The sequence below is a fragment of the Meles meles genome, chromosome 18, assembly GCF_922984935.1.
Source record: "Meles meles chromosome 18, mMelMel3.1 paternal haplotype, whole genome shotgun sequence".
Lineage (NCBI taxonomy): Eukaryota > Metazoa > Chordata > Mammalia > Carnivora > Mustelidae > Meles > Meles meles.
In genome coordinates, this window is record NC_060083.1 from 25014986 (window position 1) to 25065868 (window position 50883).

Genomic DNA, 50883 nt, shown 5'->3' on the forward strand with positions numbered 1-50883 from the left:
CCCTAAGAGGAAGCCACCCTTAAAAAGGATTTTGCACCACTCTGCAAGGACCCCTCCACCCTTTCCCTTGTGACAAAAACCTGACTGGATGACAGGCCCCGGGAGGGTCAATCAGATCAAAACAGCCTGCCAACAAGCCCATAAAAACCCGTAGACTTAGAAACTCCCATGGCAACCGTCTCCTGTCCCCTACTTCCTTAGGAGCTTTGTACTATCATTTTGCCATTGCTCAATAAACCTTGCTTTGCTGTCCACCAAAAAAAAAAAAAAAAAGACTGTCTAAATTAAAATTTTAAATTTCTATAGAAAGAAGAAAGAAACTATTAACAGCATTAAATGACCAATCACAAATGGGGCAAATAATTAATATCCTTGATATACAAAGGCACTTATAAATCAATGAGGAAAAGATGAACACCTCAGTTGAAAATTGGGGAAAGAACATAATCAGATAACTCATAGGAAAAAAATAATTATTAAAGACACGAAAAGAAGCTCAACCTTAGAATAAGCATAGAAATTCACATTTTAATGATATGATTTTTTGATGGTTAAAAACAAACGTAAAAAGACCTTGTATCTGTGCAAAGCTTTAACTTCTTAAGAAGCTTTAGCATGTTATCACTTTATTATTTTTATTGTGCTAAGATAATGAGATACCATTTCAACCTATTAGACTGGGTGTGCAGAAATAGATCTTGCCATCATTTGTGAGAATACAAAACCATGTAACTTTTTTGGAGGGCAATGTGAAGTAAGTACCCAAATATTTAATGTCTTATCCTATTACCCAGCAATTCCACTTCTAGGAATCTCTTCTGCAGAAAAACGTGCACGGTGCAAAAAGAAATATGGACAAAATAGTACACTGTGTCATTTATTGCATCATAATGAATAGAAACAACCCAAATCTCCATGGGTAGGGGAATGGTTTAAATAACCTGTGTTTTTTCCACATGATGGAATTCCATGTAGCCATTTTTTTTATAAAAAGAGGTAGCTTTACATTTATGGACATCAAAATATAACCAGGATATACTGCTAAGGAAAAAAGCAAAGTGTACAACAATATGATCTTTTATTTTCATGTGCCCAGAAAAACATCTGAAAGGAAGGATCTGAACTGTTCACTAGATTCTCTGAGCACTGGATTAGAAGGGGAAGCTGCTGTTTCTGTACTGACTAGGTAATTCAAGTATGTGAGAAAAAAAATTCAAACAAGACCAAAAGACATTCAGAGACAAGTTAAGTCTGGTCCCTCCCCTATCCCTCAGCTTCCTCTGAGGAAAAGGGAAATCTCTTTTTTACTTTATACATGTCTAAAATGTTAGTACTTTTTAAATTTTTTCACAAAAAGCATTGTTTTTAATAATTTTTAAAAAAAATCTAGTGAGAAAAGTGAAAAGAATGTTCACTAACAAAAATTTACAAATAATACAAAAGTTTAACAAAATAAATATCAGCTACAATCTCATTTCCCCCCTCCAAAAAAATGCCATCTGATGCCTTTCCCTCAAATTTTTTTATGCACATACATCCTTTACAAAAAAAAAAGTTTGTAAAACAATCACAAAATATACACAAAGTGGGAGGATTCTCAACATGTAGCCTGAAGCAAAAAGAAATGAAATTTATAAAAAGACACCTTACTTTTTACACTTAACAGCTGAGCATAAACAGTCTCCCCTATTTCCCATATTAAATATTCTTACACAACATGATTTTTGTGGTTGTTTAGGGACCTATCCTAAGCAATCTTTCTTTAACCAATCTTTTGTCATCATTTAAGTTGTTTCCCATTTCAGCAAAATGTTTTGCAAATGGAGGAAAGAATAGCCTTTTGGGGCAGAGTCTAGGAAAACAGAGAAAAAGTCCCTGCAGTCATCTCTTTCTTCTTCCTGACTCCACCCCATGGGGTCTCTGCCCAGGCCTTCCAGACCACTCCCAGAGCACTGCCAGGGCCCAGAGCCAATTGGCCTCCAGCTCTGACGTTTCCCCATGAAAGGGCAGAGGCTCTGGTCTGTCTTTCCTGGCCCTGAGATCTTTTTCCAGCAAAACACAGTCTGATCCAGGGGCAGTTCAGAAGCCTACCCTCTATCCATAGTCTTCCCACTCTCCAAATTCAAGGTTCTCAGGGTGCTGGTGGCCCAGAGATGGGTGCAACGTTCTCATACTGGGGCTCCTCCTGCTCTTCCTCATCAGCCAGCTTTTGGGGATCCTGTTCTTGGGGGCCACCATCAGGGGCCAGCTCCTGGGCCCTCCCTGAGTTCTTGGTACCATCCCCCAGCCCCCTGGCCACTTCCTCTGGCCCAGTTCCTACAGACTCCAAGGACCTAGTAAGCTCATTATTCGGGGCTAGGCTGGGGTTCTGCTTGGCAGAGCCAGAGGCTAGCCCGGGGCTGCCCTTATTTCGACTAAGGGCCCGGCGTGGAGGCTTGGGGATAGCCCTCTTGACCTTGGGCTCTGCCTGGCCTTTCTGGAAGCTACCAAAACGGCGGAGAACAGACCGGACAGGGCCCTCAGATAACTGGGGTGTCCCTGCCAGCATGTAGATCGTAGTCACAGAGCCTGAGCCCTCCAGGACACTGCCCTCAATGGCTTCTACACGCTCAGCCACTGTCCGGCCACCAAGAGGGAGCCGGCGGCGGCCAGTGGCTGAATCCCTGGGGCTGGCAGCACCAGGAAGGGTCTCATCCATTTCTGCTTTCTCTGAGCCCATGGACTCCTCAGCCTCCTGGCTTTCAGGGCCCAACTGGGCCCCCCGGGAGAGCCTCTTGGGCTTTCGGAGAGGACTGGAGATTTCCCCTGAACTTCGGCGACTCTGTGGGGCAAACTTGGTGCCTTCAGCAAAGGAGACTGATGGCCGTTTGGCCCGGGCAAGGCTGGAAGTGCGCGGGATGGGAAATGGGGTAGAGGCATCCTCGGGGGGAGGGACAGGACCTCCAGCCAGGATAGCTTCTGGAAACTCTCCGTGGGCCACGCTGACCATCCCTGGAAGAGGAGACAGAAGAGCGTGCCTAAAGCTGGGCTTGCCACCCCAATCTGTCCTGTTTACTCAGTTTGGCATCTGCTGGGAAGCCTCAACAATGGGGAGAGGAAGAGGATGAGAGTACAGAGGCGGGGGACGGCCTGTTCAGGCAGACGCAACTCCTTCCACACACTCTTCTCACACCCCTTCCCCTGTGAACTAATGCCACACGCTAGCCACAGCTAAAGCTCTGTCAGTGCCTCACAGGCCTGTCCCTCTCACCTTCGGGCCTTTGCGGGTGTTGTTCCCTCTTCCCGAAACACCATTCTCAGCCCTCCTTAGCTGTCACTTGGTTGACTCCTCCTGATTCTGCTAGACTCAACCCCTGAGCCCACTTCCCTGGCCCTAATCACCCCTGACAGGGCTGGATCACGAGCCCCTACTTGTATGTGCCCCATCAAAGCACGCTGACACAGCCTCTGTCCTACATGTTCCTGATTACCACCCGCCAAACAACAAGCCTGGGGAGACCGGAATGTTCGGTCTTGTTCTTCACCACGTCCCACGGCCAGGAAATGGACCTGCACTCGAAAGGCCACTTGATACATGTTTGCTGAAGGAATAAAGAAGTGGCAGTGGGCAGGGCTGCTCGGGGCAGGGCTGCTCGGGGCAGAGCGGGCTCTCGGGGGCTACCTTCTTGGGGTGGTACACAGTAAGCCGGGCTCTCGTCTTCTCCGGACTCGGGATCAGAAGAGAAGGAGTCATCTGAGGCCCAGCCGGCCGAGGGTGGCTCAATGAAGCTATGGTTGAAGGGGATCTCCGGGTCATGGTGAGAGACTGCAGAGGGCTCAGGGTCAGGCACGGAGGTCCACGGAAGACCTTGTCCCATCCCAGCCCCTGACCTTCAGCACCCACACTGACCTGTCACCCAGGGAAGCTTGTGGCTGCTGAAGCTACCACAGGGTAGTGCCGAGCCCAGGCTGCTCAGTGCCCCCCAGACCTGCAGCTTCATCCTGGACACAGCAGCTCCATCACTTGCTGGCCTGAGGGTACGGGAGGGTGGTCAGTGCATAAGACCGCTGGTGGAGGCAGGGTGGGGGCCGCAGAAAAGGGCCAGGACCGTCCTAGTCCTGGGGTTACTGTGAGAGAGGCCGGGTCACAGAGTGACTGTCTACTTCAGTGGTTCCCTTGGACCACAGAATAAAATCCAAACGACAGGCTTCACCTCTCTGGGCCTCAGTTTCCTCATCTGTCAAGTAGGGACAACGCCTTTCTATCCCACTAATGCTAGGCACCTGGTGGGGGTTCCCCCAAATGCAGCTTTGTGTTATTATCACCCTCGCTGAGTCCCAGCTCAGCTACATTTCTGAAAGTGCCACCACCTCCAGGAAGCCTGTCCCTGACCCCCACTCCCCCCAAGCTGGAAGCCACGGCTTCACTGTTACCATTCCTCTGACAGGTCCCTTTCTATCCTCGAGTGGAGGTCTTCTTCCCCAACCCCAGGGCCTGTCATCTGTGAGTACCACACAGCACAGAGTAGGATGCTTGGGGATTAATGAACTAATATGAGAGCACCAGAGAATCCAGAAAAACAGAGCATGGGCTTTGTGGGCGCCAGTGACAGGCTGGGTCACCTTAGGCCTCCGTGTCCTCCTCTGTGATTTGAGAACTCTAATCCTTCTGCCTGCATGTTCCCTGCTCTGAACCTCCTTGCTGCTGTGAGTCTCCAAGGAACCAGAAATGTGATGAGATTTGTTAAAGGAACAAAGCTCGGTGCAAACAACATTCCCCAGCAGTGGGCACCCCTGCCTCCACCCCCGCAAGCCCCCCTAATCCTTTCTATTATCTCCTCTTCTCAGAAAGCCGCCATCTCTGATAAACCACCACTCGGACTTTGATGTCACTCCCCTTTGGAGAAACAGGGAGCTGTTGAGGCCTAGTCTCTTCCTGTCCCTGCCCAGCATTGCCCTGGGGCTTCTGCCTTCCCTGCTTTCCTCCTCGGGTCCCTGTGAATAAACCCTCAGCAGCTGCGGGCTTTGAGTTGCCCCAGCCTGATGCCCAGTGCCCGCTGCTCACCCTCCTGCAACTCGGAAACTTGCTTCTGGAAGGCTTCCAAGGAAGGCATGGCCTGGACATGGCAGTGTCCAGGCCATGACCACTGCCAGCTACCCCGTTACCTCGGACTTAAGTGTGTGACCCGGCCAGTCCTTCCCCACCCCTGAACGGAAACCAGATGCCAGCCTGCTCCCAACCCCCTGTCCCAAGCTGGGGGTGGGTGAAGGGACAGGCCAGAGTTCACCTGTCCTTGGGGTCCAACCGGGCGGCCCAGCAGCAGCAGGCACAGAAAATGAGGCCCAGGAGAAGCAGCAGCAGAGGCACAAGGATGCCTGCGATGAGGGCTGCATCCTGACTGTGGTGCCCTGGGGAGAGCGGGGGAGAGCAGGGGATGGCCAAATATTCTGGGCCATTGTGTCTTCCATACATCGTGTTTCCTCTCCAGCTCTGAGTTGTCCCCCAGCCCCACAGAACCTTCCACCTACGGGTCCCTCCCCTTTTTCTGAGAGATGTAGGCTCTACTCAGCCTTGAGGCCCTCTCCCCAAAGCAGCAATCCTGCTAGCCTGTCCCCAGCCTGGGCCCTGGTCTGTTCCCTAAGCCCTTGCTCCCACTTGTCACACACCTGGTACATATCTCCTTTGTAGCAGGTCTGAGAGTTGCCTGTTCATTTCCTGGCTGCTAGCCTGGTTTCTCAGGAGGCAGGGGCTGTCCTATTTTCAGGGACCCCCAAAGTTAACCATACAGATTTCATGCCTCCGAAGTGAGCCCAGACTCCCTGGCAAGGGATACATCCCTGGAGCCATATAAAGGGCCAGTCTCTCCCTGGTTACTACCCCCTACACCCTCCTTCTTTCCTTCCTTTCTCTCTTCTTTTCTTTCTTTTTAAGATTTTATTTATTTATTTGATAGAGAGAGAGAGAGCGCAAGTAGGGGGAGCGGCAGGCAGAGGGAGAGGGAAAAGCAGGCTCCCTGCTGGGCAGAGAGAGGGGGGCGGGGGAAGGGGGGTGGCTCCATCCCAGAACCATGGGATCATGAGCTGGACTGAAGGCAGACGCTTAACCAACTGAGCCACCCAGGCACCCCTGCACCTTACCCAGCTGGCAGGCCCCAGAGACAGGGTTGCAGGGTCCCTCTGGACATTCACAAGGAACAGAGCAGTTGTTGCCATGGAAGCCAGGTGGGCATGAAGTGTTGCAGCTACGGGGTGACAAGAGACAAAGGCTGAAGGCTGGGTGAGAAGAGTTGGGGTAGGCGGGGCACAGGGGAAGGTAGATTTCTGGGCACACCTCCCCACCCCCTGCCACACAGACTTCCCTGGACGATGCCCAAGCAGACTCCTCTGACCTCTGAGCCCACATTCTAAGTACCTCTGGCAGTATTTGGGAGAATCCCCTTAGCCTCTAAGCCTGTCTTCCAGAGAGGCCATCCAGATGCGGCCCCTCGGTACCCAGCCCCCTAGGGTATAATTTCAGACAAGCTCCACCTCTCATGATCCTCATCCCTAGCCCATCCAGAACTAACGTGAAACAAGCCAGAGGCCAACAGCATCCAGAGAAAAGTCTTCAGGGTCTGGAGGTCTGAATCCACCCTGCCCCGCTCTCTGGGCCTTGGTCCTCTCCTCTAGAAAATTAGGTCTGTTCCACGTGATACTACATTCTGTCCTAGAGGTGGAAAACCTGACATCGAAGACATTGACCTTGTTTATGTTTTACCATCACAAGACCTCAGGGAAACAACAATGGAGTTGGGAATCCTACCCCTAAAGAACTTCTCCACCTCATTAGGGATCCAGGCCTTTTAGATTAAGCATCACTACTTCTGGAAGATGCGTACCTCACAGCAGGAGGAATAACTTCGCAGCGATGAGCTGAGCGTGCTCGGTGGATTTGTGGGAGGGGGAGAAGCCCAGGAAGGGAAGTTCAGGAAACAGACAGCAGAGAGGCCTGACCTAGCCCCCTGCCTCCCTGGCAGGGCCCCAGTTCTCTCACCTGGGTCCCCAGTAGCCAGCGTGGCAGATACACTCCCCGGTCACAGCATCACAGGTCCCCTGAACACAGGTGGGGCAGGCAGAGCTACAGCCCTCCCCAAAGGTGCCGGTCGGGCAGGGGTCTTCACACCTGAGGTGATGAGAGACTTGGAATAGGCGGGCAGGGCAGGCCTGGCAAGGCAGAGCCCCCACAGAAGGGTCTTACCCATCCATCTTCCCCCATTCTTCTGGACTCAGGGCCCCAACTGTCTACTCCTCAGCCATGAAGCTCAGGTGTAAACAGGGCCTTGAACCTGGGGCCAAACCCAAGAGGCGACAGACTACAGAGCCTAGAGGGGAAGAAGAGAGCTCAGGATGCCCGAGTGGCAAAGGAGCCGGAAGAGAACCCTGCCCAGGGCCTCAACAGCCCCCATCTCTCTTCCCTCACACTTCCCCAGGAGGCAGGCCCCCAAGGCTGTGTGAATTAGTGTACTGGGGGAGGGGCCAGCAACTCCCCCGAGGGAGTAGCAGGAACCAGGATCTTGAAGGAAGGTGCATCCCACCCAGCACAGGCCGGCCCCCTCACCTGGGCCCCAGCCACCCAGGGTCACAGTGCTGACAGTGCCCAGTGTCTGGCTGACAAGCCTCCCCAAGCCGGCAGTGGGGGCACAGCTGTCCACAGCTCTCGCCAAAAGTGCCAGGTGGGCAGGGCTGGCGGCACTGGGTTCCATTCCAGCCCGGCGCGCAGGACTCACAGTTGCCTGTGTCTGCAGAGCATGGCTCCTTGTGCTTGCAGTGGCCACAGCTGGGAAGGGAAGGAGTGCGTGGGAGCACTGAGGAGCGGATAGAAGGAGTCCCCACTGAGGCCTCCAGGGACACTGGGAGCACCCGGAGCACTCAGGCAGGTTTGAGCCTCAGTTTCCCCATATTGTACAACAAAAAGGCTGGACAGAGGATTTCCGTAGGATTCCAGTCTTCTCCTTCTAACTTCCCATTCTAGAACCTGGCCTTTCTAGGGTTCCAGGGTTACCAAGAGCTCCCAGCCCAGCCAGAACAGCCAAGTTTACTTTGGCCAACCTTCTCCCCAGTGTTCCTTCCTATCCCTTTTCTCCCCTCAACCCTCCTATCCCCGCCATCTCTGAGGTCTGGCCTGATTGGGACTCAAGATTATCTCCTGTCCCACAAGATGAAAATGCATAAAAATTAAAACATGTCTGTTTTTATCACTATAATTTCAAGTTTATCTTATGTTTTTAAAAAAAGTCCTCAAAAAAAAAAAAAAAAGTCTTCGGGGCGCCTCGCTGGCTCAGTGGGTTAAGCATCTGCCTTCAGCTCAGGTCATGATCTCAGGGTCCTAGGATCAAGTCCCACATGGGGCTCTCTGTTCTGCAGGGAGTCTGCTTCTCCCTCTCCTCCCTACCACCTTGTACTATCTTTCACTCACCCTTTCAAATAAATAAGTAAAATCTTTAAAAAAATTTTTTCCCCAGTTTTTTTTTTTAGTTGTAACTGTCATACTGCACTGTGTAACTTTAAGGTACACAGTCTCGACTTACTTACCTATATCGTGAAGTGGTTACCACAGTAAGTTTAGCTAATATCCCTCATCTCATGTAGGTGCAAAAACAAAAAACAAAAACAACGAAAAAATGTTTTTTTTTTTTCCTTTGTGAAGAAAACTCTTAGGATCTACTCTCCTAAGAACTGTCCCACTAAGGTTTTCCTTAATCTTAATTTCTCATTGATTCTTTAACAGTTTCTTGAAGAGTCTTTCTCTGGATAGTTATCTGGAATCATACGTTTGGATCAGATTCGTTTGTTCATAAAATCAATTTAGCAGCTCCGCAACAGAAAGAAAAAGCAAGCAAGCACTACAGTGTGTGTACATATCTCCTGTATGTAATATACAGAGATATACACATTTATATTACACGTAATACATGAAGCAAAGATAAGTGTATGTTGTCTGGTTAAGCTTTTACCCCAGAGCTGTGTGCGTTGAGACAGAGTTAGGTGGGATGTAAAGCGCATTTCCTTTTGTTGTGTTGTTTTTATTTGCTTTTAAGTAAGCGCCATGCCCAAGGCCCAACGCCGGGCTGCAACTCAAGCACCCCCACCCCAACCCCCGTTCAAGAGTCGCATGCTCTACCTACTGAGCCAGCCAGGCGCCCCCAAACGCATTTCTTAACTGTGCGTGGAGCGGCCCAAGTTTGAAAGCCACTAAGTTTGAAAGGCACCCTGCAATCGTTTCGTCACGTGATTCATCTTTTATCTGCTTCTAACTATAGTTTGCTAGTACTCCTATGGTTTGAGAACAACCAGACGACGGGGTAGGCGAAGCTGGACCTACGGCTTCGAGGGTCTTCCTCCTCCTTCTGTCCCGTCCCCACCGGTCTTGGCGGAAAGCACGGTGCCTGGCTCTCCCAGCGCCCCCGCCTCTGCCCCGCTCCCCCTTCCCCTGCGCTCTTGCCCCTGCACCCCCGCACCGCTTCTGTGCTGGGCAGGGGTGCTCGAGTTCGCGCCCCCGCCTCCCGCGCCGCGGCCCCGCCCTGCCCGCTCACCTGTCTCGGCAGTGAGGCCCGTAGCTGCCGGCGCGGCAGGGCAGCTCGCAGTGGGCACCGCGGAAGCCCGGCGGGCAGGCGCACTGGCCAGAGGCGGCGCTGCAGCGGCCGCGCACGCACTCGCACTGCCGCCGGCACTCGGGGCCCCACCAGCCCGGGCGGCAGGCGCAGCGGCCGGTCTCCTGCGCGCACGGCGAGCCGTGGCAGGCGCAGCGGAAGCTGCAGCGGCGGCCCCACCAGCCCGGCTCGCAGCGGCAGGAGCCGTCGGCTTGATCGCAGCGCGCCGCCGCCGGGTTGCACTGGCATGGGCGGCGGCAAGTGGGCGACCACCAGCCGGGCTCGCAGTGGCACGCGCCCGTCGCGGGGTCGCAACGCCCGTGCGGGCCGCAGGCGCACGCGAACTCACAACGGCCGCCCCAGCGGTCCGCTTGACAGTGGCACACGCCCGTGGCCGGCTCGCACTGGCCGTGTGGGTGGCAGGCACAGATCTCACGGCAGTCGGGGCCCCAGTACTGGCCGGGGCAGCCTGCAGGGATGGGATGGGGACGGGGTGGGGAACGGAAGGGGGTCAGCAGGCTCAGGGCCAGACATGGCTCCCCGCCGCCTTGCAACCCCTTCCACAAGGAAGAGGGATGCCAGGCCTACCCCCAAGAGCCAGAGACAGACCCTTGAACAGGCAGCCGAACCTCCTGGGGCACAGCTCACTTCCTGCCTCTGACTCTGAACTACAAAAACCCTTTGCAGTGGCCCCGCTTCCTACTTCATACCCCACAACACACTTAGAGGTCCTGAGAGGGAGAAGCTTTGGTCAGAGTCACACAGAAGTAAGATTTCATCCATGCCCCTTCCTTCCTCTCACGCCCTACCAGGATCCTCCACCCACCCCACTGGAGGTGAACTGAGCGTCCTGAGTGTCGACCCCAGCCCAGATGGTGACTATGAAGGTAACAAAGGAAGCCACATTTGCCCCCTAGTGTCTCCTCTCAGCCCTGAATCCTGCTCTCTGACCATCCTGTGCACCAAACCCTTTCCCATGCCCTCTTTTTACCAGAGAAGGCAGAGCCCGGCCAGGGTTCTCCTTCCGCTCTCCACACGTGCCCATTTTGCAATTAACAGGGATAACCAGCGTCTTTTCCGAGAAGTTGAGCACGATGGTGAAGGGCACACAGCTAAGAACTATGGGTAGGGCTTTGTGGATATGGGTAAAAACCAGATGACTCAGGGCACCTTCCAGGAATGCGTCACTTCCCAACTCTGGGCCTCCATCTCCTCTGTGAAGCTTGGAGGGATTCTGGCCCTACTGTTGTAAGATCACATTTCTACCTGCTTTGCCTCCCCGCGGCCCAGTTCTGCCTAGCAACTTCATCCTCCAAGTGAAACTAGGACTCACGGGAGATGCACTGGGCCCCGAAGAATCCAGGTTTGCATCGACAGAGGCCTGGTTTCACACAGACTTCATCTTCCCGGCAGGCATCTAGCCCCTCACAGATGGCTGAAAAACATCCCACCCAGGTGGGAAGGATAGTCGGCATGGCCGAACCAGGGGACCACCCTGCCCCCTCAAGAGTCATTCCCTCAGGGCTGGGCTGGGTGTGTGTGTGGGGGGGGGGCATCAGGATGGGCTCCAGCTCCAGGGCTCAGGAAGGGAAATAGGCCCCAGGAGGAGAGGAAAGAAGGGTCACTGGGCTATGTCCTCATTTCTTCTCGGGTAGGATCTGTTCTGGCTACTCACGGATAGTGCATTCTTGATCTTTCTGCCTCCAGCCTGGGCAGCACTGGAGCTCAGCAGAGGGGCTGTGGGGCAGAGAGGGGTCAGCCAGGGGACAGACTGGCTCCGCAGGTGGATCTCTGTCTCTGGCTGAGATGTGGGAGGCCGCCTCAGCCCCATCAGGCAGGCCTAGTCAAGAGTCACAGCCCCAGTGTCCCTAATCCCTTTCCTTTCCTTTCCTGGCCCTCCCACCTCCGGCCTTGCCTATCTACCACCCTCCAGGCTGTCCCTTCCCTTCAGCTCCATGGCCTCTTCCCTCATGTCCTCCTTCTCGGCAATGCCTCTACCCCAGTTCAGCCACCACCACCCCGACCTCAGAGTCCCACAAAGACCCACCTGCTGGCCAAGCAGACATGCTGCCCATTGGGGTCCAGCTTGGACCCCTGGGTCCCCTGTGTCCAGAGCAGCAACAGTAGAAGCAGCCTCAGTCCCATGGCGGCCCGTTCAGCGGGAGGGTTTGGGTTAGTCTGGCCCCCACAGCTCCCAACCCCCTCCCTGCTTCCTTCCAAGGCCTTTCCTGAGGAAACCAGTGTGAAGGGGCGGGCTGCCATGAGGCACCTCCCTGAGAGAGGCGGGTGGGTGGGTGCTGGGAAGATCAGACACCAGACAAATAAAAAGGAAAGGAAAGCTGTGGTGAAGGCTGAGTGGGTCCTATAAGGGCTGGCCTCAGTCTGGAGGGGTCAGGAGGATGAAGAGCCTGGATACTGGGGCACAGGCAAGGATGTGTGGTGAGCTGGGACCCATGTCTTTCCATTAGGTCATACTACACATGTGAGCCGGGAGAAGCTCCCCACCCACTTCACAACCAACAAGACCCTGTGAGGAAACCACAGGCTGCCCCAGGTCCTGGCGGACCTGGCAGGTCCAGCCTGCCCCCCAGGTGGGGGCAGACCACTAATACACAGACGTGGAGCCATTTCTGGGTATCATGGGCAGCCGCTTTATTACATTGCCTTGGGCCACTCTCACAAACCCTTGGGAGGCAGGTAGTTAGCTCTCCATTTTATGGATGGGAAAACTGAGACTCCAGAAGGAAGCAATTTTATCTGACCCCTGAGGCTTGGCACAGAGATACAGGAAAGGAAAGTAGGCTGAGCTCTTCATCATGACCTAGCTGAGGCCAGGACTGGGAAAGAGCCTGGGAGGGCTGAGAAGGACGGAGCCCTGTCCTCATTTGAGGCCACACACCCACCCATAGCCAGGTTCCAAAGTCAGTTCTCTGGGGCAGCTGAGACCGTCCCAGACAAAGATGTTCATCGGGTGCAGAGCAGAGCCAGTCAGGAGTTGAGGACTGTGGGGCTGCCCCCAGGCTCCAGGCAGGGTTGCTGTGGGGCCTCCTCTTCTCCCCCTAGCTCACTGGGAGCCATCCTGTTGGTCTGGGCTTTGCGGGCCTCTGTTTCACCCTGATAGGACAGGCCAAAGCTGGGGGGAGAACCAAGAGGTATTTTGAGCTTGGATACCAGACAGGTCAAGGCTATGGGCTCGGGAAGTGGTGAGGAAAGAGGATACAATAGGAAGAAAGGGGAGCCCAAAGTACTGAGGAGGGGAAGGGGCCAGGGTCAGTGGAGGGAGGGCTGTCCTTAGAGCTCAGGACAGCAGGATGAACGTCAGTGGAGCAGGAAAGGGGAGAAGAACAAAGGTGAGGCTCCTCCTTCACCCCCACAACCTTTGCCCTTCCTCTTCCCACAACATACAAACTTTGTATTCTGGACTCAGTGGGTGCAGGGTGGGCTCCCTTATCACTGGAGAGCAGGAGCCATGAGCTGTCTTCATCGTCACTGAGGCAGAGAAGAGGAGAGAGGAGATGTGGGGGTCATTCATCAAGGCCCTGGGGGACCATGGGAGTCCAGCTATGTCCGGCCTTCTGCACAGTACCCAGAAACCGCCAAGGGAGAACAGAGTGACTATGGGACCCTCAAGCCTGGAGAGAAGGAGGTGCTAGGGAGATGAAGGAAGGACATCTTGAAGCTTTAATTTGATAGCCTCCCAGGAGGCCCTAATGTGGCTGTAATTACATTCTTAACCCCCTGAGAACAAGTAGATCCAGCCAAGACAGGAAACTGAAAAACTAAGGTGGAGAAGCAGCATTACCAGATTTCTTCAGCAGGAGATGTAGTGAGCGTGGCAAGTCAGAGCAGTGCGATCCAGATAGAAGGGTGGCAGGCTGGACAGCTGGCTCAGGGGGTGATCAGGCCAGGTTAATAGGTTTAAGAAGTGACTAGGCTAGGTGACAGGCTCAGGGAGTGATGAAGCTAAGGTGGTAGGCTCAAGGGATGATCAGGCTGGGTTAGAGCACGACCCAGGTGGGTCATCAGGCTCGACACAGAGCAAGGGAGGACCGGCTCAGTGGGAATGGAGGCAGGGACTTACCTGCTCTCTGCCTCTTCTGGGATCCCTAACATCTTGGCCTTGATCTTCTTCCGCTGCTTCTTGACAGCCACCTTCATGGCCTCAACCAGAAGCCCAGGCACCCGTTGGTCTGTGAGCAGCTCCCTATAGAGGAGGGGAAAGGGCAGGGTAAGCCCTGGGAATGCCAACCATTGATCTCATCCCAAGTGCCTGTGCATGTTGTTCCCCTTTTTAAAACATTCTGCCTTGCTAACACCCTTCAGAGGTAGCTTAGATGTTGCCCCCTCCTAGGAATCTTTCTTTGACCACTGCTGTAACTTTTTGTACTACCTCCTCCCCTATTTGGAAGAAGTTCTAGGAAGACAGGAGCTGTGTGATTCATGTCCTCTCAGGGTCCAGCACAGTGCCTAGCACATATGGCTGTGGATAGATCAGCGAACCAAAGAATGAAGCTGGGGGCCTGAGGCCCAGTAATGGGTGTGAGTGGGACCCCTGAACTTCCCAGCCCCTGCCCACCACCCTTACCGCTGGAAGTAGGCCAACTCCTCCTTCAGCAGGAACACATTGGCTTTGAGCTCATTCCGCTCCTGAAGGATCTGCTCGAGCTCCTCTCGACTGAAGCTGCACTGTCCTGCCTTGGAGGGGTGGCCTGGCTGCTGCAGGGCACCCGCCTGCGGAAGGGCAGGCTTGGTCAGTGGGGGCCTCTACCGGCGCTCCCCTCCACACCCCCATCACAGAGCAAGTGACGGGCACGCAGACTTGGAGGCGAAGGCGCTGCAACAGATGACAGCTGAGCGTGGGAGCAGGTGCCGGCCACTCGTGTGCCGCCTTCCGCCTTCCGGGTGGACCTGCTACGCAGCACAGAAAACCCGAGTGCCCACCAAGTACCGTACCTGTGAGTACGGTGATGGGCACTCACCGGGTTCTCAGGGTTCCCCGGGGCTCCTGCGTTGGCGGTGGCCCGCTTGGGTTCCTGCCTCTGCTCGTACCCGGCGCCCCCGGCCGGATCCCGGGCCAGCTCCACGGCCCCCTGGCTCTGCAGTTCCTGCTTGCTCTCGCGGTCCCTCGCGGCGCGCAGCTGAGTCTGCACGGCGGCCAGCTTGTGCCGCAGCTCCGCGTTCACCAGTAGGAGGCGCTGCAGCTGCTCCTGCAGCTGGGGGCGGAGCAAAAGAGGAGGTGGGCGGGGCGTCGACGGATGGGCTGGGGAGCGCCCCGCCTCACTCCCTTCGCCCCGCCCCGCCCGGCCCTCACCGCCTCGGTCTCCTGGCTGCGCTGCTGCAGGTCTCGGTTGTGCGCGCGGAGCTCGTCCCGCTGGCGGTCGGTCACTTCCTTGAGCTGCCTCAGGAGAGCGCGCTCCTCTGAGGAAGGGGCATTCTTAGCCGCGGCCTGGGGAGGAGGCCCTGAGCCGGCCCGCCCCGCCCCTTGGCGGTGCCCGCACTCACCCTGCGGCCCGGAGCGCAGCTCTCTGCGGAGGCGCTCGTTCTCCTCCCGCAGCCGCCGCAGCTCCGCTTCGGCCTGCTGCGCGGACACCTGCAGCTGAGGAGGCCAGGCGGTGAGGGCTGGACTCCCACCAGCCCTGCGGGGGGCCAGGGGAAAAGGCGGTGACTCACTGAGTCTGGGTCCGGCCCCACCGCAGCCTTTTCCAGGAGCTCCAGCGCCCGCACCACGAGAGGCACGAGTCTGGCCGCCGCCTCCGGCCCGAAGCGGCGCGCCAGCTCCTTCAGCTCTGTGCCCAGGGCCCCGGCTAGATGGTACACAAGCTCCGCGGCCGTCCCTGACCCCGCGGCCACCCGAGGCCCGCAGCTATGCACCCCAGGCACAGCCTTCCTGGGCTCCATGTTCCCCGAAAGTTAAGGGCTGCGACAACCCCCTCCCCCTCCAACCCTCACTGGGGCAGGAAAAAGCCAGTTTCCGGCCCAGGAAGCAGTTTAGGGCAGTAGAGGGCGGGGAAGAAGCGACAGAGGAGGAGCGATTAAAAGGCTTGGGGAAAAAGGTAGTGCACTGGGCCCCCTGGGCCCTGCCCGTTCAAGCCCCCAAGGTCACAGGAAGCGGGACTGCCTACTTCCAGCCAGGCGTCCAAGAGCTGAGGCACAGGGCTCTAAGTGGTCACTTTTGTCAATCCCTCCCCACAGGCCCAGTCCAGGCTCCACCCCTGTGTCTGGAGTCATGAGGCCCAACTTGGCTGCCAAGTACTACAGGCAAGAGGTGAGGTAGGAAGGCTGTCATTGGCCTCAGCCAGAGACAGCCATCTGTCCAGCCATGCGCCTGTTTTCCCAACCACCAGTGACACAAAGCTTAAGAGGCGAGGCTGGGCACCACAGCTGCCGGGAACAATCTACAAGCTTCCAGACTCAGAAAATGGGAGCAGCCACTCCAAAGGATGTTGAAAGGAGTGATGGTTTGCAAATATTTTGAAGGGAAGATGGTAAATGTGGTCAAGGAAGTAAGGGTATGAAAGCACAACCCCACCGCGGTTCCCTGAATCTAAGGGATACATGATCCACAGCCCGATTAGGGGCCTTCTACCCCTTTAAGGCTGAGTCACCCTGTGAACAAGTCCAGCTTCTTCCATCTTTACAGCCAGAATTTGGGCTCAGGGACAAAAACCCCCACAAAACTCCAAAAGTCCTATTTATACAAAATTTATTACTATATTTTGCTCAGGACTACAAGCCACCAGAAATCAATAATACAAGAAGCACAAATGGGGGGGGGGAAGGGACCAAGCTGCTGAATGTCACCAGCTTCTCATCGGGGGTAAAAGGCTCCAGTCTTTGGGACGTCTGAAGCAGGGGGAGGTGAAGACAACTAGGCATAGAGGTCCTCTCGGTCCGCAGAGTAGACCTCGCCCTCTTGCAGGAGTGCGAAGTTGAGGAAGTGGGAAGGTCTGTGCACCTCGTGGTAGAACTCTTTAGGATTTGCCAGCTGCAGCTCATACTTCATGTTGGGATCATGCCGGACACCTTGGGGAAGAAGGAAAGGGCCACTGTTAATCAGGTGCACTGCCTCACCTAGCCTGGGCCTCTGTGCTCCCCAACTTACCCATAAAGTTGTAGTTCCATGAGGACTGGGCAGGAACCATAAAAAAGCCAAGGAAACGGTCTGACAGCAGCATCTGGACCCTTTCATAATGTGAGGGTAGATAGCCCTTGGGATTGTTGCCCTTGTCTGTGTTCTGGCGACCCCATTCATAGCCACTAGGGGTCAGCTTATAGGCGGTCAGTGTGCAGGAGCCTGGTGTGAAGCTGAAAGAGGGATGAGGACAGAGTCAGAGCTCAGGCTACCATTTCAGGCCCTGTGCTGCAATGCCCGCCCTGTCATACTTCAACGGGGCCCAAAGCCTACCTGCAGGTGATGATAATGGTCTTTTCACCATCCCAAGATGGGTTGTCAGCCATGATCTTAGCATGGGTGGTGACATCCTGGGGTGACAGCTGGGGGGATTCATTGGGCTGAGTGTGGATCCATCCTAAGGGTTCCATCTCCTACAGGCAAAGAGAGGTGAAAATCTATTTGGAACCCTATCCCATCTGCAGATAGGAATCACTTCTGTAAAAGTAACATGGCTGCCTTCCCTCCACCACTCTGACAGAAGAAAGCCTCCATTCTTCTACACCTCTACTGACCTTGAGGTACTCATGCTGGGGCAGCTGGCCAGGCAGGTGCACGGTCTGGTGAGTGCCCCACTGTGGTACCATTACGATGCAGCGGATCTCCTTCACCTGGGGGTTATCTGGTGGGCTCACTCCATACAGGTATCCTGCAATCTGGAAACAAGGGGATCAAGAACCAAAATGATTCTTAGTACCACTCTAAGACTCTGGGCTGTTTGTTAGCTCAGTACTTTATATCCAGATCTTTACATGCATTTTTTTTTTTAATGTTGTGAGGCAGGGGTCTGATTGTTTCAGTATCATGAAGCATCCTTAATCCTACAGATCTGATACACATTTATTATATCCACATGAATCTGTTTCTATTTGCTATCCTCTTCCAATAACTTTTGGGCCAATACATCATTTTCATAATTGCCATAGCTTTATAATGCTTTAAGATTTGATGGGAGCCAAAACCTTTCCTGCTGTTTCGTTTTGTTTTAAAGATTTTCTTTATTTAGGTGCGCCTGGGTGGTTCAGTCTTAAGTGTCTGTCTTCTGCTCAGGTCATGATCCTGGGGTCCTGGGATCAAGCCCTGCACTGGGCTCCCTTCCTGGTGGGGAGCCTGCTTTTCCCGCTCCCACTTCCTCTGCTTGTGTTCCCGGTCTCACTTTATCTCTGTCAAATAAATAAAATCTTGGGAAAAAAAAAAAGGTTGTATATATTTGTTTGAGCGAGAAACAGGGAGAGTGAAAGAGAGAGAACAAGAGAGGGATGAGGGGCAGAGGGAGAAGCAGATTCTCCGCTGAGCAGGGAGTCCAATACGAGGCTTAATCCCAGGAACTCTGGGATCATGACCCAAGCTGAAGGCAGATGCCCAACTGAGACACCCAGGTGTCCCTCAGCCATTCTTATATATATATTTATTCATCCATGAATCCTGAAACCAGCACCTTAAGTTCCAGGCAATCTCAGGTGAGTTTTGGGCACAGACTATCTCCTAGTTGAGCACACTTACCTGGGCCCGAAGGTCAGATATGCAGATAAATTTCTTAAGCACATTTTTGGGAAGGATATAGGTATAACCGGTCTCCTTAATGTCATCAGATGAAACATAAATATGATTGGTCCTTAGGTGAAGGTTGGCAGCAGAGATGGCTCTAAAAATGGTGGGGAATGTTAGCATCTCTCTGGCTAGCACCATAGGTAGTATCAGTAGGCTCTGCCACCCCCTCCTGTCCCTTATAGTACCTAACCCTCCATTCAGTCTTGGAGGAGAAAGTCTGGGTCTCATAGTTGCTGGTGGTAGAAGTAATGATCTCATCGCCATGCTTGTTGACAGTACGAGTCTGTGTTGCTGTCAGCTGTGACTGTTCCTTGGTCTGCTTCTCAATCTCCGCTATCTGCTGCCGCTGCTGCGATGGTGCCGAGATCTCCATACCCAGGATGATGTCTCGAATTTCTGACTGTGTCAGTGATGCCACATTCACACTGTGGGGACAGTATGGATCACACCACAAGATCCCTTGCCTTCGGTCAATTATGTCCCAATGGCAAGAGTGTAACTTGGTAAGACAAGGGAGCCCAGACCCTTACCGCAGACAATCCTCAAGTGGCATTCGTAAAGGAAGTGTGATGTGGAGATGGACTAATACTGGTAAGATTTATCACAGCCCAGGATGGCTCTGTGCATGTACACCTTTCAGCCATGCTCAAACCTCATCAGTAGCTAGCCCTTCCTCTTTCCTTTGACAAAAAGTACCCCGGTTTAACAGCATAATTCTTACAATGAGAAACCCTCAGAACATGTTCTCAACCACAGCTAGTATTGCCAGTCACCCTAGGTAAACCTGGAAATCTATGGACATTTTTATTTTTGGCTGCACAATGAAAGGGAGGGGGAAGGGTGTGTGTGGGGGGTGGGCGTATGTGTGTGGAGGGGTGTGGGTGTGTGTGTGCTATTAGCTATTAGCAATGGTACCTGGGGATCCAAGATGTTAAAAATTCCTGTAATGTATGGACAGTAAAGAAATGCCCCGCTCAAAATGGCAACATGAAAAATGTCCAGAATCTGATGAAGCCCTGAAACACAGACATTTTCTACATTATCTGAAGACACTGCCTACCTCTTCTCTACAGCATCCCCAGGACAATTCCTTGAGAAATTTCTGAACCTAAGTGTTTCCAAAATACCCAGAAACTATATACTGAACCATTCATTTCCCCCTTTTAGGATCTTCCATCCGTCTCCCCAGCACCACTGCTCACTTGTTTTTCTTGCCATAGTCAGCCAAGATGAGATCTTTTAGCTGCACCTCCACTTTGATCCACTCCTCGTCAGTCAGAGTGGGCCAGATGTGGTGTGGTTCCGTAATAGTAGTCTTGTCTGGCTTCAGGATCACCTTCGCCCGGTCATTGTTCACATGTAGGGCACGCAGAATCAGGATGAGACGGGAGAAAGCCTGAGAAGAGACATGGCAGCAATGGGGAAGGGAGAGGAGGTCAGCCACTAGATGTCTTCCCCCTTTCCTCGATTTTATCCTTTAAGGGAACCCAGGATTGATTTCAACCTCTAAGATGCAGCCTTCCTCTCCTGCTCTCAATCAACTTTATCTGCGGAGCACAGAGTTGCTACCTCATCCACAAGCTAAAGATGTGAAAATGGCCTCATAGGGGTCCTGGGAAAAAGCTAAGGCAGGCACAGGATTGTCTCATGGCCCCAGACCCATCCTCTTAGAATGACCCTCTTTGTTGGGTGGTTTCCTACCGTGTAGGATGAGATAGTCTTGAGCCAGTCATCATAGAGATTAAAGAGAACCATCTGGGGTTCTGTGGCTTTAAGGATGAGGTCCCCAAACTTTTCCACCTTGAGACAAGCCTGGAAAGGTAGCTGGAGCTCTGATCCCTTGATCACAATATTGGGAAAGTCCAGCAAGTGCACCTAAAACAAGATCAAATCCAAGATTAGAAACAGAGCCTGTATCTCAGCCCTTCTCTCTTCTACCTCAACCACCTCTCACCTCCAATGGGTCCAGCATGCCCTTCCTGGTGACAATGATCTGCTTGGGCTGCTCCTCCACAGGCAGAGATCGGATGAGGGCAGCCACTTCCTCAGCTGTCTTCCATTTAGCCAACTAAAAAGAGGGGAGGAAATGGAAATTGAGTTTCTACCATCCGAAAGTCAACTAGAACAGAAGCTCCTTGTCTTGAAATAATCACTCTATGGGGTGCCTCGGTGGCTCAGTTAGTTAAGCCTCTGCCTTTGGTTCCGGTCATGATCTCAGGGTCCTGGGATCAAACCCTGCATCGGGTTCTCTGCAGGGAGCCTGGTTCCCCCTCTCTCTCTGCCTGCTTCTCTACTTGTGATCTCTGTGTCAAATAAATAAAACCTTAAAAAAAAAAATCAACCTGTGTTTCTGTCGCACACTGCCAATGAATGCTGGATACTTGGAAATGCAAAAAAAGGGTCAAATAGCCTCACCCAAAAGGCTTTTCAACCTAGCTGGCCAAAAAAACCTCATACAAGATATACCACAATGCATTATTTACTTACATAATATATCATGGACAAAACAGATTAAGGCTAGGGGCGCCTGGGTGGCTCAGTGGGTTAAAGCCTCTGCCTTCGGCTCAGGTCATGATCCCAGGGTCCTGGAATCGAGCCCCACATCGGGCTCTCTGCTCAGCAGGGAGCCTGCTTCCTCCTCTCTCTGCCTGCCTCTCTGCCTACTTGTGATCTCTCTCTGTCTGTCAAATAAATAAAATCTTTAAAAAAAAAAAAACAGATTAAGGCTAAAGATCAAAAAAAAAGCTACATAAAGAAACATGAAGACCTTATTTAGAGAGAGCATGTATGCACACAAGTGAGGGGAGGGGCAGAGGGAAAGAGAATCTCAAGCCGACTCTGCACTGAGTGCAGAGCTGGATGAGTATCTCACAGTACTGAGATCACAACCCAAACCAAAATCAAGAGTTGGACCCTTAACTGACTGAGCCACCCAGGCGCCCCACTCCATAAAGAAAAAGGTTTTGTTTTTTTTTTCAAGATTTTATTTATTTATTTGACAGACAGAGATCACAACTAGGCAAAGGCAGGCAGAGAGAGAAGGGGAAGCAGGCTCCCCACTAAGCAGAGAGCCTGATGTGGGGCTCGATCCCAGGACCCCGGGATCATGACCTGGGCCGAAGGCAGAGGCTTTAACCCACTGAGCCACCCAGGCCCCCAAGAAAAAGGTCTTAAGGAATGAGTAAGACTGGGGCCTGGGTAGCTCAGTCATTAAGCATCTGCCTTCAGCTCACGGCATGATCCTTGGTCCTGGGATCGAGTCCCACATCGGGCTCCTTGCTCAGCAGAGTCTGTTTCTCCCTCTCCCCCTGCCCATGCTCAGTCTCTCTCACTGTCAAATAAATAAAATCTTAAAAAAAAAAAAAAAAAAAAAAAAGGAATGAATAAGACTGTGATTAACAGAGTACACAGAAATGAGTTCGTTCTATAAGGAAGATATATAAGCAAAGCCACGGAAGTGGAAATGAACACAGAGTTTGGGGACAGTAGGACACTGGATTGTTTGCAAGAGCAAACAAGTGTTTTTAATTAATTAAAGAAAGATCATGGACGCATTGGCGGGGGGTGGGGGGCGCGAGGGACAGAAGGTGGCAGGAACCCTGACTCACTCGGGCACCATCCAGGATGGTCAGGGATCATGACCTGAGCTGAAGGGAGATGCTCAACCAACTTAGCCACCCAAATGCCCAGGAAATAGGTTTTAAAGGAAGAGAAACCAAAGTTGGACAGGTTATAACCCAGCCAGATATCAAGTGTCTAGGAAGCCAAAGAAGAGTTAATTCACTGGGGAGCCTAGGTGGCTCAGTGGGTTAAAGCCTCTGCCTTCGGCTCAGGTCATGATCTCAGAGTCCTGGGATCCAGCCCCGCATCGGGCTCTCCACTCAGCAGGGAACCTGCTTCCCTTCCTCTCTCTTTGCCTGCCTCTCTGCCTATTTGTGATCTCTGTCTGTCAAATAAATAAATAAAATCTTGGGGCGCCTGGGTGGCTCAGTGGGTTAAAGCCTCTGCCTTCAGCTCAGGTCATGATCTCAGGGTCCTGGGATCAAGCCCCTTGTCGGGCTCTATGCTCAGCAGGGAGCCTGCTTCCCCCCCATCTCTCTCTGCCTGCCTGTCAAATAAATAAATAAAATCTTTAAAAAAATAAAACAAAAATAAAAATAAATCTTTAAAAAGAAGTTAATTCACCAAGAAAGGGCTACCAAAGGCTTAGAGATAGAAATTTGGTAAAAGTGATATTTTAAGAATATTTGTTCCCTTTAGAAAGATGACTTTTGGTGGTCTTGTTTAAGATAGGTTAAAGATAGGAGAATCAAGAAACAGAGACCAACTGTAGGTAGTGAGGGACCTCACACACGCTAGGCCTCCCACAGAATACTTCCCAAGTAATTCAGAGAAAAGGTTCAAATGAGATACCTTAAACCTCTCAGACAGAAACAGGAAGATGCCCCCCTACCTCTACCGTCTCTCACATCCCCCCAAAAGAAAAAGGGGTAGAAAACATTTACAACTTCTCTGCCCTTTAACTGGCTCACCTGCCCCAAACGCTTCTGTCCAGCCCACACAGACGTGTGGATTATCTTGAGGAAAAGCTGCCCTGTGCGTGGATTGAAGATGAAGATGGCCCCATTGATGGGTTTGGTGGTCAAGTTCCCTTCAAAGGTCTAAAGAACGATTACATCAATTAGCACTATCTAGACACAATCATTGTGCCTTCACCCCAAATGTACACATTTGCCTTAGCACCCTCCCACAGGCATATTTAGAGCCCCACATCCCTACCTGGCTTCTAATTCTCACCTTGTGAATAGTCACTCTGTAGACATTAGTGTCATCCACAAACCAGATGATCTGGTTGGAGAAGAGCTCACCATAATTCTGAGAGGACAGATAGGGCTCAGTGGGCTCAGATGAATAGAGCTGCAGCCCCTTGCGGATCCGTTCACGTAACACATACAAGGCAGGGTTTGCCTTCATGATCTTGGCCATGGCCTGCTGTATGAGAGGCTTGCTGCCTGGGAACCAGTTTCCGTAGGCACTATTGAGAAAAGAAGAGTGAAGACCAGACTGGCAGCCTCAGGGACAAGGCAAAATGACACTCCAGAGAAAGAAAAGACTGCTGGCCAGGCGGACAAGGGTCTGCTCATGTACACTAAAACACACACATATATATGCTCAAGTGTGCCAGCAGGCACCCCAACAGGCCCCATACTTTAATGTGCATGCGTTTTTTAGTTTGCCAAGGTGGCACTTTCTTTTTCTGGGTCACTGACTTTTTCTTTTCTTCCTGGCCTCTGTTGTACAATTTTCAGTGATCTCAAAATCTTGAGTTCAAGCCCCATGCAGCCATAATTTACTTAAAAAATTAATTAAATTAAAAAATAAAGTATGGAGCTGACAGAAAATAGACATGCTTCTGAGCACCAACTTACCTGTGCAGATTATATGCCAGGTCAATGGCAATGAGCACACCAGTGGGCGAAGGGTAGATACTCATGTTGTCTGTGGTATAGTCCAGGAACTTGGCCCGGGCGTAGCGTTCAATGTCGTGGGAATCATAGTCCCCCCAGCGCAACTGGATATCAATCCAGTACTTCTGAGTGGTGGTACTATCCATCACATCCCTGCGGGCAGAAAGAGGTCAGGAATCCACGCTCCCAAGAAGCCATCAATATCATCAATGAACCACATGAACTCTCAATCACGACATCTAAATCTCAAAATTCCCAATCCCTTTGCCTGTTCCAATCAGCAAGCCCCTCACCCAGAGAATCAGCAGAACTTTGAGGGTGCTGATAGGATCCAGGGATGGCACTGTACCCAAGTCAGAAAGAAAAGCAGGCAGGGACAATTCCTGAAGTAGCACAAGTAGAACAGTCAAACCAAGCTTCCTGAATGCCTAGGGCTTGGTTATAAAGCACTTACTTAGAGTCTGCCAGCAATGAGGGCCGAGAAACATTCCACTTATAGGAGGCAAAGAGCAGGATATCTGCACAGGAAGAATTCATCTTATAGGACTTCCGGGGGTGAATTGTCTCCTTTTGCACTGTCTCAATTTCTAGTGCATCCAGTTCCTGATCGAACACCTGGAGGCAAAGGCAGAAAGGTTATGACTGCTTACGGAAGCCCACCAGGAATGAGGGCTTGAAGAATTTCAGATGATGCAAGTCTCATCCTCAGTGCTGCCAGGGTGGACTTCCCCTACCCAAGAGTGAGCTGACCTGACTTCCGGTGGTCCCCTCCCCGCTCAATTCTGGCCCACCTGACACAAGTCCATCACAATGCTCTCATGGATCTTCTGCCACAAGTGAGCCCGGAAAATCTGGATAAGAGAGATCTTCAGTGTGGGGATCTTGCCATGCATGAAGATACCTGTCAGGTCCAGCTGCACCTGAAAGCCTACATATACCTAACAAGAAAAAGAGAGACAGCAGAGGTCAAGAGACTGGTTCTTAGGACATAATTAAGGAAGCAGAAACACCTGCTTTTAGCTTCCTGTCTCCCAGGTCTAGCAATCACACTCACGTTGGCTCGGTTGATGGTTGGAGACCACCAGAGGGTGAATCTACGATTGGGAATCTGGTTCAATCCTGACCGCTGAGCATTAGTTAGCTTCTTCCACTTCATAGACTCCTCAAAACCACTGGCCTTTTCCCTGCGAAGAAGGGGCCAGTTAAAGCGATGCCATCTCCAGAACACTGCTCTCCAGTAAACACCAGAGAACTCAACAGCACACGAGGGTTGAGCTCAGAGCGTTGTGATAGGTTACTGTAAGGAGAGACGAGAATCCTCACCAGAAAAGCCCTTCCCACGTAGGGAAGTAAGTGCCCTTGAAGAGTGTGTGTTCCAGAATGCCTTCCACACCACCCAGGGCCTGAATCATGTCTGTACGGTAGTTGTTCAGGTTCCAGAGCTTCCCATCATGCCGCTGGTGTGTCCACCAGAAAGGGTTCTGCTTCAAGACCTAGATGGCAAGGCAGCTACCATCAAGTTTCTGGGTGCCTATTGCCCCAGATTCTCCGCACGGCCATGGATTCTTTCAATTCAGGGAAAATCTCTATCATCCCCTCCATGTACCTGGTACTGCTTAAAGTCAGTTCGAACTCGCCAGCCCTTATCATAAGCCAACGTGTGCCTGTCCTTCTGGAAGAGGGTGTTGATTCGGGGAATGCCACGATCCCATGAATCTTCTAGATCTTCTAAGGTCAGTCGTCTGTCAAAGAAAAAAGACCTAAGTCAAACATTTGTTCAAAAGAGTTTACCATTTCTCCCTGGCCAAGGACAAACAGGTCAGATGTAGAATATATTTGTCTCCATAAAAATATGGGCATGCTCTGCTCCTGAACTCCATGCAGGGCTCAAAAATCACCCCTCCACACTTCTGACCCGACTCCTATGCCTTCCTGGATGTGTACCTGTTCTGAGCAATGGCCTCTTGTCTCTTCAGTGCATACTCCGCCCAGACCCGCTGGGAATCAATGAACTCACTCTCCCACGGCTGTATGTAGCGGTACAAGTTGGGAATCAGCTGGTCTTCTTCATGGCTCATTCCTGAACGAAAGTGTGTGATACCTACATCTGTCTGCTTGGACCACCTGTTTGGGACACAACCAAGTTTAGAAAGAATAAAAATAAAACCTAAAAGAAACATCCCCTCCCTCAGAGCCTAGCAAGATTTTCTTTTCCCCCCTTTTTAAAGAAGTTTTTTTGCTTATTTATTTAAGTCATCTCCACACCCAACGTGGGCTCATGACCCTGGAGATGAAGAGCTGCATGCTCTTCCAACTGAGGTAGCCAGGTGCTCGTAGCAGGATTTTCAACCAAGTCCTACCTGAGGTCAGACTGGGGGATGAGCACATGGCCCATTGAGAGCATGCCGAGTCCACCCAACTCCTTAGGGGTATAGAACACAACAGGAGGGAACCGACTGGGCATCTTGGAGTTGAGGCCAATCTTGATACGTGTTTGGATCTTGTTCTCACACTTCACTAGCAAGTCCAGGAGCTCCTGGGTGTTCACCACAGCCTCCCGAAAGTATGTCATAAGGCCTATAAGAGCTGTGTTCCACTTATTCACAATCTGAAAAAAGTGGGGAGAAAGTAAATTATAGGTGAGCTATGGGGGTGGTGGTGGTAGGGACTACTTGATCCAGCTAATAATATTCTGCCTAGTTCTCAAGGAAGATCTGAGCTTGTCATTAGGAAACTATCTATAAATCAAAACTACAAGATACTATTTAACACCTATAATAATGGCTACTGACAAGCGACAAGTGTTAAGACTGTGATGAAAATGGAACACTCTTATACTGCTGGTGGGAATATGAAATGGTACAATGGCTGAAACCACCACCTGGCAGTTCCTCAAAGTTAAAGAGTTACCATATAATCTAGCAATTCGACTACAAAGTATATACCCAAGAGAAATGAGAACTTATGTCCACACAAAAAGTGTACACAAATCTTCACAAGAGCATTATTCCTAACAGCCAAAAAGTGGAAGAAAACCACAAATGTCCATCAACTGACAAATGGATAAACAAAATGTGGTATATCCATATAAAAGAACATTATTCACAAATGAAAAGGATTCAAGTACTGATACATGCTACAACACAGATGAATCTTTAAAACATGTTAGGTGAAAGAAACTAGACAGGAGTGCCTGGGTGGCTCAGTCCATTAAGCGTCTGACTCCTGGTTTCAGTTCAGGTAATGATCTGAGGCCTGAGATAGAGCCCAGTGTCGGGTTCCATGCTCAGTGGGGAGCCTGAAGATTCTCTCTCCTGGTCTGCACCACCCCCACCCCAATCACACACGAATGACCTCTCTTGCTCTAAAATAAATCTTAAAAAAAAAAGGGGGGATGGGGACACTAGCCAAGAGAGTCACATATTGCACAATTCCACTTATATGAAATGTCCAGAACAGGCCAAATCATACACACAGAAAGTAGATTCATGGTTGCCAGGAGCTAGACATGGGGGGAACAACAGGGAGTGAAGGACTGCTCATGAGTACAGAGTTTCTTCTTAGGGTGATGAAAATGTTCTAGAATGCAAGAGTGGTAATGGTTGCACAATTTTATGAATATACTGAAAACCACTGAATTGTATATTTTTAAAGTATGAATTTAATCTGGAAAAAATCAATTAAGGCAATATAAACACTTAAAAACAAGTACAGTAAGTAATCCAGGGTGGACGGCGGAGAAAAAGGGATGAGAAAAACTACTAAAAATTAATAGAGGGAATGAAAACTAATGGGACCAAAGAAATTGCCTTCCCACCATAAAAAACTACAAAACTAAGCAAAATACATAACACAGTATCTTCAGACAAATGACAAATAGGCAACATAGACTATGACCCTTGAGAAAAAGGAAACAAATGAAGTGAGCCCCACAAGTTCCCCAGCTTCCTACCTACTGGCAGTTTCCCAGCTGCACCATACACATGGAGGGGGAATGGAAACAAAGCCCAACAGTCTCACTGAATTGAAGAGACAGAGATTAGAATTCAGGAGGCCAAGGCAGCTAGAATCTGTCGGACAGAAGTACCAGAGAGAAGCAAGTTCTCAGAAAGATCTTTGGAGATCCATGAGGGGATTCTCCCTCAAGCTTTTGGCTGAGTACCAACCTATATGCAGTAAAACCCCAACATCTAGAACACCAGAAACTCTTAACTCTAGGAAACTGAGGGTTGCTGGAGTGGAGGTGGGCAGGGGAATGAGGCAGCTGGGTGATGGGCACTAAGGATGGCACTGATGTGATGAGCATGGGGTGTTACAGGCAACTGATGGTTAACTGAACTACATCTGAAACTAACAATGTATATGCTGGCTAACTGAATTTAAATGATAGTAAAAAAGAATGCCACAGATCAGGAAGTTGAACAAGTCCCACAGATCATGAGGTTGCCAACAGTTTGTGTTCCCACCAGCCAGAGCAGAAAGACCTTGTAATACATGGGAATTAGGTAGAGCCCCAAGAAAGTTATCAACCTAGCAATAGAGGTACATTAGCCCCAGAACAAAGGGTGCTATATATTTTCCACAACCAAGTTTAAAAGCCTTAAATGGACCAAACTAATCCACAAGTTACTGACATAACACAGCTCATTACTCCTTAAAAAAAAAGTAACAAAACTTATAAATAATGTAAAATTCAAAATTTCTAACATGTAATAGAAAATTACCATTCATGCAAAAAAATATAATCAGAAAAAACTCAATCAATAGAAACAGACCTAACAATAACACAAATAATGAAATTAGTAAACAAGGACCTTAAAACAGCTACTTAACAAACCTCATAATTATGCTTAAATATATAAAAGACATGAATATAATAAAAGATAATAAACACAAAGACAGAATATCTAGAGATAAAAATTACAGTACCTGAAATAAAAAAAACTCTGATGGAATCAATAACACTAAAATTGCAAAAGTAAGTAACAGTTCACATTAATAGAAATGAAGACAAAGGAGCGCCTGGGTGGCTCAGTGGGTTAATTCACTGCCTTTGGCTCGGGTCATGATCTCAGGGTCCTGAGATTGAGCCCCGAATCGGGCTCTCTGCTCAGCAGGGAGCCTGCTTCCCCACCCCACCCCCTGCCTGCCTCTCTGTCTGCTGTGATCGCTGTGTCAAATAAATAAAGTCTTTAAAAAAAAAAAAAAAAAAAGTGTGACGCCTGGGTGGCTCAGTGGGTTAAGGCCTCTGCCTTCTGCTCAGGTCATGATCCCAGGGTCCTGTATCGAGCCCCACATCGGGCTCTCTGCTCTGCAGGGAGCCTGCTTCCTCCTCTCTCTCTGCCTAGTTGTGATTTCTCTGTCAAATAAATAAAATAAAATAAAGGAAATGACAAAAACACTTTTATAGACACACAAAAAGATACAGAATATAGACTGTATTCACTGCCAGTAGACTGTTACTACAAGAAATGTTAAAGGAGGGGCGCCTGGGTGGCTCAGTCATTAAGTGTCCACCTTCAGCTCAGGTCATGATTCCAGGGTCCCTGTGATCGAGTACCATGTCAGGCTCGGAAGCTCAGTGGGAAGCTTGCTTCTCCCTTTCCCATTCCCCCTACTTGTATTCCTGGTCTCACATCTCTGTCAAATAAATAAAACCTAAAAAAAGAAAATGTCTTTGTAGGGGCACTTAGGTGGCTCAGTCTGTTATGTGGCTGCCTTCAGCTCAGGTCATGATCCCAAGGTCCTGGGATTGAGCCCTGTGTTGGGCTCCTTGCTCAGCAGGGAAACTGCTTCTCCCCTCCCAACCTCTCTTTCTCTCTCAAATAGGTAAAATCTTTCAAGAAAGAAACAGTAGTGGTATCTTTGTGTGTATCAGTTACAAAGTCCAGTTCTAACTCTAGCGGTCTCTTCAGGTACATAACATGGCACTCCACGTGGCGTACTCCCTTGGTCATCAGCTGCATGCAGGTTCACTGCTCCCTGGACTAACGCTTGTCAGTTTGCGTTTTGCTATCAATGAAATGGCCCCCCACTCCCCTAAGCCTGCTAATATCTTGGATGAATCCTTGCTGGTTTTCCATCTGCAAGCCAACTATATTTTGCCCAACTTTCAGTGTTGTTCAACAAAATGTCCTGCCTTTTTATACAATTACAACCTAACTGTTACAGGAGTAATTTTGTTTGTCTAAGTATTTTAAAGATTCCAGATTTCAAACTTCAGAACTTCTTCCATGCTCAAAAGCTGAATGTCACGTGGCTTTATGCTAAAAGCTTGGATGTCTTATTTATTTATTAGAGAGAGCCCATGCATGTGTGTAGGAGCACAAATGCGGGGCGGGTGCGGGGGGCTGGTGAGGCAAGGGGCAGGGCAGCAGCACAGAGAGAAGAGAGACAAGCAAACTTCCTACTGGTGTGGAGCCTGACGCCGGCCTTGATCCCAGGACCCTGGGTTCATGACCTGAGCTGAAGTCAGACCTGCAACGGGACTGAGCCACCCCGGCACCCCAAAGCTTAAATGTCTTTAATAAGGTGAACTGTGTCTCCGAACCCATTCCAAAAACAAAACAAAACCCAAAAATAAAAAAAGATGGACATGAAAGTGGAAATAAATCAATCCACAATTGTAGCTGGAGATTTCCAAGACTCTTCTTTCAGTAACTGATAGAAGCAGACAAAACAATCATAAAGGACACAGAAAGACTCGTACAACACATTCAGTCTGAGCTGACATTCATAAGACACTGTCCAACAGTAAGATTACAGAGTACATATGAGACAGTCAACAAGACAGACCTTATAGGCTAGACCACAGAGCAAGTCTTAAGACATCTGGAAAAACGAAAATCATACAAAGTGTGTTTTCTGACCATAATGGAATTACACTAGCAACTAATAACAAAAATACCTGGAAAACCCTCAAATATGTTTAAACTAAATAGCATACTTCTGAACAATATATGGATGAAATAAAAACTCTCAAGGTGAATTAGGAAAGTATTTTTAACTGAATGAAAATAAAGACACAAGTTATCAAAATTTGAAAGATTCAGCTGCAGCAGTGCTTAGAGGAAAATTTACAGCACTGGATGCTTATATTTAAAAATATTTAAAAAGAATTGATCATCTAACCTTCACCTTAAACTAGAAAACTAAGAGCAATTCAAACACAAAGTAAGCAAAGGAAAGATACTGTAAAAGCAGAAAACAGTGAAATAGAAAAGAGAAAAATAAAAATCAACGAATCCAAAGCTGGTTAAGATAAGGGGGAAAAAAAGGCAAACTACAAAATCCCAAATGATAATCCAAATGATAATAATCAAGACTTTAAGGTAAGGACTATGACTAAAGTACAAGATCACAATGGCTGAAGTTATCATAGAAATTAGCCTTGAGCAAATAGCAGTCTTCAGGTAAGCAGGATAAAGGGACTACAGAGTTTAACAGCCTTAATCAAATCACAAAATCTACACTGAGCATCTAGTTCATGCTTAAGACGAACCAACCAAGAGACCTGCAGAAAGGATCTGGGGGTAAAGGCAAATAGACTTCAGTAGAAAAACTGTTAGGCTTAGTGAGTTCTCTGACGATAGCTGGTTCTTGAACTGCCTGCCAGCTGCATGGTTTTTATCACCCAACACACCAGTTCCCTGCAATTACCAGGGCTTTATTCCTGGTGGGTAGTAAGTATGAATTCCCACGTACCACATTCCTTTAATAAAAGCCAGAGTTGCTGGGGATTCAGGGAAGCAGGAAAGAAAATGCCACTGAATGAGTGACTCCACAGGCTAGGTAACACGCTAATAACTTTACACATGTTATGCTGTTAAGTCTTCAGAAAAGGAACAAATTCGGGGTGCCTGGGTGGCTTAGTCACTTAAGCATCTGCCTTTGGCTCCAGTCATAATCCCGGGTCCTGGGACAGAGCCCAGTGTTGGGCTCCCTGCTCAGTAGGGTGTCTGCTTCTCCCTCTCCCTCTGCCCTTCCCCTGCTCGGGCTCTCTCAAATAAATATTTAAAAAAAAAAAAAAAAAAAAGGAACAAATTCAACTTCCATAACTTGCCCAACATACCACATGACCCACTTGAAGGGGATGTAGAAAAATAAAAACTGATGTTAGGATGACAGGATTCCAGGTGTTTCCTTGCTTTTCGTAGTACCTAATAGTAATCAAAAAAACCTTGAAACTATGATACATGAGGTAGCGCCTTTTTTTTTCCATTTAAAAGTAAATGTATGGGGCGCCTGGGTGGCTTAGTGGGTTAAAGCCTCTGCCTTCGGCTCAGGTCATGATCCCACAGTCCTGGGATCGAGCTCCGCATCAGGCTCTCTGCTCAGCAGTGAGCCTGCTTCCTCCTCTCTCTCTGCCTGCCTCTCTGCCTACTTGTGATCTCTGTCTGTCAAATAAATAAATAAAAAAATAAAAATAAAAGTAGACGTATGGCTGGACAGGGAGATGAATACCCAGATAATAGATATATTTCATAATACATTTGTCCAAACCCACAGAACATACACCACCAAGAGTGAACCAGAAGGTAAACTATGGCCTCTGGATGATTATGATGTGTTGGTGTAGGTTTATCCTTGGTAAAGAAGGTTCCACTCTGGTGAGTGGTGTTGATAATGAGGAAGGCTCTCCATGTGTGGGGGCAGGGAGTATATGAGAAATCTCTGTCTCTTCCTCTCAATGTTATTTTAAATCTAAAACGGTTCTAAAAATTTAAGTCTAAAAATAAATAAAGTGAAGTAGAAGTCAAAACAAAACCCCCAAAGGAACACAAATACATCTACTGCCAGGCACAGATGTTCTCTTGAGGTAGGTCTCACTTATTTTTTAATTTTTTTTTTAAAGATTTTATTTATTTATTTGACAGACAGAGATCACAAGCAGGCAGAGAGGCAGGCAGAAAGAGAGGGGAAGCGGGCTCAATCCCTGGACCCTGAGATCATGACCTGAGCCGAAGGGAGAGGCTTAACCCACTGACCTTATATTTTTTCATTTTTTAAAGATTTTTTTAAATCATTATTTAGAGAGAGGACGCCTGGATGGCTCAGTCAATTAAGCATCTGCCTTCGGCGCAGGTCATGATCCAAGTGTCATGGGATCGAGCCCCTCATTGGGAATCCCTGCTCTGCGGGGAGCCTGCTTCTCCCTCTCCCTCTGCCTGCCCCTCCCCCTGCTGTGTGCACTCTCAAATAAATAAAACAAAATTTTATAAAGACAGTATATTTAGGGGCACCTGGATGGCTCAGCGGGTTAAGCCGCCGCCTTCAGCTCAGGTCATGATCTCAGGGTCGTGGGATCGAGCCCCGCATCGAGCCCCGCATCGGGCTCTCTGCTCAGTGGGGAGGCTGCTTCCCCCACTCTCTCTGCCTGCATGTGATCTCTCTCTGTTGAGTAAGTTTTATATATATATATATATATATATATATTTTTTTTTTTTTTTAGAGAAAGACGGCAAGAAAGCATGAGTGGGGGGCTGGGAGGGAGAAGGAGGCTCTCCACCCAGCAGAGAGCCCAGTGTGGGGCTTGACCCCAGGACCAGATCATGACCTGAGCCAAAGGCAGATGCCTAAGAGACTGAGCTTCCCAGGTGCCCCCACCCAAGCACCCCTGTCCCTCTGGCTTTAGACTTCAAGTCATCCGGACATACAGAAAGGGATTCCCTGGTGAGGGAAGCAGAGCGGGAGGGCAGGAAACCAAGCAGGAAGGTAGCCACAAGGCCCTCCCGACACGGAAGCTAAGCAGACTGCACCTTGTAAGTCAGACTATCCAAGTCCATTTCTGTTTTCCTTCTGTTATTCCGGGCCCTCACCAAAACCTTGCTTAAATGTCCCAGCCTTATCTCATAGCTAGGACTGAAGGGACCGGTCCTGTCTCCCAGCTCCAGCTAGTGTGCTGCATATACCTACAGCAAGAATGACGAAAAGGATTGAAAGCGGTAGTGGAAGCAATGATTGCAAGCATCCAAGGAGGAAGGACATTTTAGAGGACCTTAAGATTCAGCCACCTCTTACCCTACTGGATATTTCCCTCTACTATCAAGACTGGAAGATCAAGAAATTTTATTCCAAGTACTCTGCCTTAACACACCTCAAGAAATAAATCCCTATATTCTATTATCTGATCATAATCACCAATTCCTCCAATTAATGATGGCAAACCTTTATTAAGCAATTTAATATAACTTACTACATTAATTCTCACAAAAGCCCCTTGAACTAGATAACATATTCAGTTTTCCCATTTTTTAAAAAGATTATTTATTTATTTATTTGACAGGGAGAGCAGTCATAAGTAGGCAGAGGGGGAGGGGGAAGCAGACTCCCTACCGAGCAGAGCGCCTGATGCAGGGCTCAATCCCAGGACTCTGGGATCATGATTTGAGCCAAAATCAAGAGTCAGAAGCTTAACTGAGCCACCTAGCTGCCCCTCAGTATCCCCACCCCCCTCCTTTTTTTGAAGACCTTATTCACGAGAGAGAGAGACAGACCACAAGCAGGGGGAGAGGGAAAAACAGACTCCCCACTGAACTGGGAGCCTGTCGCAGGCTCTATCCCAAACCTAGAGATCATGACCTGAGCTGAAGGCAGATACTCAAACATGTGAGCCACCCAGGTACTCCTCCCCATTTTTAAAAAAAAGTTTACTTCGGGCTCAAATTCACAACCCTGAGATCAAGAGTTGCAGGCTCTTCCAACTGAGCCAGCCAGGCACGTCATCATCAGTATCCCCACTTTATGAAAAGAACTAAGGCCCAAAGTGGGTGACATGCCCAAAATCCCAACTAGTTCCGTGACAGAGCTATGATCTGAACCTGACTGGACTCCAGAACCTGTCCTTCTAACTGCTTCTAAACCGTTCCCCTAACCTCTGACCTCACAGGCTCTGACCTCTCAGGTTCTCACCTCTAACATATCTATCTACTCCTTTGATCCCTACACTTTCTCCCAAGACCTCTGGCCTCATCTGGTCTCTTCCTACCCACCATGCCCTTCCAAACAAATCCAGAATCCCAAAAGAAGCCAGCACTCTGGACTTCCCTGCATCCAATCCCTTACCACTCCACAACAATCCTCTGGCAAACCCCAATCCTGAATCACCTCACTGCAATGATATGATGGACTTTGTCTATCCTGTCACTAAGTACCTGTTTCTGGAAAGAACTCACACTCAAGAGCTGTCCTCATTTTCCTGAAACCCACCTGGGGCACAGTTTCTTCAACAATCCTATCATTCCCTCACCACCATGCTCAAGTCCAACCCAGGCAAAACTGAAAAATTCAAGATTATAATTCCCCACTCAACTTTATATTCACATCTGTCCAGACCTCTTTTCTTTTAGGTTCAGAAGATGTTTCCCTCTGCCTGTCCTTTACTGTACCCCCACATTCAACTCCTGGGAACACTGCTCCATCACTTACCACACTGGTCTGCTGCACCCTGAACTATCCCCTGGCTCCCTAATGGGAACATCCTCAAGCCAAACCCATTCAAAAATAGTGCCTTGGCTTAGATCTCCCTCTAGGTGGCGTATTATGTCCTTCTTCCTTTTACTCCAGCTCTGGCAAGTTGCCAGTCCTTGCTGTCTCCACTCCCTTATTTCCCATAAAGCCTCACCCACTGCAATCTGGCTTCTCTCCCCACTGTTTCTGAAACGGCTCTTGCTAAGGTCACCAATGACGTCCTGACTGCCAAATCCAATGGATACTTTTCAGGCCTTATCTAACTAAAACACTCTTAGGCAACCGACACCCTTAAATGCCCACCCCAATTCCTGACATCCTTGGCTCTGATGAGCCGGCACACCCCCAGTATGGCCACACTGCTGCTCAGTGTTTCCTATGGTTCCAAATTCATCCCTCTGCTCTTCTTTCCTTACACCTGACCTAGACAATCTTCCTTACTCTTGAACTTTAAACCACCACCTTCGACAGATTGCTAAATCTACATCTTCCACCTAGACATCTTTTCCAAGATTCAGACTGAAAATATCTCCATTTGGACATCCTACAGGAGCCTTCAAATTACTCCTCACTGCTCTTTCTCACCTCATTTCTCCCTCAAAATCTTAGAAGTCCGAAGTATTTTTCAGCAAATCTAAGAGACTATCAATTTAAGGTGAGAAACACACACACACACACACGTGCATATATACTTACCTTGGAACGGAAGAAAAAGGATATAATAAATGCCTGCCAAAACACCTCCATCTGGATGTTCTCGGGAACCTCAAACTTGTTACATCCTCAACTAAATCTATTCAGCTTCCCTCCTAAACCTGCTCTTCTTCCTGTACTCTTCCAGTTCATAGTGCCAATATCTACCTAGTCAGCCATGCCCGAAACTGTTAGCTTGCCTTTCCCTCTGGCATTCCACCAAAATGAGGTTCTGCTGACTTTAACCTGCTAACTACTTATCAGATCTGCTTCTGTCCCCTGTTGTCATCACTGTCATTGGCAGTTCAGAACCTCCAAACCCCAAACCTGATTTTCTACCCCGTCCCAAACCCATCCTCCTCACAGCTGTAAGAAGAATCACACCTAACAAAGAAATCTGGAAAAGTTGCTCTTACACCTAAGACCCTCACGGGATTCTTTTTTTTTTTTTTTTTAAGATTTTATTTATTTATTTGACAGACACAGATCACAAATAGGCAGAGAGAGAGAGGAAGAAGCAAGCTCCCTACTGAGCAGAGGGCCAGATGCGGGGCTTGATCCTAGGACCCTGGGATCAGGACCTGAGCCAAAGGCAGAAGCTTAAACCACTGAGCCACCCAGGAACCTCCCTCACAGGATTCTTAACAAGGCATGCAATATCCTCCAGGATCTGGCTCTTGCTTATCTATCCCACCCCTGTATCCCAACAGTCCCAACTCCACAACCATACCCCAATAAGCCTGAGCCTTGTATAGTTCCACACATATCATGCTAGTTACCTCTCTCAGGCATAAGGCTGAAGGAATGCCCTCCCTTACCTGCCTCATCACGTTACTTCTTCCAGGGAGCCTTTCCTCTCCCTCTACCAGACTGGGCTAGAAACATTAACCTAAGTCTTCTCAAAGATTCCCAAATACAATAGCTCTACAAACACTACATCCTGTTATAGTTCTCCTGTCCATGGAAGTCTCTCTCCAACTAGGCAGGCCAGCTCAACAAAAGCAGAGACTCTATCTTACGTGTAGTGTGCAGAGCCTTCAACACAGTAATTATCAACAACCACCAAAGGAATGAATGAGTTACATAATTCCTACTATCTGGCCCTTGGAGAAAATAAACTAACCTAAAAAGATAAAGTTTTCTCTTCTACTAAACCCCCCCAAAAACCTGAGAAATTTTAAGTAAGAAATAGTAAGACGGGGCGCCCGGGTGGCTCAGTCTTCAAGCATCTGCCTTCAGCTCAGGTCGTGATCCCAGGATCCTGGGATCGAGCTCTGCATCGGGCTCCCTGCTCGGCAGGAAGCCTGCTTCTCCCCATCCCACTTCCCCTGCTTGTGTTCCCTCTCTCGCTGTGTCTCTGTCATATAAATAAATAAAACCTTGGAAAAGAAAAAAAAAATACTAAGTTAATGGGCTCCTGAATGACTCAGTTTGAAGAGCACAAGACTCTTGATGTTGAGGTCATGAGTTTAAGCCGCAAGTTAGGTGTAGATACTACTTAAAAGCAAACAAACAAAAAACTAAGAAAACGCATCCTTAACTAAAAGCATTGTTTGGAGCACAGCCTAATTAGAACCTAGCACTTCCCTCTCTTTTTGGCATTATGGGCACCACTATGGCAGCATGGAAAGACAGCAAGAAGAGCAAGGTGGCTTTTTTTTTTTAAGAATATATGGTTATTTTTTAAAAAGATTTTATTTATTGGGGAGAGAGGGGGAGAGAGAGAGAGAGCACAAGCAAGCACAAGAGTGAGGGTGCATGAGAGGGGAGAGGGTCAGAGGGAGAAGCAGACCTACACCAAGCATGGAGCCTGATGTGGGACTCAATCACAGGGCTCTGGGATCATGACCTGAGCTGAAGGCAGTCGCTTAATGACTGAGCCACCCAGGTGCCCTCAAGGTGGCTTTTTAAACCTTACATAAACTTAAGTATACACAGTTAACAAATCCCCAAATTACTCTCTCAATTCCAGCCTTCAGCTGGGCCTTCGGAAGCAACTGAAAGGGAGAATAAACACTGAGATAGCTAGTTATGCTTGCTTTTTACCATACACAGTTACTGGTTAAAAGACAAACTATGCGAATAAACGATAAGCCTCTGGTAAGATGAGAAAAATGAAAATTTTGTTCAAATTAAAGAACCAAACTTCTGTTGTTAATTTAGAGTCATCACAACTACACAGAACTAGGCTGCACATTCCCTACAGGGCATTCTCAGAAAGTACCTGAGCTATTTGACATTCTAAGCTGCTATACCATAAACATGGAAACTGGTACACTGAGAAAAGCTGGGAACAAGAACCAACCAGGGGAAGAGATGAAAGGGACTAGAGATGGACAGGGAACATGAGGTAAGCTAGGCCTTATATACCTTGGTGAAGGTGGTGGAGCCAGAGGCCATCAGAATTTGACGCACACGGTTGTGGAAGCGCTGCATTGACTCATCATCCACACGCAGGAAACACTGAGCTGTCCGCTCCTTAGTAACCTAAACCATAAGGTCAAGGTTAATTTGTCTCTGATACTACCACAGAAGTAGGGCCCAACTCTGACCCCCGCCCCCCTACTAAACTCTATCCACCCAACAAGGCTCAATCAATTGATAACGAAAAGGTGTGGTGTTCCTCACCCCCGCGCAGCCCAGAGGTACAGGAGTGGTAATGCTGCTCCAAGCCCCTCTCCAGACCGTACCTCATTCTGTAGGTTCCAGACCCCATCCTTGTGGGTGAACTCCTCGTAGCTGGTGCGGCACTTAGGTAGGATGCGGCACTCAAAGCCACACATGTTGAACAGTAGGTTGGGGTTGTCCTTACTGTACACAGACACGAAGCTGTTCTCCCACTGAACTGTAGTCACTGACCGTGGCAGACGGTTCTTGATGTCCCAGAACACTGCCCGACCCCTGCTCACAGGGAACATACAGTCATGTGAGTCTCCTAGAACTTGAAGGAACCTCCCTCAGAAGGCCAGACTCACAAATATTCTAGAGAGTACACTCCTCTCACCCAGGACACAACCTCATAAATTCCCTCTAACTGTTCTCTGGGTCCCTCAGGCTGATGTCCTTCCAGCTCCCGCAGCCCCAACTTGGACTCACAAGTTGACATCATGCTTCATGAGGCGCATGCGGGCATCTCGGGGCCAGCACTTCTTGTTATTATAGCCAACAATATTTTCGTTGTTGGGGTCAGGATGCTCTGTCAGGTAACGCTGGATCAGGTCCCGAGCCTCATCTGCTGTGAACCTGTACCAGGCAAGACGCAGTGTTGAGACTGATACAACCTGGAACCCATGAGCCCTACGGCTCTGCAGATGAAGCCCACCTCCAACCCCCACCTGACGCATAGGACTTCATTCCATTCTAAAGCCTCAACCCACCATAATTCAACTAAGTTACAAGAGCTACGTCAAGAGGCTGGGCATATGCCTCAGTGCCCTTCAAGGATACAAATCCAGGCAAGCTCTTACCTAAAGAAAATGTGGATACGATCGATGTATCTGCAGAAGAGACGGATGGGATGGGCAGCCTCCGTGGCTATGTCCTGGAAACTGAGAAAGTCATTTGGCATCTGAGGGGGCCCAGCCATTTCACTGGCCCGGTGCAGTCCCAGCACCAGCAAATCCATCACCAAGCCATAGTACTGCACGATGAATGAGGCAAACTGCAGGCCTCTAATGATCCCGTAGGAATTTGTATGATTCATGTCCTAGAAAGAAAGATTTACAACTCTGAACAATTCTTTTTTTTTTTAATTAATTTATTTGACAAACAGAGATCACAAGTAGGCACAGAGGCAGGCAGAAGCAGGGGGAGGGAGCGGGAGCAGGCTCCCCGCTGAGCAGAGAGCCTGATGTGGGACTCGATCCCAGAACCCTGGGATTATGACCCGAGCCTAGGGCAAAGGCTCAACCCACTGAGACAGCCAGGCACCCCCAACTCTGAACAATTCTTAACTCATGGCCATGTCTCAGGCCTCTCCGGGGCCCATCCTCCTTGGTCCTCCCCTCAGCAAATCCTACCTTAGAGAGCCAGACACACCTCTCACCAATTCCTTGATACCCTGTCCCCAAGACACACCTTATAGTTGATGACAACGTTGTTCTTGGCTGTCATGTAGTCAGCTATGTTGTGGTCTACGATGAGTCGCAGCAGTCTGTTAAGCAGGGTCAAGTCGATCTTTTCATACATCTTCTCAAAGCGTGATTCCAGCATGACATTGCACTCACCCTCACTTGTCTCCCACACATCCTGCAGATTATTGATGCCTGAGGAGTAGACAAGACAGGTCTCCAGCAGGTTAGCAATTCCCTTCCAAGGTTAGTGCCTGCAGTCCCTATCACAATCCATAACCTTGTCCCACTCCATTCATTTACCTGGACTGCTAAGAGTGTCGGCTTTGCTTGATTTAACATCAACGTTATTTCCCTGGCACTATGCAGCAAGAGAATAAACTAATTACATAGGCTGGATGAGAATTTTCTTTTTTTTTTAAGATTTTATTTATTTGACAGAGAGAGATCACAAGTAGACAGAGAGGCAGGCAGAGAGAGAGAAGCAGACTCTCTGCTGAGCAGAGCCCGATGCGGGACTTGATCCCAGGACCCTGAGATCATGACCTGAGCTGAAGGCAGTGGCTTAACCCACTGAGCCACCCAGGCATCCCCTGGATGGGAATTTTGATGCAGAACTCAATTCACTTCAAATCAACCCAATTCACCTCAATCCCCAAGGACAAAGCCAGAAAAGCTTTACCTTGGCACCACTTATAAACGAGCAGAGGAGGTGGTTCTGTATCAGCAGGCTTGATCCAGGGTGGAAAAAGGCGGCGCTTGTCAGCTTCATACCAAAGGTACTGGTCTAGGTAGGCATCAGTGATCTTCTCCAGCGGCTCCACGTCATATACGGGTACCAGGTGGCTATAGAGATCCATGAACTCAATGCCCACCTGCGCGACAGGGAAGCAGGCTTACTCGGATCCACCAATCACCCGAGGCAACCCACTACTGTGGGTGTCATGAATGAATTAGCACAGCCAATAGCACACTTGGGGGCCAGCGTACTCACTTCTTTAAAGGCTCTCTGTGTAAGGAGGTGACGCTTGATGCGGGACAATGCCTCGTGGGGGTTGTCATAGGCTTGCTCGATCAGACCTAGCTCCTCCCTCTGAGACTGGTTTAACCGAGACTTCACACTGACAAGGAAACAGGAAAGATGAATGGGAAAACAAGAGGAAGCCAAACCCAGAAAGGACTGAGGCTAAACATCCTTCCTTTGGGCTCTGACAATGACGCTGATCTCCCCGCTCTCACCTTCCCGAAGGAATCCACCTACTCTACCCCTCACCTGTAAGCTTCCTTGAGCCGCTCCAAGGCCAAGATGAGCAACTTGGTGTCATGCTTGTAGGAGAGTGGGGGGAATGGGATGGGTGAGAACCTCCGGCTCTCCAACCAATGCACAGTGGTGGTATACACTGCCACCGCTTCCTCTGCAGTGATGTAGGGCCCATCCTGTGAAACAGACATGATAATCAGCCTCCCACCATAGCCTAATCCCTATGGACAAGGCATGGTCCCAACTCTGCAATCTATCCCTCTGCCCACTCCCTACAGACTAGCCTAAGCTGCCTAACCTTCAGGTAGTTGTGCTGTCGCTCCTGTTCTGCCTTCAGATAGAGCCGAGTGAGGCGGCCCAGGTTCTTTTTGCAAACAGTCTTGTCCACAGTGGCTCCACGGCGGATCCGTTCTCGGTTGTAGTGGGCAGTGTTGGTCCACCAATCAGCCTTGGCCTTCACGTACCGAAGGATCATATTCTCTATAGGTGTTGGCAGCCCAGGTACCTGAAAGTACAAAAGGCACAATAAAAAAGTGATAGCAACCACAAAGCTCCCAAAGGGAGCCCAGGAGTGGTAATTCCACCCCCAGGAAGATGATGTCCATGCCTTCCCCGAGTTGAGGAGACACCCACCTTCCAGGGAATGTTAGCTTTCCAGCAGCGCCAGGCTTCACTGAGGTGCTGCAGGATCGTCCGGGCCTTATTCTGTTTGATTCCCTCAGGCATCATGTCCAGAATGTCATGCATCACAGCTGCCCGAAGCTCAAGGTCAAAATGCGACTCTACTCGCTGCTTTGTAACAGTCTTTGCCACCCCCTTAGAGTGTCGACCTAGGAGTAAAATTGATTAAAAGCAAGATTCATTGCTTTTAATCGGTCTCTACCATCACGCCCCCTCATCAACCACAGTTACACTCAAATCAAAAAGTATAAACAGTGTCCACACACCTGACACACGCAAAAAAGACAAGCTATCTCAAGACATTCACAACTTGGCTTCCGAGAAATTTCTATCCGACAAATGCAAAATGTCCTCAAGGCCCCAGAAAGAAGCCCAAGAAACCAAATACTAGGTCAGAATCACTGGAGAATGGGACCTCTTAGAGGCAATCAAGCAGGAAGGGATTCTCAGTTTCAAACAAGGGAAGGGGACAGAAAGGGAACACATGATCTACCTATGAAGCATAATAAAACACAAGTGGGACACAGCGGAAACCACTCACCTTCGAACTGGCGGGCCAGGAGGTTGCCCAGCCACCGCTCCAGCAAAGGGGTGATGCCACGCATGAAAAACAGCCAGACCCTCCAGCCAGCAGCCCAGAAGCCACAGCCAGGGCCCTTGCCTACAGGGCCCTACGGTCCCAAGCAGAAATCAAGAACGTAAGTTAGCAATTCACTTAGAGAACCATCGGAAACCACACACAGGTAGGATCAAGAGGAACACATCTTAGACAATAGGATGAAAAAGAGGCAAACCCTGGGACCTCAACATCTAAAATGTAGTAAATGAAAACGTCTAAGGCAAAAACCAGTAACTCAGATTCTCTCTTTAAAGGCAGCTTTTGGGATGCCTGGGTGGCTCAGCCAGTTAAGCATCTGCCTGCCACTAAGGTCATACTTCTAGAATCCTGGGATTGAATCCCGCGTCGGGCTCCCAGCTCACAGGGAGTCTGCTTCTCCCTCTGCCTGCCACTCCCCCGGCTTGCGCGCCACACACTCACTCTCTGGCAAATAAATAAAATCTTTGAAAAAGGGGGAAAAAAAAGTTTTGAGCAAGTGTTATAATTCAGAAGGTGAGGGCAGATAATAACACACTTAGAGCTTCTAACTCAGTCCCAGTTAAAAGCCCTAACTAGACCTAAAAATTAAACTGGATCTGAAACTCAGGGTCCTGAGATGGAGCCCTGCATCAGGCTCTGCCCTGAGTGTGAAGCCTGCTTAAGATTCTCTCCCTGTCCCACTACCCCACCCCACCCCCACTGCCTGCCATGAGTGAATGAATGAATAAAGGAACTGGATGGAGAAAGTGGGAGTACGAGGGGAGGGTCCCACCGTGTTGAAGCGGTAATAGATGAGATGCTTCAGGTCCTTGCACATGCGAATCTGCCGCATCAACTTGTATTTGTACCGGTACATGCCCGTCAGCTGCCCCACGTGAGCAAAGATATACTGCAACCCATCTGCCAGCTGCAACACAATGGACCCCATTAGGCTTTAAGCTAGAGCCAGCTCCACGATTAGCTCAGGCTTCTTTCAGCTTCCCTACCAGGGGCAGGGATCAGGGCTACCTGGCCTCACCTGGAAGGCATCCACATTGCCCAATCGATACTGCACGTGACTATCCACCACCAGCTTAGTTAAACGCAGAACTTCTCGACACAGATGGAAAGCATTTCCGAAACGAGATTTCTTTCTTTCCTGGAAAAGGTGCCAGGAATAGAAAAAACATTAATCAGCAATGGTCCCCACTGGAGAGACGCCTTCGAAAGAGCAAAACCAGTCCACCCCTCAAGAAGACCCCTGAGACACAATGCACACACCTTGGTGGTGAGGGTCTTGACAGGCTTAAGGTTGAAGTTGTAATCCAGGTGCAGATAGTTGAGGTTTTTCCGGTGAATAAGAAGGTTGAGCATGTTGTAGCCCTGGCGGCACACCTGCAGCCCCACCTCCACCCAGTCCAGCTTCGTGGACTGGAAGAATTTGGTGGCTTTGAAGGAGCGAAACAGGTACCTGGAGTGGAAATAAACCGGAGAGGAAGAGTTAGCTTCCTGGTTAACTCTGGAAGGAAAGAAGTCTGGGCAATGACTCTCAGGCACCCTACCTCTTCTTTTGGGCTTTAGGGGGCCGGTGCTTCAGGGCGTTCAGCACATAGTACTTCAGCAGTTTCTGGTAGGAGACTCTCACTTTCACAGGCTGTCCAGCAGGACAATGCTCCCGATACCTGGGAAAAACAAGCCAACCAGAGCTAGCCCGTGGGAAAGGTTGCATGCCCACCCAGTTGGGATCTCTTCTCCTATACATCTACTACCATCCCCTCAGGCAGTCTTACCAGTTCTTGACAAGGGGGATGTCCAGGGCGCGGCGGGTGCGACCAGAACGTAAGTTGAAAGGCCGCGGGGCCCAGAGCAGAGCAATACCATTGGCTGTATTGTCTGTGTAGAGGGGTGTGTCCTTCAGGAAGGGCTCCACAAACTCTGGGAGCTCAAACTCCTCATCATCATCAGGCAACGGTTCCTGGCTCTGAAAGAAGAACCTCCAAGGGTTAGTTCCCATTGAACTGGGCAGAGAGTTGGGATGAGAGGGAAACTCTCTGGGGCCAAGCACAGTGGCTCCATCTACCATGGAAACTGCGCTGCCAGACAAGAGAAGCCCTAAAGGGCCAGGGCAAAAGGGGCCAAGGGAACAGAGAACAAGCCAGGACGAACCAGGAATGCAAGTATCACTCCTCACACCCCACTGGCTCACCACCAAAGGTCTCCCAAAGGAGCCCCAATACCTTAAATAAACACAAAACTATGCTAGGGTAAGGAGGTCTGTTAAGAACAATATGGAACATGCGTAAACATCAAAAACATTACTCCAAGTATAAAAGGCCAATCACAAAAGACTACATACTACAAGATCCAATTTATATAAAATCTCCAGAATAGGCAAATCTGTAGATTTGCCAAGGAAGAAAGGTTTGAGGGAAACAGTGACTGCTAATGGTATGGGGATTTCCGGGACGATGAAAAGGTTCGAAAATTGCATATGGGGATGGCTGAACTACTTCATGAACAAACTAAAAACCACTGAATTGTACACTTAATGAGTGAGTTTTATGTGTATATGAACTGTATTTCAATAAAAGGACTGGAAGAAACCCAAAATGCAAACAGACCAGAATATACTACATACAATGTCCCAATCACAGAAACCCAGATTATACCAATAACTTAATTTGAGCCAAGTGCTGAACTGTCAAATTAGCTTAAAGCTCAAGGGGATTGGGACGCCTGTGTGGCTCAGTGGTTAAGCATCTGCTTTTGCCTCAGGTCATGATCCCAGAGTCCTGGGATCAAGCCCTGCATCAGGCTCCCTGCTTGGCAGGAAGCCTGCTTCTCCCTCTCCCACTCCCTCTGCTTATGCTCCCTCTCTTGCTATATCTCTGTCAAATAAATAAATAAAATCTTAAAAAAAGAAAAACTCAAGGGGAACACTAAACAGGATGACAAACATGTCTCCCTTAGCTGAATTTTTATCTATTAACACTTCAGCCACGGTCAGGAAATTTCTCTTCCATATACTAAGGTCAGGGACGCCTGCATGGCTCAGTTGGTTAAGCATATGCCTTTGGCTCAGGTCATGATCCCAGGGATCCTGGGATCGAGTCCCACATCAGGTTCCTTGCCCATCAGGGACCTGCTTCTCCTCTGTCTCTGACAAATAAGTAAATAAAATCTTTAAAAAAAAAAAAAAAAAGAACAACTAAAGTCAAACATTCCCTCTTCTCACCTTGACGGAGTGCCTGTGAGAAATTGGGTTGATCAAAGGATCAAAGTAGAAAGCTGGGAGATCAGGATCCTCAGTTTTGATGAACACAACATTAGGAGTGTGGTACCTAAAATGAAAGAAGAGTAAGCAAGCTCAGGTTCTCCGGCCCTGGCCCAACCCTCTCTTTTCCCCACCTTTGCTTCAGCTCTCACCAGGTGAGGTGGACATGGTGTGGAAGGTTGTTGTACAGGTAAGGAAAAGCAATCTTGTATTCAGTGCGGATAGGCTGCCGGATGATGATCTTGTTAATATCGTTGAATTCATTCCAATCTTCATCCCTATGGCACAAAATAAAAGATGAGCAGACTAACCAGGGAATTTGGAAACTACAACAGGATCAAGATTAGATTTTATTCAACCCAAGGTGCCTATAACCCCTAGTATCTCCAACTTACTGGAGATTGATGTCTCGAACAAGAGGTTCAAATTTGGGGCCTCCAGGAATAGCCATATTGAGTGCTTTGGAGGTAAAGAAGGCCTTCAGATCAAACAGATAGAAGTAGTTGTCATCTACCAAGTCTGTCAGGAGCTGATTGGCCAAGCGGTAGAGAGTAGACATCATGGGCAGTGTGAACTGCCAGCGCTGGTAAGTAGAGCCATTCACATACCTAGGAAAAAGAATAGGCCTATGTCAGGAAGAATCCCTAGCCAAGCCATTCTACCTACTGCTCACCCAGGACTCCTTCTCGATTTTCAAAAGTCTCACAGGAACAGAAACTCCAACCACCACTCACTTCCGGCTGTCCCTCAATGGCTGGTGGTCATAGAACCAGTCCAACACAGGGGCATCCTCCTCAGGGTCCAGCTCTAGCTGAATGGCCTCCAGTGGTTCAACATCTAGGATATTGTCAGCATAGTCCAAAGGTGGCTCCTCATCATCAAAAGGGGGGAAACGCATCCTCTTGAAATGCCTCCTGTCTCTTTTTTCTCGACGCATCATAATCCACATTGACCTAAAAGTCAGTAATGTCACACTACGGTTTCCACTCACTGCCCCCAACCATCAGAGCCGCCGCCGCCGCCACGACTACTATCACCAGCGCCAACAACCACCACCACCATATTCCAGCCCTTCGTACCCCCACTGAGAGATGTAGACAGGTTCAATGACCCAGGGAATCTCATTGACAAAAGAAATGGCTCCAGTGATGTGGTACAGTACAGGCACATCCCGAATCTGCTCCCAAGGCATAGGCATGTTCTCCAGGAGTTTGAGGACTGCATGGGGCATGTACTTGAGGGCACTGCAACATCAGGGAGAGAGAGGATATAAATGACAAGGTGTTCTGCTACCTGTACCGCAGAGAAGGCACATGGTTATCACAGTATAGCATTCCAAAGGAAAGCTTGCCTTACAGTCCAAACTCTCAAACGTAGAACACAGGCCCTCTCTGACCAAGAACACTGTTCCCCCGCATCCAACTGTGCCACTCTTGCTCTTAAACTTCACAGTCCACAATATTGGGTTTCTGTCCCTTTATATCAATAGGTGTCCCTCTAAAAACAGTTTTTGGACTATTTACTCTCTGTACCTTCCCATAAATAATAAAATACTCATATTTTATCGTAACCATCTTTCTCATGTCTGTCATGCCACTAAAGCATAAGATCCAGAAAGGCCATTATTTTCCTATTCACTGCTCTATCCCTAGCCTTTAGCAGAGTTCTCAAAAAACATTTTTTTTGGTAAATAAACAAAACATCTATGGCTATCTTTTTTAAAATAGCTATCTCAAACCAGTTTATTAAGTGGCAAACATTTTTACATCCAAATGGAAAAAAGATTTGCTAAGGCACTTATACCTGTATTCACTCAGCTTGGGGCCAGAGAAAAACAAGAGTATAGAAGCCTTGGGAGTTAAGTATCCTGAACCTCAGAATTCTGCTCACTGAGGAGTTACAGGTAACAAGAATGTAGTGTCCTCTTGGATTTCAACCCAAAGATAAGGACATCTTATCATAGCTTCAACAAGATAAATTACTACCAGGTCAAGAAAAAAAATTAGGGCAATCAAGAGAATAACTGAGTATCTGGAAATACCACAGAATCCTAGTTTCTTCTCTTCTCCTCTAACCACCAAGATGGGCTGTCATAGAGGATTCTTGTCGCAAAATGATAGAGCAGCTATCCAGGATAGCAACCTACGGGACAGGGAAAAGGGCCATAATCCAAATCCCAAGAGATTCCTTACCCCAAGTAGACCCTTTTGTCATGGCGAAACTTCCTGTTGGTCATGTCTCCATGGTCTCGAATGATCTTCCTAACATGTTCTGGGGGCATGTCTTCCTTCTGAGCATCCACAAATCCAAACTTCCGTTTTTCTGCATAGCGCTTGGCCTGTAATTGCTGCCATTTTCGGGCTACAAAGACACCTCAGTTTAAACAACTGCACACCCTTACCCTAATCATTGCCACGTCTCACCTCAGGGTAAGCCCCTGTCAGGATGCAGGAGTTAGGGGTGCGCATAACAGGAGCACTGCTTGACAATTCTCTTATCTCACTCTGCTTTACTTTTTCCTTTATCACATTTATGTAATTTTGTTACAGATCCTTAAATTTTTAATTGTCTACCTCCCTCATTGCAACTCCACCCATCAGCAGGTTTTTGGTTTTCTTTTTTCCATTGCAATTGTGTCCCCATGGCTTGGATCAGTAGCTGCAAATAACAGACACCTTTAAACACTTAATTAGATGAGAAAATAAATGGCGCTATAAGTGAGCGGACAGCTAATGCGCTGAACCTTGCCAAAACGGGGAAAGAAGGCAAACCCGCTGCGCGCAGGCGCACACCCGCCCTAAGCCTCGGGGCCCGCAGGCGCCGCTCCCGCACGCGTTCTTCACCTTTCTCTTGCAACTTCTCCTCCGACATGTAATCTGGCAATGGCGCTAGAGGGCCGGGCACCGGGTTACCCGGCCCTCGGTAAGGAAATACTCCGGCCATTCCCGGAGAATCTAGGAGACAAAAAATGTAACGAGGAATAGGGCCCGAGCCCAGCAGGAACACATCGACACCCCCGGCCTGCAGTCCTGCTTTGCTCAGAGTTCTCCCAGCCCGGCCCATCCCAACCTTCCGGTTATCCAGCCCGACCCCATCACGCCTTCTGCAGCCCAGCCCTTAAAGCTCGCAACGTACCTCCACAGGCCCTCTCACAGTCCGCCGCTTTCTTCGCAACGCAATGGCGGCAGACCTACGTCCGCTGCGCGTTCCCAACGCCGGGAAGTACGCAACTCTCGTTCAGCAGCTCATCCAATAGGAGCCCGAGTACTCAGACGGACTAGAGAGCTCACCAATCAGACTTGCAGATAGGGCCAGAGGGGGCGGGCCCATAGGCGGAAAGCTAAGAACGCAAGAAGGCGGGGTCCGGGAGCGCAAGCCCCGCCTGCCGCCTTTTTCAGGTTTCCTTGGAGACCGGGAGTAGGTAGTTCTCGCCTTACCATCCGCGATTGGGGTCCATCAGACTATCACAGACCTTATTTTTTTTTTAATATTTTATTTATTTATTTGACAGAGAGAGAGGTCACAAGTAGGCAGAGAGGCAGACAGAGAAAGAGGGAGAAACAGGCTCCCCACTGAGCAGAGAGCCCGATGCGGGGCTCGATCCCAGGACCCTGAGATCATGACCTGAGCTGAAGGCAGAGGCCTAAACCACTGAGCCACCCAGGCGCCCCACAGACCTTATTTTTGAAAGATAAATTTGTTAACATCTGAATTTTACACTGTGTCTAGTTTCGTAAGTGTACCCTTGAGGTCGGCTAGCTCCGAGTCCTTCAGTCTTTTGTTCATACATTCATTTATTAAGCCCTTGTTTATTGAGTGCCCAGTATGTATCAGAGATTGGAAATGCAACAGGCTCATGGAGCTCATAGGGAGCGGGGAGGTCAAGCAACCCAGGATCTTATAATGCAATGTGATGAGAGTTGAAGGCAGGGCATTTAACCCTGTCGGTGAAGTCAAAGAGTTAAGACAATGAACCCAGAATAATAAAGAAGCCTTGCGGAACCACATTGCTTAATGTCTTTCCCCTCCCCTTCCATCTTTTCTCTCTCTGGCAATGATTGCATTATGGAGTACATAGTGGACACCTTATAAATGCTTCTTGTTTTCCTCAGGCTCTGTCCATGTCTTGCTGCCTGAATTGTGTCCCATCTCCTGCCATCCTTGTTTCACTTCCTATCTCTCTTACTCCTTCCTAAAATTTATATCTGCCTTGGTAGACAGGTAAGTTTGTTTGAATTCACACAATTTACTGTGGAGGATGCGAAGGAATTGCAACGGATACAATCTCCTAATCTGGTTTATAATTTAGGACTCAAAGGTAAAATAATTAGAGAAGAATGCAAAGGAGAGTTCAGGCAAGAGCTGGCTGGTGCAGAGATTCACACAGGTCACAGAAGGGAGAGGAGCATTAGTAAAGATTTGATGGAAATGAGTGGATGTGGAGGATTTGATGGAATAAAGAAAGAGGAAGGAAACAAGAATCCTAAATGATAGAAATTGCTAGAGTTGGAGTTTAGAAAGAGGAACTAATATGGCGTTCTCTGAAAACAGCCAGTCAATCAGCCCGGCAACAGTTGAAATTCCACTATCATCATTTTTATGTTCATCATTGTCATTGTCATGAAGTTCCACCTGTATAAGGTTCACATGTGTGCCAGGTATTGTTCTAAACCCTGGTAATCTCCTAGTATTGTCTATGGTTTTGTTAAAAGTACTGAAGTCAAGTTCTGGTTTTGATTTTTCTGCTATCATCATGTAAGAAGTTCTCAGGTGGGTGAAAGGTACATGGAAACTCTCTGTACTCATTTATTTTCTGTCCCTGAGATCAAGCCTTGAGCTGAGACCTAGAGTTGAACACTTAACCAACTGAGCCATCCAGGCACCCCCCCCCCCTCTTTTTCTTTAAAGATTTTATTTTTGGTAATCTCTACACTCAATGTGGGGCTCTAACTCACAACCCCAAGATCAAGAATCATGTTCTCGGGGCGCCTGTGTGGCTCAGTGGGTTAACGCCTCTGCCTTCGGCTCAGGTCATGATCCCGGGGTTCTGGGATCAAGCC

General features: G+C 49.1%; 3 protein-coding genes across 5 annotated transcripts; all 3 read right to left on the reverse strand.

Moving 5' to 3' along the window:
* Nucleotides 1–1061: 1061 nt before the first annotated feature.
* SCARF1 (scavenger receptor class F member 1) lies at nt 1062–11891 on the reverse strand. Of its 2 annotated transcripts, none has more exons than XM_045985335.1 (11): nt 11656–11891; nt 11284–11345; nt 10942–11043; nt 9552–10077; nt 7577–7795; nt 7013–7141; nt 6118–6221; nt 5268–5388; nt 3890–4011; nt 3662–3805; nt 1062–2991 (listed from the first exon to the last, which is right to left on the reverse strand). In XM_045985335.1, the coding sequence occupies exons 1-11, from the start codon at nt 11868–11870 to the stop codon at nt 2132–2134; spliced, it is 2604 nt and encodes an 867-aa protein (XP_045841291.1). In that variant the 5' UTR covers nt 11871–11891; the 3' UTR covers nt 1062–2131. The 2 variants fall into 2 exon arrangements, with proteins under 2 accessions (XP_045841291.1, XP_045841292.1); XM_045985336.1 differs by having other exon boundaries at nt 11284–11448; nt 11656–11783.
* Nucleotides 11892–12341: 450 nt separating this feature from the next.
* Nucleotides 12342–15707, reverse strand: LOC123929537 (Rab interacting lysosomal protein). 2 transcript variants are annotated; one of them, XM_045985338.1, is made up of 9 exons: nt 15279–15707; nt 15111–15204; nt 14920–15026; nt 14588–14821; nt 14194–14339; nt 13690–13812; nt 13014–13097; nt 12655–12741; nt 12342–12623 (listed from the first exon to the last, which is right to left on the reverse strand). In XM_045985338.1, exons 1-9 carry the CDS (start codon nt 15504–15506, stop codon nt 12362–12364), a joined length of 1365 nt encoding a protein of 454 aa, XP_045841294.1. In that variant the 5' UTR covers nt 15507–15707; the 3' UTR covers nt 12342–12361. The 2 variants fall into 2 exon arrangements, with proteins under 2 accessions (XP_045841294.1, XP_045841293.1); XM_045985337.1 differs by having other exon boundaries at nt 12463–12741; nt 15279–15705.
* Nucleotides 15708–16294: 587 nt separating this feature from the next.
* PRPF8 (pre-mRNA processing factor 8) lies at nt 16295–49037 on the reverse strand. Its single transcript, XM_045985060.1, has 43 exons — nt 48959–49037; nt 48667–48777; nt 48016–48184; nt 46903–47067; nt 46558–46776; nt 46219–46431; nt 45976–46101; nt 45785–45890; nt 44340–44530; nt 44112–44231; nt 43831–44020; nt 43589–43708; nt 43343–43477; nt 42514–42643; nt 41925–42121; nt 41590–41796; nt 41304–41467; nt 41025–41151; nt 40713–40905; nt 40038–40225; nt 39428–39666; nt 39057–39203; nt 38651–38861; nt 38331–38447; nt 26159–26406; nt 25743–25922; nt 25405–25540; nt 25122–25291; nt 24853–24982; nt 24590–24736; nt 24253–24413; nt 23760–23951; nt 23128–23365; nt 22863–22991; nt 20285–20398; nt 20032–20205; nt 19533–19726; nt 18516–18755; nt 18283–18424; nt 17295–17435; nt 17014–17153; nt 16711–16913; nt 16295–16631 (listed from the first exon to the last, which is right to left on the reverse strand). Exons 2-43 carry the CDS (start codon nt 48764–48766, stop codon nt 16477–16479), a joined length of 7008 nt encoding a protein of 2335 aa, XP_045841016.1. The 5' UTR covers nt 48767–48777; nt 48959–49037; the 3' UTR covers nt 16295–16476.
* Between the last annotated feature and the right edge of the window lie 1846 nt (nt 49038–50883).

Bases quoted from the DNA above. Each gene is read 5' to 3' on its own strand.
- SCARF1 (XM_045985335.1), bottom strand. From the start codon at position 11,870: ATGGCAGCCCGCCCCTTCACACTGGTTTCCTCAGGAAAGGCCTTGGAA. The intron at 7,796-9,551 runs GTGAGCGGGCAG...TTCCCTTCCCAG, and splicing joins GGGCCTCACTGCCGAGACAG to CTGTGGCCACTGCAAGCACA. The intron at 4,012-5,267 runs GTGAACTCTGGC...CCGTACCCTCAG, and splicing joins CGGTTGGACCCCAAGGACAG to GCCAGCAAGTGATGGAGCTG.
- LOC123929537 (XM_045985338.1), bottom strand. From the start codon at position 15,506: ATGGAGCCCAGGAAGGCTGTGCCTGGGGTGCATAGCTGCGGGCCTCGG. The intron at 14,340-14,587 runs GTGAGTGCCCAT...GCCCTTCCGCAG, and splicing joins CGGGGAACCCTGAGAACCCG to GCGGGTGCCCTGCAGCAGCC. The intron at 12,624-12,654 runs GGCCCCACAGCA...CTGGAGCCTGGG, and splicing joins GAGCTAGGGGGAGAAGAGGA to GGCAGCCCCACAGTCCTCAA.
- PRPF8 (XM_045985060.1), bottom strand. From the start codon at position 48,766: ATGGCCGGAGTATTTCCTTACCGAGGGCCGGGTAACCCGGTGCCCGGC. The intron at 38,448-38,650 runs GTACGGTCTGGA...CTTATGGTTTAG, and splicing joins TCTGGAACCTACAGAATGAG to GTTACTAAGGAGCGGACAGC. The intron at 24,414-24,589 runs GTGGGCCAGAAT...CTTTGCCTCCAG, and splicing joins TTGTGATGGACTTGTGTCAG to GTGTTCGATCAGGAACTGGA.